Genomic DNA, 72089 nt, shown 5'->3' on the forward strand with positions numbered 1-72089 from the left:
GCGCATGATTGATCAGAGTCGATTGAGCTAGATCCCGATTTTGAAACTGGTGCACTGTTCTATATCACTCTACGTTTTCTGGCCACTTCATAGCCGATTTAATCTCTGGTGCAGGTATGATAGATGTTTGGTTTTGTGTGATCTATAACTTTCATGTTGTGGTCGAGTTGATTTGGAGAGGTTGGAGAGTGGCCAGTGTGGGGCCCATGCGCAGCCACTGTGGTGGTGCGTGCAATGATTTTTGGAACAATATGTTACTCCATTGAGTAGCTATTGTCGATATGATCTTAACGACATATTATTTGTCTGTTTTGGATATCGGATGAGTGTTTTGGAAAAGATTCGTAATTGTGAATCATTGATTGATAGTTATGAGTTAAGAATGTGATTGTCTTGATTGATAATGGATATGGTAGTGTGTGTTTGTGATGAGATTATGATGTTAGTCGTTAAGAAAAGATGAAAGGGGTATGTGGAGAAAGGTTGGTTACTGTGTGATTATTCGGGTTGTGGGTTTTGTGGTTTCAGTTGGTTGGAGTGATTGGCTAGATTGATAGTTGAACTATGAGTAACTTGATCCCTTTCAAAAGGGTATGTAGGTAGCCCGACCAAGTTTTGGGTGCAGCTACCATTATTTTAGATTAGATATCGTTTATTTAATGATCTATATTGGGTTTCAAAGCGTAAACTCAAGTTGTGTTTCAAAGCGTAAACTCAAGTTGTGTTTCAAAGCGTAAACTCAAGTTGTGTTTCAAAGCGTAAAGTCAAGTTGTGTTTCAAAGCGTAAACTCAAGTTAGGTTGTTACAATGGTATTAACAACGTACTAGAAGGATGGTGTGTTGGTTTCATGTGGGTTTGTATGTTTGAACATTTAGTTAGTTGTTTCTGAACATGGTGATCATATGAGTACATGATGAGATTTCTAGGTTGAGGTTTACGTATTTTATAATATTTTGATTCACCTTATTTCTCTCTCGACAAAGCCCTATCAACTCAACTATTTCATGTGAATCAACGAGGTATAGACACTCATATCAACTCGGCTATTCTATTGGAATCAATGAGGTATAGGCATCTTAGCCCTTGGCTAATGTCATTAGAGATGATACTTTTTTGATGGTTTGATATCCGGGAGGGTGATTGTATTTTGTTTACGAGTGAGACTCAAGGTTATGTTATGGGGCTTGTGTCAGATACCTTGAGGTGAGTGTATGTAATTAGAAGAGAGGGGATTGACTAGTGATCTCTTCAGATTACAAAACCGGAAGAGAGTGGATGAACCGACAATGCAATGAGAGTATGCAATCGAAAGAGAGAGAATGTACTATTGGACTCCAGATAGAGATTTAGAAAGAAAGAGGGTCAGTGACTCGTCGAGTGTTGTGTTGCTTTATGAGTGGACTTTATTTTAAATATCAATTCAAAAGGTTCGATTTTTATATAATGTTTTTTAATTTTTCTTGTGCGATCATGTAATGTATTGTGTGTTTGTTATTGACCCCGTCTTCTTTCAGTGGGTTGGACAGTTGCGGTTTAAAACGAGGTACGAACTTCAGGGATCCAATGATATTAAGTAACAAATATTGTGTCACGCCCCGAATTTTGAACGGTAAAATTCAAATTCGAATATTACTCTTACCTCAATGTACACAATTTCACTAATCTCTCATGCTGAGAACCTGAATACTCCCACCTGCACATATAACCCTACACCATGGATTGGTACACCGGGTTGTAAACATACAAACCCGGTAAGCTTTTAAAGCTTTTTAAACTTAACTACATAACACAAACTTTTATATTTCTCAAACATAAGCAACGACATCTAACTCTACAAACTACACTTGAACAAAACGCAAGATAAAGATGAATGATTCATGCATAAAACATAGTTCATGAATTTCCACAAGTACACCACCATATGCTAGAAATGAGAAAACCAAAACCTCAACCCAAAATCAAGAACCCTAATTCAAAACCAAGAAAATATTGTCACTTTTTTTTTTTCAAAATATGAATAAGTCCTATAAATAAACCAATTTACCGGAAGGTACATTTTCTCCAATTCCGGTCCATTCCACCAATAAAACAAATATCACATTCAAAAACCAAATTACGAGACGGTACATTTTCTTCCATTCCGGTCAATTCCTCCGCATTAAGATATAATCACATTCAAGGATATAAAAATACAATATAACAACGTATATATGTATATTATTATTACCATTTAATATCCATATATAAATTGATTATATCATATCAATATCCACATGCTTAACCCAATTCTATTCTCACATTCAACATAGTTCATACTTACCAAAACCTTTTAAAATTATTTTATTAAAATATTGTTTTACTTACCCATGAACCGTAAATGATCAAGTTTCCGTAATTTAAATCAAAATGTATTTTTAGAACAAATTTTACAAGCTAGTGATGCAAGGACTATGTTAACAACTCAAATTAAATTCAATAATTATACCACTACTTCGATCATGATGATTATTGTGAGATTTACTTACCTTAAATCCTGCTGCATCTTCTACGATATCAACACACATAACAAGTCTCCAAAACAATCCATTAAGTCTCAAAATTGTAACTTAGTAACGATTGAAACAAAATACTTTGACACAAACCAAACACTCTGTTAATGTAATGAATTACTGTGTTGTAGTTCACCCCATTACTCTTTTCTCATCAAGCTGTGCTCCTTGCTCTCTTTCCTTTCACAAGTAGCACAACTCATCAGAGAGGAGACCACGGTGGCGTGGTCTTCAACTCTCCGATGTCTAAGTCAGGTGAATATTAATTTTGGCATAGTAACAGTAAGTGGTCAAGATTGCTTACCTAATGAGTGTCACGCCCCCAAATCCGAGACCACTATTATAAGGAAATATGGTTCCCGAATTAGAGGTATGACCTTAAAACTAATAAAATTTCTTTAATATAACTAATATAAATATATATCTGAATAATACTTTTATCAGAAAGTAAAATCAGAGTTATTTTACAATACATCAGATTTAGAAATTATCTTGAAATAATATTTGAAGAAAAACCATCATTTTATTTAGTAGATTCATCCCATTCTCCAAGCATCTACTCATTATCTGAAAATAAGATTGTGTAGCATCATGAGTAACACAGACCCAATAAGTACATAATATATTCTTATAATAATTTGGCTAATGAGAAATTCAAATATGAACAACCAAGTAAAATGTACCAAGAACCAGGTGTATTTGGTCACACGAATTCTTACTTATGCATATAGATATACATATCAGCATCAATATATTCAATCAATTGTGTGAATTGTCAAGAAAACTGGTAATTAATCACAAAATCACATGTTGGGGTTCACGTTTACCCAAAACACAGATAAACCTCAGCATACCGAGGCCAACACCAAAGTATGTATACTCAAGGTCAATTCTCCTATGAGTATAATAATGCACTATCTGTAGCGAATAGGGCCCAAGGCTAACACACAAATCACAAAACAATTTTACCAGCAATTCATTTAAGCACGAGGTAGTACTAATCACCCGGCTTCACACCTCAAACTCAATAACGTCAATAGAATATCACAAAGTTTAATAATTAAGAAAATATTTAAATACTAAATATATATATATAATCTTACACTAAGATATAAATACTTATCAATAACTCAATGTATGCCTAAAATAAACAAGTTAATAAACTTGAAAGTAAATGTGCAAATAACGTAAATGTACTTTAAATTAAAAGCAATTAGATAATATTAGTTAGTGGTCAAATGATTAGTAGTCATTTCTCCCATAATAAGGAAAGTCTTTGTCTAAAGTAGCAATTGTCATTCAAATAATAGTGTCAAAGTCTGTCAACTTTTCGTATCGATAACTCAATCAATAAACGTCCAAATTAGGCAAGTTAGGAGTCTATGTTCAAGGATTTTTCGTAATGAATCCAATAGGATAAGTCATACAGTCCATTTCAAAGTCATTGAGTCTAAAAAGGTTCAGACACAGTAGCACTGCAGAAACTGATCATCAAATTATCATCTTAAATGTCTACAAATTCTACTTGTAACAAACATTTTATCATTTCTTCTGAAACTTTCCAGATTAAAAGTAGATGTATTATACTTTAATTTGATATAAAGTTTGTAGAAAATAGTTAAGAAATAAGTGAGATATGAGTTTTTAAAGTTGTGAGTGGTACAAAGAATTTTCAGTGAGTTTATTAACTCTAACTTTGATTAGCCATAACTTCTCAATTTCTAAACATTTTTGAGTGATTCAAAAGCCTAAATTGAAGCATTTTATGCGAAATTTAATGCTATTGTTACCTTGAACAAACTCAGATTGTATAAAATATGAAAATATATCTCTTACCAAAACATGGTCTTTTCCATTTTATCCTTAGCTATGCACTTTGATAAATCTTAAAATACAAAAGATTAAGGATTTAAGATGTATTTACCTTGAAGTTTCAGGGGTGAAATGAAGGTTTTGATGTGGATCCAAAGTTGGATACTTTAGTAAAGAAACAACTTGTTTAAGAGAGAAAGAGTGAATGCTAGAATTTTAGCTTGAAAAACATTGGATGGTTGAGTTTTCTATCAACTAAGGGAACTCTAGACTTGCATGATTTCTGATTTTGAAGTGTGAAGAAAACTTGAGGCAGCTCACAACTATAAATAGGCCAAGAAGGAACATAAAAGTTCAATTCTCACCTACCATTCTCAATAATTAATATTGAGTGATGGCCTAAGCAAAAAAAAAAACAAATTGTATGATGGGGTAAAACTTAAAAATAAATCAACTAGGTTCAAAACATATTAGCATAAGGATTATATATATATATATGTAGATATAACACACATTTATATGGGTTATTCTAAAAGGTAAAGGAATTTAGTATATTCCTTTCATAAGGTTTTCAATATATGTGCACTATCTAACACTAATATAATGCATAAAAGTAAATATTATTAGTATTAGTCTTCAACTCGATTACAAAGTATAGAGTATAAGCCAGAATATGTGCTAACGTATTCAAATTGTGGTCTAATACTTACAAAAAGAATTTTCTATTTTTGAAAGCATGAACATTAGCATCATTGCTTTCTAAAAAGAAATAATAGAAGAAAAATTGAATTAATTCTAAGTTAATATAATCTTAGAGTACTAAATAGTAAATACTAAATTTCGGGGTATTATAATGAGGTCAAGGGTTTGACCTTTAATAGTTGAGTTGAGGTAGATCATTCATTTATCCTCAGATGTGGGACTTGGTCTAGTTGAAGTGTTCTTTGGAGCTTCCTTTGAAATGCGCGTGCGGGCGCGTCCGTAGTTAGTTCGAGCCGCGGGGCGGCTCATTGCACAACTGGCATAGCTGTCTCCATGCTTGTACAATGGGGTTGGGCTGCTTTTGAAACTAAGTGTGCTAACAATTACGTTAATTATGGTTAGGCATAAGCCTATGCCAACAAGTCCCCCCCCCCCAAGTTCCTAGTCTAAGAGACAATTTCTTGATAAGGGAGTTAAAATAAGTGCGTTGTAATAATCAGCGCTGCGGGGCCCGCTGGCCCCATCCGGAGTCCCTCCACTCCTCGGTTAAGAAATGACACTCTCAACTGCGGGGTGTCAGAATGTCAGAGTGCGCATTGGAGATAGGGTTGTGACCTTTGAGCGCAATGCGCCTAGGACAAATGCGTTCTTTGAGCGCAGCGCGCATAGGATGGTTGTGAGCCACTGAGGGAGTGATGCGACCTTTGTGCACGATGCGCGTAGGGCGACTTTGGCCTCTGAAGGCAAGTGTGACCTTTAAGCGCAATGCGCGTAGGTCGGCTTTGGCACCACCCGGAGTCCCCCCACTCTTCGGGTAAGGAACAACATGTCCTTGTTGCGGGGTGCATGGGGAAATGTCCATGGCATGTGTGTTGTCTGACTAGGGTAGTTGGCGGAGAGATGGTTCCGGCCTTTGAGCGCAATGCGTCCTTTGAGCGCAATGCGCGTAGGACGGCATTGAGCCTATGAAGGTGAGTTTGGCCTATGAGAATATTATGCATAGGATGGCTATGAGCCTATGAAGGCAAGTGCGACTTCTTAGTGCAGTACGCGTAAGTCGGTTTTGAACCTATGAAGGCGAGTGTGACTTCTTAGCGCAGTGCGCGTAAGTCAGTTTCGAGCCTATGAAGGCCAGTATGACTTCTTAGAGCAATTCGCGTAAGTCAGCTTTGATTGTTGACATTGAGCATAGTGCGTCCATCTTAGCGCGATGATCTGTGCACGTAGGACGTCTTTGGACGCTCACTGAGCGTAGTGCGTCGATCTTTGGGTGATGATCTGTGCGGATATGACGTCTTTTGAGACTGTCTCTGAGCGTACTGCGTTTTTCTTAGCACATAACATCTTTGGAAGTTGTTTCTGAGCATAGTGCGTTCATCTTAGCGCAATGATCTGAGTATGTAGGACGTCTTTGGACGTTGTCTCTCAGCGTAGTGTGTCCTTCTTAACGTAGTGGTATGTGTGCGTAGGACGTCTTTGGACGCTGTCTATGAACGTAGTGCTTCCATCTTAGCGCAGTGGTTTGTGCACGTAGAACGTCTTTGGACGCTGTCATTGAGTGTAGTGCGTCCATCATAGTGTAGTGACCTTTATGTGTAGGACGTCTTTGGACGCTGTCTTTAAGCATAGTGTGTCCATGATAGTGTAGTGAACTTTACGCGTAGGACGTATTTAGACGCTGACATTGAGCGTAGTGCATCCTCTTAACACGATTATTTGTGCGCATAGGACGTCTTTGAGCCACTGTGTGGGCGTAGTGCATCCATCTTAGCGCAGTGATCTGAGCGCGTAGGACATCTTTTGAGCCACTTTTGTTGGCGTAGTGCGTCCTGTGAGTCTCTGAGGGTGTTGGGCGGCTTTGAGCCTCTGAAGGCGTAGGACAACTTTGATCCTATGAGGGTATAGTGCGTCCTGTGAGCCTCTGAGGGCGTAGGGTGTGTTGTGAGCCTCTAAGGGCGTAAGACGGCTTTGAGCCTTCTAACTAAGTCTCTCGCTCTTTGGGAGGAAGGTAGTTCAGACTTCGTAATGTCTGAGATTGTCGTAGTTTCTGTTGTTTAATGAAATAGTTTGCATAAAGAATTTAATTGTTCGCTTGAACAATGGTTTGAATTATTCCTAGTTTCATTAGTACAATCCAGTAGTACAATCAAGTTTGATATTTAAGTGTGTGTCACACATTCTCTAAGCATATACGTGGCAAGTATTGTAGTAAGCGTGCTTATAACATTTAGCACTTTCTGAACATGCTTGTGAATCTCTAAGATTTGATAAAGTGCTAAATGTTATAAGCACGCTTACTACAAATACTTGTCACGTATATGCGTAGAGAATGTGTGACACACACTTAAGTATCAAACTTAATTGTACTACTGGATTGTGCTAATGAAACTAGGAATTATAAACAATTGTTCAAGCGAACTGATTGGTTCGATTACTCGACATCAAATTAACCCTATAAGCATCGTTAGTAGTATAAAACAAGAGGATATCGTTCACAAACCGGGGATCCATCCAGGGTAAAGAGGACAAACATTTAACAACGAATTCATAAGAGTTTAAAAGATTCAAGATATATGATCGGATTGTATAAAAACAGAAAATAAAAACTTAAACTAATATATACAAGTGATCAATAAAACACACACACAAGCTATGACTAAAACAAGTTACACAAAGCCAATGAAAATTAAGTTTCATTCTCCCTAAGGTTCATGCCCAAAAATCACATAGGTAACTAAGGCTGGATCATGCAATTAGGGTCCTCAACGGTTATCCTAAACAACTAGACACTAAACACATTCAACTATTGCTCAACACCATTCATTGAATTCTAATTAATTAATCCTAACATGCATACTCAACGCAGCAAATAAGAATCATTGAATTCATCACAAGTCTTAAATCCAGCAACCTAGATGTCATATACTCAACGCAAACATAACACTTAGATACTTCCAAAATTACTTCAACAACATGCACGGTAGAAACCAGAAATCATAGAACAAAAACCTAAAATTCATCAACTTTATATTACTCGAAATCATACTACAACTTCATAGACAAAGTCGAAATAGATTAACAAAAATCAAACATTGTAATCATCCAAATACAACAAACCTAAAAACCAAATTGAACATAGAAGAATCATGTTACACTTTATGCAATATCTACGCATTCACAAAGGAAGGCTGAGACTTCTAAGGGGATGGAGCTCCTTCACTCAACGTGCTTGGAACAAGGGATGATGAAGGATGAAATTCGAATTTAGGATTTCTTGGTGGTGAGTATGTGTTTGGGCAGAAGTTTGGTTAGTACTTGGTGCAAGGACTGATGATGTTTTTCTTGTAGAAATGAAGTGCTATATATAGAGGAAAAAACCCAAGGGAGGCTGGCCACAAAGTCCACAAAGTTGAAACAAATTGGTTTATGTTTCCTACATTTTCTCAATTCGGCAGAGCTGACCTTTGTGCCTTGTTGTCACCATAACTTTCTCTACAAAATAGATATTGAGGTCATTCTAACGGCATTTGAAAATAGACTTCCATAGTTTTTCATCCATATATCATGCATTGTATGAATCATTGTGTGCTGTCCAGAGGAGCCCGTCAAAGTTAGATGACATGCACTGCCAGAATTCTGATTCTGATAAAGATTGGACATTAATTGCATATATTCTTCCTCCTTTAATGCTGATTTCTTTTGCACAAATTTCTTCTTTTGAATTAAGGAGGCAACAAGAATCTTAATTGTTGTAGCTTTGTTTGAGTTTCTTACCTCTTCTCATTTATTTGCTGCATGCCTTCTTTGACATTATTTGTGCAAGAATCTATAGTGATTTTGATATAGATTCATGCCTCTAAATATAGGAGAAATAAGGTCCCAACCTTCCATCACAGCCCTTGGATCAAAAGCAAATCAATGGCTGAGATAATTCTGCCGAGCTCACTGGACCTCCGAGTAATGATTCGGTCATATCTCCCTGTAGGAATAAGATATTGATTCGATTCCAAATCCTACAAAAACTAGACTCACACAGTTTTCTATCCATATATGGTACATCTTATAATTCGATATGAACTGTCTAGGGGAGCCCGTCAAAGTTGGACTACGAATCTTGACAGTTTTTCTGATTCTTACATGGATTGGGCTTTTAAGTGCATATCTTCTTCTCTTTAATAATTTTAATTTATATGCACGAAAATATATTCATATACACCTTGGAAATCCATCTCCAATTTGGTTTTAGAATCCAACTCCCAATAGGAAACCATCAATGCCGCACGGCTTCTCCTTATTCCTTGCGCAACTAGGATTGCTTTACTTCTCCAACATGGATTTGTATTTCCTAATAAGAATAAGTACGTTAGAAACAAATAAATAGGAAATGATGAATCCTACTTCAACAAGGAATCATATCTCAACAAGGATTCTTAACACTTAGCACGATTTCATCATCAATTCACTCATAATCGATATAAGCTCTACTTAGACACTTATTCATAGAAAAGAAACTAAAACATACTAAATAAGAGGTAACAAAGAGTAAGAATAAAGCATAAAGGCATTAAGAACATCACACTTTATGCTCCTATCACGAACAATTAAATTTGTTATGCAGGCTGTTTCATTAGACAACATAAACTATGGCAATCTAAGACATCATGAAGTCCGAACTACCTTCCTCGCCAAAGAGTGAGAGACTTAGCCAGAAGGCTCAAAGCCGTCCTACGCCCTCAGAGTCTCGCATGACGTCAAACGCCCTCAGAGGCTTACATGACGTCATACGCCCTCAGAGGCTCACAAGACGCATTATGCCTTCATAAGCTCAACGTTGTCCTACGCGCATTGCGCTTAAAGGTCGCACTTGCCTTTATAGGCCAAAGTCGCTCTACGCACATCGCGCGCAAAGGACGCATCATGCCCTCAGAGGCTAAGTCGTCCAACGCGCGCTGCGCTCAAAGAACACATTTTTTCCTAGGCGCATTGCGCTTAAAGGTCGCAACACTATCTCCAATGCGCACTCTGACATTCCAGCACCCCGCAGTTGAGAGAGTCATTTCTTAACAGGAGAGTGGGGGGTATCCGGGTGGGGCCAGCGGGCCTCACAATGCTGATTATGACAATGCTCTTATTTTAACTCCCAAGTCAAGAAATTGCCTCTTAAACTTGGAACTTGGGGGGGGGGGGGACTTATTGGCATAGGCTTATGCCTAGCCATAATCAGCGCGACTATTAGCACACTTAGGCTCAAAAGCAGCCCAACGCCGCAGTACGGGCATAGAGCCAGCTGTGCAACGATCACACTGGAAGGTACATTTTCTTCTCTTCCAGTAACAACAAAATAATCACAACACAATAACGCCGAAAGGTACATCTTCTTCCCTCCCGGCCACACAACATATAAGTATTTCGACTATACAATTATTCCATCCAAAATCTTTCAATTTACCGAGAGGTACATTTTATTCTCCCTCGGTCTCATCCTCCACAATTTAATATAAACAAACTAAAAATACGCAATATATTTCACAAACATAATAGATTTATGCACTTAGTGATAAATATATGCATATCCTATTACCATTTAGATATACGTATATAAATCACCAAATGTATACACATTTATATTTCAATCTCACAACAAGTAAAAATATACAAAATGTAAGTTCACACATCACAACAAGGCTGGAAACCAAGTCCAATTGCCAACATGGAGTTGTTGCCGACGAACTCAAGATTTTCTGCCACAAGTTCAACCTTGATTCATCATTCTGAGCTCGAATTGGAGTGGTTTGTAATAAGAGGAAAGAATACAAGAAGGATGCGACACTATTTGAGCCAAGACATAGCCGAAGAAACGCAAGCATCGTCCAAACTTGTTCCGGGTTGCAATCGAGTTATCTGGTCAATTTCAAGGTTTCGTTGCGCGCAAACTGGCTTGAAACCACACGAGCCACTATCACAAAGGGGCGCTCAAGGAGGAAAGGAAGATTTATGGACCGGTGCAGCCGCTTGGAACTGCCGGAGGTCGCCGGAAAGTGGAGTTGGGTCAGACGAAAAATTTTAACAATGAGGGAGGCGCATGCAAGGAGAGAAGAGGGAGAAAAGATGAGTTGCGCAAATAATGAAAACCTAAAAAGAGAGTTTCTATTTAAACTTCACATTTTCAAAACCCAAACTTCTAATGATTATAACTTTTTCATACAACCTCCAAAAGACGCATGATGTGTGGCTAAGAACTCGTATCGATGAGCTTTACTCTTTTCATGAAGGAAGTATTACGAGATTCCAAACGAATAAAAAGTCAACACTTGACATCTCACGATAACGTTCCCGGGTGATTACTCGCTTGGTCACTTTCGTTTTTACCCTCGCACTAAAAAAATTGGACTACCACCAAATTAATAATATCCGAAAAGTATTTATAAATCAATTATAAAATTCCGGGATATTACATATTGCATACTTCGTAATGTACATTGTGTTGTATTTTGAATTATATTTATGGGATGTGGTTGTGGAGCTTGGAAATTTTGGGGGGCATGGTGGCTCCAAGTGTTGCGGTTGAATTTGAGATATTGGGAGTATCGTTTTGTGTAGGTAGGGTTGACTACTTTCAGGAGAGACCATGCCGAAATATTTGGTATACTCCCTTGAATAATGGTCCCCATATGACTTATTCCTGATATTAGAGTAATATTTGGGGTGGGTCGTATCAGTTGCTATTAAGGTATTGGTGTATTACGATATTACCCCTTTAGAGTTCAATAAATAATACAAATAGTCATTTATTTTAAACCGGTACGGTTCGGTTTGTATCCGATTTGAGAAATGCCTAATGCAAATTCAGTTTGTTTATAAGCGGTTTGGTATTTTCATAATTCTAATTCAATCTACATGAAGCGGTGTGGTCCACTATTCTATTTGAACCGGTGTGATACGGTGCGGTACCAGTACCGCATTTCTGGAAAGAAATGCACATTAACGGGAGAAACAAATTAACCTAAAGCAAACGACTTTGGACTACATTTAGAAATAAAATTTCATTTAGCTTCTTTACGGAGAGGAACAATTAACCTAGGTTACCTCTATTTTTTTTCCTGCATGGCACATTGTATCTTGTACTAGTGTAAGTACATCCTCCACATCATTAACTAAAGCCTTTTACATAAGATCAAGTTTCTTGTCACTGCACTTGATCAATTTAGATCTTAACAGCTGACCTGGGAGCGAGAACACCAGAGTTTTGGCACCAAAAGAAAGGAATGATTGAAGTACTAGTTTCCTAAAAGTGAAATGCATTGTCTTATTAGGCAGTAGAGCTTGCATTAAAGAATGTAAATATTTTATTTTTAAAGAAGAAAACTTCAGTAGGTTAAATTACCGGCCCCAATTAGATTAAGGGGGGTGTATTGAATCAAGAATCTATAGGATTTTGTTGTATTTCAAGAATCCTTTAAAATCGGCAAGTATTCAATCACGATTTTAAAAACTCATTCAAAATCTTGAGGTATTCAATCATTATTTTAAAGAATCAAACGAAATTAGATGGTATTCAAAACTCCACCGATTTTGATAGATTTACTAGATGATTGATTTGAAGGGATTTTAAGAGGCTTGGTATAAATACCAAACTCCATCTGAATAACTAATCTAGTGGCCTGCTTTCCCTTTCACTTTCCCTTTCTTTTTCTATCTCTCCCCTCTCTCTCCCCTCTCTCTCAGAAGATAAAATATGAAGGAAGGGAGAACACGAACTGACTGACAAGCTGGTCTTCTGACAAATTGCCATGGCCACCGAGAAGAAAACAAGGTGATTTGTGGTGAGAAGATGAACTAATGGTGTGAATCACACGGGAATCCATCACTTATTCAAAATGTATGTATCAACTTAGGGCTATCTCTATTGATTTTTGTTATTGAATCTTGTTAGCTAACTTTCCAGACCATTAGTATAGATCTATAGATCTATCCTTTAGTAGGCCTAGGGTTTCAGATGGGGAGGAGGGAAAGAGAGAAAGAGTGGTAGAATTATATAAGAGAGGGTTTCAAATGGGGAGGAGGGAAAGAGAGAAAGAGGGATAGAATTATAAACGAGAGGCTGCTCCCAAGATTGGGTAGCTTATTGAATAATTGACAGGAGGCTCTTGGAGGCCCGAACCGACTTCAAATCAATTTGCTAGCTTTCTTGAGTTGTTAATCAGAAATTGTTGTAGAAAAATCAAAGAAATTGATGTATATGATATTTCTAAGAAACATTTATGCAGCAGACCTGTGACTTTCAAAAATCATGAGGAAGTTCTAATTTTGAAATGACCTTTAGGATGTCTATTACAAGTATTATGAGGATACCAAATTGAGTTGTTAATTGCATTTTTCAGTTTTTAGTAAAAATGCAACTCTTGTATATGATTTTCCCAAAACATTTTATGTAGTAGACATGTGACTTTCGAAAATCATAAATAATTCTATAAAAATCATTTTTAGTAGATTCTAACTTTCAAATGACCTTTAGGATGTCTAATATAACTATCATTAAGACACCAAATTGAGTTGTTAACCGAATGTTTCAGTTTTTAGTAAAAATGCAACTGATGTATTTGATTTTTTCCAGAAACGTTTATGCAGCAGACATGTGAATTTCGAAAATCATAAATAATTCTATAAAAATCATTTTAGTATATTCTAATTTTGAAATGACCTTTAGGATGTCTAATATAATTATCATGAAGACACCAAATTGAGTTGTTAACACACTTTTTCAGTTTTAGTGAAAATGTAACTGATGTATATGATTTTTCTTAGAAGATTTTATGCAGCAAACATGTGACTTTCGAAAATCATAACTAATTCTACAAAAGTCATTTCTAAAAGATTCCAGTTTTGAAATAACCTTTAAGATGTCTATTATAACTATTATAAGGCACCAAACTAAGACAACTAACGAATTTATATATATTTCAGTAAAAATGTAACTGGTACAAAATCTCATAAACACATGTTCTTCAAATTGCATATTCCACTTTGGGAGAACTAATGGATCCCAATTCTTTTGCGATTGGTTTTGCAGAAGAACCACATGTTCATTAGGTCTGTTGGGAGCCATAATATTTGATCTTTGGAGTTAATATAAGGTAACTATCTAGCTACGGTTAACATGCATTTTATATCCTTATGATCATGCAATATATAGGTCATAATACATAAGCATTTTGTTAAGCATATGTATGCAGATTTTTTATTTCATATTTATGGATTATTTATATTAATTGATTTAAAAATGTCAGTTACTTTTAAAACACTATGTTCTTATTATGGCTTATTTGCATTTGTGTTAACTTTTGTCGAGTTAAGAATAACAATCAAAACAAAAGGTTATACATATTCTAATGAAAAGAAATGTCTATCTATGTATAATAGAGTATAATCATTATGGCTGAACGACAACAGGATGGGAAAAAAATAGGAATTATGAGCAGTGAACCAAGGAATAGAGTGATGCCTTACATTGATGGTTGATGCCGCCAATAGGGGATGGCGTGACAACAATGGCATCTTTAGTAAGCAAACTGTGGAACAAGACCTATAAAAATAATAAAAGTAGGTTGAGAAAGTTTAAAGATCGATGGGTCTCTTACTGTAACATTTTGAAATTTAGTTCGGGATTTGGATATGATTCAAGTACAAAAAGCTTCACTACTTCTAGTGAAGTTTGGGATGGATACCTTGATGTGAGTTTCTTAAATATATGAGTCTACGCTATTTTCATAATAAACATATGGTTAAAATTGATGCAATAATAATTTAAATATTTCATTTTTTTATCTAGGCTCATCCAAAGGATATTGATTTGCGCTATGGGACAGTTGATGATTATGCGGTATTTCATATTTTTTTGATATGCGTACTTATAAATTGATGTTGGGAATGGTGTAACGGTCGGGAAAAATTCAATTGGATTGGGCAGTGCTACTGATGCAAGGACAATAGGTTTTGGAGAAGGTAGAGAGGTCAATATAGATGACATTCATTGTGATATAGATTGTGGATCATTTTTGTTGGAACTAATCATGATATTCCATTAACTCATCCAATACCAACCCTCCAATCTCCTGAAAATTTAGAGATTCCTAGGAGATGAACCTCCCAAAGTAAAAGAAATAGAAGTGAGTATGAAGGAAATTCTAACTCAATTGAAAGCATTGCTCAAAATGGTGTCATGGAGAAGCTTGATAAACTATACTCCGGTTTTGAATCTATGATTAACATATTAGAGAAAAGAGAGCGACAAAGTAAAATTTGGGATACTATTAAGGAGATCCAAACTTAGATGAACCTACTTGTTTCAAGGCTCTTGAGTTACTTGATACCAAAATCAAGAAGGATGCTTTTTTCAATATGTCTCCTCAAGAGCGATCAAATTGGATATTTCACAAGATGGGATTGTATCGTTTCGTATGAAATTGTATTATGAGTTAGAATACATTTGGTCTATCATGTGTTCTTGAATTAATCTTTTTATGTTATCGAATGATCGACTTTACTATTATTTTGTTATTATTGCTACTTTTGTAGTATGATTAACGCTTTATTAATTTGAAATGTTTGTTCATTTGAGTCCAATTCTTTCTTATGCTCATTACCAATTGATACAATTAATATAATTGTTATTGTATCCTATACTTGTTAATGTTTAATATATGTGTGTATGTATATATTTTGCAGCCAATTTTTCCTTTATACTCAAATGGAAGGGGAGGAAATAGATGAGGAAGAGATAGACAAAGAAGATGTCGATGAAGAAGAACTTGAAGATGAATTTTATGAAACAATCGAGTATGTATTGATGGCATTTCAAGCATTAATATTTTCATTAAGAGAGATCATGATTCAGATGCATCCACGTATTCATCGTCCTTTCTAACGAAGACCTATTACCAAGAAAGGATATCGTTACATACAAGGTTTGTTGAATGAAGACCCATAAAGTTTTCGACAATTGCACCGAATAACCTAGATGTGTTCCTAAGGTTGTGTATGATTATTAGAGAGGATAGACTCTTTGTAGATACATTGTATATATGTGTTGAAGAGATGGTGGCTACATTCTTAATCATTGTGCGCCACAATGATCGATACAGTAATGTTCGAGAAAGGTTTGATTGTTCACATTTTACAACTAGTCAAAATTTCAACAAAACTTTGAAGGCCTTGAACACTATAGCACCATGCATGATGATCAAAACGGGATTCATAGTGCCATCTAAAATAAGGGGAAACACAAGGTTTTGGCCTTACTTTAAGGTACATAAATATCTAAAGTATGTTAAATGAAATACTTTGTTTGCTTAATTTTTTTTTCTTATTTTGTAATTTATGTAAAAGCTTTACTAACCATATATTTTATTGTTTAAGGATTGTATTGGAGCGATTGATGGCACCCATATTCTAGCCATGGTAAAAGGTCATGAAATTAGCAGCTACTATAATAGCCATGGAATTCAATCTCAAAATGTACTAGCAGCATGCAATTTTGATTTTAAGTTCATATATGTGCTAAGCGGATGGGAATGGTCGGCGCATGATTCAAAGTTGTTAAATGATGTTTTATCAAGAAGAAATGGACTTGAGGTTCCTCAAGGTAATTCATTTATATATAAATAATCATGTTTAATATTTCTTTTGTCATTTTTTCTAAAATTTTGTGAGCATATGTTATCCTTATGCTAATAAATATGTTGTTTATTACCAGGAAAATATTTTCTTGTAAATTGTGGGTTTGCTAATCGACGTCAATTTTTAGCTCCATTACGAGGTGTTCGATATCATCTCAAAGACTTTGGTGGTCAAGGTCAACATCCCCGAAATGAAAGTGAGTTGTTTAATCTTTGTCATGCATTATTAAAGAATGTGGTTGAGAGGATTTTCGGTATATTTAAATCACGGTTCACAATTATCAAAACCGCACCTCCATTCCCATTTCAAACACAAGCAGAGTTGGTGTTAGCTTGTGCCGGCCTACACTACTTTCTTCATAAAGAATGTCGTTCCGATGAATTTCCTCCTGAAATAGAAGATGATGAATAACTCACTTGATATGGAAGACGCGAATCTTGAACTATTTTCTCAAAGTCAACTACAACAAAGAGCATAGGCTAATGCTTGGAGACTTAATATTGCTGAAGCTATGTGGGAAGATAGACCACAGAATAATGATAATGAAAGTCAAGAAGATAATAAGGATATTGAAGGCAACAAGAATGAAAATAATGAGGACAATGTGAATGAGATAGATCATGAAAACTATGATGATAATGAGGTTGGAATGGATGAGTATGTAACATTTTAATGTACTTTTCTAATTGTCTTGCAATTTTCACTATGTAATATTTGGTTGTTTTTATATTTTGATTACTTTGTAAAAGACATATATTATTATTTTGTAATGTTTGTTGAAAAAGAAAACCGAATTGCTAATTCTTCATGTTGTTTATTTTATTATTTAATAATAATATAAAAATCATATATGTACCTGTGAAATTCAAGCAAATCAAGACAAGTTAAGTAAATATAATACAATAAAATATAACTGAATTTACGTGGAGTTGAAATAATCTATAAATTTTTAAAATTCATTAAATATAATAAATCAAATAACGCAATCCCATCGAGTGGGATACCAAAACGGGAAACTATTCCCATTCTGCCGAAAAATGAAATAGACTGCGAGTTTTAGAAACGACCCGAGACCCTAGGGTTCAGGATAATCTCATCCGTTGGTTTCAGGCAACGGAGGCCACGTGGGCGCTGGAGATGTTCTGTGACCTAAATCACGTGCTACCCTACCGATTTGAATTCAAAAAACAAATAGAAACGTTAGGATTTCCCAAAACCTGAGAGGATCCTCAAAATCCAAATACCCAGAATTTCATGCTTCCTTCTCTCTAAAATTCTCAACTTGAGTCTCCTGGCTCAAAATCTCTCTCAGTTTGGAGGTTCTTAGGGTTCTACAGAAAGACCCAGATCATAGAATTTGAGTACGTTCTTGAATTCTATCTGCCTCTTCGTTTGTGATGAGTATTTCTTGAAGATATATGGTGGGTTTTAATGGGAATGATGTTGGGTTTGAATTTTTGGGTTCTAATTTTGCAGGATTCGAGTAATGGAGGACCGATCAAGAACTGGGTTGCACGATTTCACTAGGGCTTCAAGAAAGGCTGAAGAATCAGGTTCGTTGGTTTCATCTTTCAGTCCTTTTCGTTTTGATTTTAGATTACACGCGTTTGGTAATGTAATAGATAAGAAACTATTGGGTTTTGATGGAATTGACGAATTGAATTTCTTGGTTTCTTATTTTGGGTTTGAAAATTAGGGCTTTGATTGTTGGATATATATGTTCTTCTTTTTCTGGGTCGGTGAATTATTCCGTTTTTGGTTTTGGAGATTTGGCAGCCTGGAGGCGATTCCAAGCTGTGGAGTGGCTTGAAAGCTTTGTGGGTCCACTTGGCATTCCGAATCAGCCTTCGGAGAAAGAGTTCATTTCTTGCCTGAGAAATGGTCTGATACTATGCACTGCCATTAACAAGATTCAACCCGGATCGGTGCCCAGGGTACTTCAATTGCCATCCCTTCATCATTGTATATTCATTTTTGTTTGGTTAGTGAGAACTGAGAAGAAACAAAGAAAGAAAGTAAAAGTGATTCAAGTGCTATTAATGAATTAGTGGACTTATATCAGGTTCTTATATCTTTATCATTATTGTCATTTTAAGGTGGTGGAGAGCCCGTTGCCGTTAGAATCGCTGAGTAGGGAATCTCAACCCTTGCCTGCTTATCAGTACTTTGAGAATGTCCGGAACTTTCTGGTTGCTGCTGAAGAGCTGAAGCTGCCCGCTTTTGAAGCTTCTGACCTTGAAAGGGTAATTATATGCTTTTGATATATGTTCACTGTGAGTACCTGCATTGTTTCGAAGAAGGTTGTTGATTGTGTTTTATGTCTCAGGATACATTGGATGCAGGGTCAGTAGGGAGGGTTGTTGATTGTATTTTAGCTCTTAAATCTTATAACGAGTGGAAGCAGATGGGCAGTGGGAATGGATGTTACAAACATATAAAATCACCCTTAGTTATTCATTCTGCCAATAGAATGCATTCAAGAACCCCATCCATGGTCTCCTCGCACTCTTGCAGGAACTTGGATATGTCTCCTGGACTGGATAGACAGTCATCAATTGAGGGTGACAAACAGAAACCTGAAGGTTTATTGGGTTTTTTTTTCTTTCGTAATAGTGTTATCCATTTTAAATACCTGCATTTCAACTTTTGCTCAGGTACATAGAGGAAACTATTAACACAAAATTACTTAAAATGTTAACCTAACAGTGACTCATGTTACGGTTATTATTGAGGACTCGTTGTTATGTCTGATAAGAGATATATAACTTCAAACAAGTAATAATATAAGCCATATGTAAGTTCATTTATTGGTCGAATATCGAATAGCAATATAGATATATCTTATAAGGAACGTAGTGGTATAGTTACTTCTTTTCAATCTCCTATGTTCCTGCATATGTAATATTAAAATTTCTTATAGGATTCAATTCATTTCAAGTTGTGATACAAGTATCTTTCAGTTGTAAACTATACACTTGATGATATATTACTACTGCTATTAGTAGAGGCTAATATTAAAGCATAATCAGTAGATATATTATGCAAGTACAATTTTTTTTATCTTGATATATATATATATATATGTTCTTAGGGACTGTTGGACTGTATAACACGAATGTATTCACCATATAGCTTTGGTTATTTCTCGATGCTAAGAGTTGATGATAAATATTTCACTATTGAATGATTTAAAATTTTAAATACATGTTAATCTTCTTTACTGTTAGTAGATATGACAACATTTACTTCAGAAAGGTTGTCATGTTTATGTCCTTTAATTTCTTTCCTAACTTTTGTCCCATTGTTACTTTTTGTGATGCAGTGGATTCAATAGAATCTGTTATCAAGTTACTTGTTGCCTCTATGAATGACATAAAGGAAAACATTGACGATAACCTTCTTGCTTCCTACAATAATGGAGATCTAGTATGTTATCTTGTTTTTGTTTATTTATTCATCTTTTGAAGGGTGTTATTCAATTATTATTTTTACTTTTCAATTTTGAATAAATAATTGTTGGACTATGGTTTCAACTTTCAAGTCAATAATCATCTCGTTCAATCAAACTCTGCTGCAGGATGCTGTTAGTGTCTTCAGAAGGATAATGACAAGTTGCCTAGAGGAACATCTTCAAAAGAAGTTACCTGAGGTTATTCTGATCTGAGCCTTAGCTGAATGTTTTTTTCCTTGTGAATAAGTTTCAAAACAAGCCATAATGTTATATAAACTTTTAGTCAGCATGATGAGCCTATGAGGTACTTACGGGTAGTTTATACCTTAATCAGATCTTTAATATTGTATATATACTCCGAACTGAAGTTGCATTTACTTAGGGTTTAGAAGTCTACAGCCACTGTTTTGTAGGAACCTTTTCTTGTACAAAGGAAACTATTTACTGTAACAACTATGGACCTGTCATCCATATTTGACGCTGTCTGAAGTTAGAAGAAGAATGTAAACTTGATAGTATTGTTTTGTCTTGTTCTAAACAGTTGGAGTGTACATTAAAAGAATCTTCCAAAGGAAGGAGCAGCTCACATGCCCATTCAACATCTATGCCTCTAGAGGATATATCCGCTGCTGAAAATTCAAGAGTATGTGTCATATAATTATAATCAAGTAGTCTTCATGTAATTGTTGTACTTGGAAAGTGTTAACAATAAGATACCGTGTTCTGAGTTATGACTTTAATGCATTGTAAGGCTTACCCCTGCATTATAGAGTTCATCCTGTACTCTACAATTATGTGATTTCATATTGTTCATTGTATAAAGAGGGATAGCAATGCAATATACTTGATTTATATTTACATGCACGCACACACACTCACACAAACATGTGCATGCTTGCGCACACCTCACACTTACATGTGTATAAAAACAAAGCGGATGAAAAGTAAACCCTTTCTTCCCCCTCCCTCTCTCGAGCTTGCATTTACTGATTCTGAAGAACTTTTGTCCCTTTTTTCGCCATCTTTCCAATAGTGCTGCAAGGCTTGTTTAAGAAAGGGTAATTGCAACCACCGGCTTCTATTTCAAATGCAAGAGAAAGAACTTGTGGTAAGTTGTTCTTCCTTTTTATTTTTTATATTTTTTGTGTTTATATATACCTAGGTTGTATTTAAGTTTTGTTTCGGTTGTGCTGTGGCTTTAAAAAACTTTGGTTGTGTCTTTCTGGTTGCTTCTCTAAAAACTGCTGTATGAGTATGAGTGAATATATATGTAAATATATGTACTGTATAGATATCAGTTTTAATGTACATTTATTGTCATACAAATGATTAAAAGATTTGCATTCTGGAATTATTGCATATATACATATTGTGAATATTTTAATGCTGTTTACTTGGCAGGATCTGAAGTCCTTGTGGGTAAGTGCAAAAAGGGAGTTCGAGGACTTACAAACCCAGCTACATAGTGATTTGAAAGACTTGGGTATGTCCTACTTTTAGCGAGTGAAGGCAATATACCCTCTTGGCTAATTACCTTTTCCTTTCCAGTCATGAACTTAAAAATATATAATCTGCAACAAGACATCATCCTTCATTTTATTATGGGTAAACCATAAATGAAATTTCCATGTCTATTTTTATTTTTCACTTTTTACCACCCACATCAACCATGAACTTGTGGATTTTACATGCAAGATAATGTTAGTGTTGAAATATATGCAGCCATAGGAAATGTCATAGTCACCATTTCTGCATGAAAAATAAGATTATTGAACTGTTCTATGTGCTACATTAATCTTATAGATATTATTATTATTTTTACTTATTAATTATGAAACTTAATCTTGCTTGTATTTGTGGGTTCAGGGAAACAGGTACAAGAGCTGTCTACTGCTGCTCTTGGCTATCATAAGGTGGTGAAAGAGAATAGGAAACTGTACAACATGGTTCAGGATCTAAAAGGTTGGTAAATTCCATTCTAAACCTTAAAGACAAATATAGCCATGCTTTTATACTTCGATTTTGAAAACGACAAGATTTAATGATCTCTTTCTTTTTAAATTTTTTTTACAGGTAATATTAGAGTCTACTGCAGGATTAGGCCCTCTTTCAGCCGTGAAACAAAAAATGTGATAGATTTCATTGGAGAGGATGGATCACTTGTCATCTTGGACCCCGTAAAGCCTGAAAAGGATGGAAGGAAACCTTTTCAGTTCAACCGAGTGTTTGGTCCAGCTGCTACCCAAGGTAATTTTTAGTGGATTTTCCACATCAACCTCATTTCCATTACCAGTTCGATTTAGCAATTTTGAATTTCTTTTTTCAGATGAGGTTTTCAAGGACACTCAACCGTTGATAAGGTCTGTGATGGATGGCTACAATGTATGCATATTTGCTTATGGTCAAACTGGATCTGGCAAAACACATACCATGGTAAGATACAATTCAACTACTTCAGCTGGTGAAATTGCAATTTCCCATCTGGCTTTCAAATTTCAAGTATGAGGGCCAATTACTCTTTATCTTGGATGAAGAATAATCTGTTGGATATTATTTTCATGCAAGCATTAGTGCAAAAGTTGCATAAAAGAAGAACATGAGAAAAATAATCTGGTCAAGTTTTTTTTTTTAAAACAAATTGATGTCTGGACTAACATTTTCAATGCTTTAACAGAGTGGTCCATCAGGTGGGTCAACTAGCGACATGGGGATTAATTATCTAGCTCTCAATGATCTCTTCCAGCTGTCAAAAACAAGGAAGGATATCATACATTATGAGATTCATGTTCAAATGGTAGAAATCTACAATGAACAAGTACGAGATCTCCTTGTGCAAGATTCATCTAATGCCAAATATCCTTTCATAATGGTTATTTATCTTACCTCAGACATTTATTTTATTGGAAAGAAAGCTGGCCACTTTCATTTTGTTTATCCTTAACAATTCACACATTAGAGATCCGGAGCTGCCCTGGTGATGATGGCTTGAGTATTCCAGATGGTACAATGCATTCAGTAAATTCAACCACTGATGTTCTTAACCTCATGAACTACGGTGAAGTAAATCGAGTAGTCAGTTCTACTGCAATCAATAACCGAAGTAGCCGTTCCCATAGGTCAGTCTTTACTCTTTAGCAGATGAGTTAGTAGTTCAAATGTTTCTCTTATGAGTTATATGTTTTTACTGACATATTGGGTATTGCAGTGTCCTTACTGTCCATGTGAATGGAAAAGATACAACTGGAAGTACTTTCCACAGTTGCCTTCATTTAGTTGACCTTGCAGGAAGTGAACGGGTGGACAAATCTGAAGTGACAGGAGACAGACTTAAAGAGGCACAGTACATCAACAAATCTCTTTCTTGCTTAGGAGATGTTATAACAGCCTTGGCTCAAAAGAATTCTCACATCCCTTACAGAAACAGCAAACTCACTCTTCTGTTACAAGGCTCCTTAGGTTGGTAACACCCCTCACTATTATATTTAAAATTACATTTTTTGGTTAGATTGACATGGAGAACTCTGACCTAGCCTAGTTGGTCTTTCTTCACCCTTGGTAATTCGGATAACCCCAAGGACATGTACTCTCAGTAAACACACTGGAGAACTCTGGCCTAGGCTTGTCTTTGTTCCCGGGTTTGATCATGCTACAATACACACACCTGTTCTTAGGCAATGCTGAGATATTAAAGAACTGTGATCTTTTTTAAATTAGATCATCAAGTATTTGATTTTGGGAGTGCATTTACTGATACAACCTTGTTTTTGGGATTTGTACTTCAGGTGGACATGCGAAAACGTTAATGCTTGCTCATGTGAGTCCAGAAGAAAATTCTTTCAGTGAAACGGTTAGTACCTTGAAGTTTGCTCAGAGGGTTTCCACTGTGGAACTTGGTGCTGCTCGTGCAAACAAGGAGAGTGGTGAGGTTATGCAACTCAAAGAACAGGTGGGAACTTTATACTTGTTTGGTCTGATTAATTCCTTTATCTAAATTCATGCTTAAGTTTTAGAGTATCAGCAAGTATCATAGCTGTCTGGACCTCTAACTTGTGTTTTAAATTTACAGATTGAGAGCCTTAAAAAGGCATTAGCGAACAAGGAAGCTCAGGGAGTACAGTTCAACAAAACCTGGGACAAACTTGGAGCTGTGTCTGAGAGAACTCCTCAACGTAGTAGAAGATTAAGCATCGAAAGTTGCAGTACCACAAAGACTGAAAAATCACGGAACCCTGAAGACAGAAAGGGAGCAAAAAGTCCTTTGCCTATTCGTTTAAGAAGATTGAGCTTGGAAGGCCCAAAATCTGTTAAGAAGGATTGTCTTCGGGTGTCACATGATGTGGAAAACTCCAACATACCATCAAAAGTTGTGGAGGAATATGATCGACTCCAAGGTTCAGAAGCAGTTGCAAAGTCAGTTGGGCATTTCAGCATTCACAAGGCCACATTGGAAGTGCATCGTCCCAAAGCTACTTATCAGAACCAAGTGTTAGAGTCTTATAATAGAAGGCAAGATCCATCTGTTCAGCTACCAAAAACACCTGAACCTCGTCCCAGGACTCTAAGTCCAACAAGTGTTACTTATCAGAAGAGAGTGCCAGAAACAGATGGTGGAAAAGAACTTCCTCTTGCTCAGCCACCAAGGACTCCTGAGTCTCGTCTCAGGGCCCCTCGAAGTCCAAGGATGGCTACCTATCAGAAGCCAGGGACACAAATTCCTGTTCTGCGGATTCCATCAACACCTGAACCACCAAGATGTGCCACCAGTGAGATACAGAGTGTTACAGAAAGCAAGGCTGGCCTTTCGATGGGTTTTGTTACACCTACTTTGACAAGTAGCACAACCAGAAAAGGATCACAGATAAGAAGATCCTTGCGGACCATTGGGAAACTGATTAATGGTTCTGAAAAGAGGTGAATGAAACTGTTCGTTTATCAGAATCCTGTGCATGTTTTTTTTAATGTGTTTGTTTCATGATGATATTTTTTTCATATGCATAGTACACACTTCTTGGATTCGGTTCAAACTCTCTACTGTTTGTGCTCATTAGAATTCTCATATTTCAGGAACCAACAACCTATGATGGAAGCACATTCAACTACTAAATTTGCAGCCAGTATGAACGAAGACAAATCATCACAGATTTCTATTAGTGCAAGAACTCTGAGGCGGCAATCCTTAACAGGTATTCCCATATCAGGATCTGACAGGTCTCGACGATCCTCTCTAGGAGTGAAGCTAGAACACACTGGTACGTAATTTCATTACATTCTGTAAGGTTTTACAAATGAGTTGTCGTAGTGTACCTGTTGCTTAGTTTTGTATGGCCATTGCTTTGTAGGTGTAAGTGACAACAGATCGAAAACACCTCCACCAGTCTGCTCGTCAACAAAAAATAATAAACGTTGGCTTTAGATCATGTGAAAGATTGCAAATGAGAAACTGCTGTTCTGCTTTGACTCAAAGCATTTGTTGACATTAGAATACACCAACCTCAGGAAGCTTTCTCGACAGGTAATGGTTAAAAGATGCTTAGCATTCTGCCTTGTTTGAAGATGGCTGCTAACAAAAGATCAATCATACTTGATCTACCTGACTTCAGATCACATTCTTTTGGCTGCTGCTTCTTGCATGTCTGATCTATCTGATCGACTTTGCTCTCTGTAATCGTAGTACTTAGTTCAGTTAGTTGTATCCTTGATTGTATTATCTGTTAATAAAGTGCTTCGTTTTTCAAGTCCAAGCTACATTGTTATATTTTTCTTTTCAGCATTATGCATCTAGTAAGCAGATCTTTAAATGAAGTGGTCAATTCTTGATGCAGCCATGCTTGTTACTCTGTTTCATCCCCTTCTCCAACTGATAATTGCGCCAAGAATACATTATATTCACTCAAAGCACAGAGAGAATTTCCTTTTATTATTCAAAATTAATGTGGATTCTTTTCTTTTTCGTATGAGAATGAATAAATGCGTTAAGCGAGGTCATAGAAGCTTAATTTGGCGACTTAGGCGGTTAGGCACATCCTCTTTATTCATACAATGATTACAATCACGTGTCCTCTCAACTGAAAATACACGAGTATGTACGCAGTAACTCACTTTGAAGCAGCATCTTGTACAGAGCCATCGGTCCTAAAAGGACTGCAAGAGTTGTAACAAAAAAAAAGGACTGCAAGAGTGTACCGTAGGGTTCGATTACTTGGAATCTAAGATAGATTCATGCATGCGTGAATGAATGATTGAAGGTGGATATTATATAATGGTCCCATATATTTAGCCCCAACCAAGAAGAGTAGCTAGCCATACAAAATTCTTTCTATCAACGTTGTCCTCTTCTTATCTAAAGTTCTAAGCAGATCGATCGAGTTACCATACTCTCCCCTCTCAGTTTTCTTTTTGTCTGCTTAGGCTTGAAGATGAGAACTACACCATTGCTGGTCTTATTGCGCCTCAGTAGTCTTGCTGGTGTGATCCAGTACGCTGGGGTTGCAGCAGAGTACAATGGTGCTCCTTTCCCTGAGGTGGAGGGTGGACTGAGAGCCAGTTTTCCGAATGGCTTTGTGTTCGGAACGGCGACGTCTGCTTATCAAGTTGAAGGCATGGCCAACAAGGAAGGTCGTGGACCAAGTATCTGGGACACCTTCGTTAAAATCCCAGGTAACACTATTTTTCAGTGCCATTTTCTTTTTCCCTTGGCGGTATGTTAATTACGATCTCAATACAACGTTAGTCTAAATCAACTATATATTAACTATGCTGAAGTTTGTGCATTACTTATTCAGAAAACACAAAAAGGAACAATTGGTATACTGCTGGATTTTCTTTGGTATGAGCCTCTTACCAGATCAAAGGCTGATAGATATGCAGCTCAAAGGGCGATAGACTTTCATTTCGGATGGTAAAAATAATCCAAGTTTCTGATGCAGTTAGATCTCTATGACAGAGTTTAACAACTCATGTTTCGTCGGATTGACTTTCAAATAGGTTCATTCATCCGATCGTATACGGGGAGTATCCGAAAACAATGCAAAATATTGTTGGCAGTAGGCTACCTAAGTTTACCAAGGAGGAGGTTGAAATGGTGAAGGGCTCAGTGGACTTTGTAGGCATCAACCAATACACTACTTTCTATATATATAATCCACATCCAAATAAAACAAAACCAAACGCCTTTGGATACCAAAATGACTGGAAAGCAGGATTTGCTTGTAAGATGCTCTCTTCTATATTATAGAGAATTTTACTTAAAAATATACTATAAGATCATTACTCAATTATCTCTTTCATGAACTCTGCAGACGAGAAGAATGGAGTGCCTATTGGTCCTAGGGTAAATTAAATTTAAAACTCAAATCATGAATTTATAGCTTCTACAATTCATTTAACTACCTCAGTTCTTTAGATGAATATCATAAATTGACCGTTTTGCAGGCATATTCGTATTGGCTCTACCAAGTGCCATGGGGTTTATACAAGTGTATAGCGTATATAAAAGACCATTATGGGAACCCACCTGTGATTTTATCTGAAAACGGTACTGCTTAACAACAGCCTCTTCGTTTTCTTTTCATTTCCTGAAGTTCATCAAGTCATGTTGTGTGGTTTGCAGGCATGGATAACCCTGGAAACCAGACACTTACAAAGGCACTACACGATGCCAATAGGATCAACTACTACAGAAACTATATAGAGCAACTAAAGAAGGCAGTTGATGAGGGAGCCAGTGTGGTTGGCTATTTTGCTTGGTCATTGCTCGACAACTTCGAATGGAAATTGGGTTACACTTCAAGGTTTGGCTTAGTTTACGTTGACTTCACCACCCTCAAGAGATACCCAAAGATGTCTGCCTTCTGGTTCAAGAAACTTCTTACCAAAAAGAAGCATTAGATCGATATGAGTCATAAGACCTCATGTCACGCTTTTGAGAGTACTAATAATGGATAAGACTAGTTTCTGCTACATTAGGGTGATGAAAAGGATGCTATAGTGCACTTCGTGTTGGAATTATTTCACATCTATATATATATGTTAACTACCTTGCTTCATTAAGAGGTTCTAATCGACGGACCTCAAACAATCAAACAGGTTTAAGCATTAGCAATAAGGAAGCAACAGTTTTAGGCCCCCCCGGTATGTAGCCGCCAATTTATTTACTAAGAATTGGGCATAATAAACCAAGACGGGTCCTATAATTAAGAAATTCATCTCCAACAGGAAAATATAGAGGGTGTTGGTCTTTGAAATTTAGGACTCGGTCCTATTTGAAGTCATATATCTAAGCCAATTTCAAGACTAAGACTAATTAATTTATGGGTCTTGCATCCGTTTGATGGGTCATTATTTTGATGAAACAATACAAAATTAGTCAACTAATCAAGATATTGAGTATAACTCATATAAGACATTATTGTCGGAGATCAGATTTATAAAACTCAGGAAAAAAGTGTTAAAAAGAGATTATCAGAGCCCTCAGTTTTGGTTTTTGTAGTCTTACTATCACTCTACTTATAAACGACCCCGTCAAACTGACGGTCTGATTTATCCTCAAAACTTGGCAGAAACTTTGGTTAAGTTTTCAATCTTGAACCCACAAGTGTTCACGGCATTGCTGCAATCGGAATCGCTGCGGCTACTTGAGTTCTCCCGAACCACCAAAGTCTCCGCTCCCAAAGCCTCCTCTCCCGTCAAGTTTTCACAGGTAAACCTTCATTTTCATTCCCACAATCCGCTAGACAGCGTGCTAAACCAAACCCTTCCATTTAAATTGAATTTTTGGTCTGAATGTTGTTCTGGGTAGCGGGTGTGTTTTGGTTTCTTCAATTGAGAAAAACTAGTATTGAGACAGGTGAATTAAACTATAGTGTGTAGATAATGATCAGTGAAGAGAGTTATATACTTTGGTCACAATAATATTAGATTAGGCTTTGATATCCCAGATAGCAATGACCAGGAATTGAATTAGTTAACGAAAGTTTCTGTCTTCAATTTCAGAGATAGAGTTTAAGGGAGGATGAAAATAATTTACATACATGCTTAACAGCTTAAGACGTGATCGTATAAAGTAATGACTATATATAGGTTAATAACCATACCCTTGGTTGTATATCCTGCTATTTAGTTCTATTATTTACAGCTCATATTTAAGGCTATTGTTCAAACTTAAAGCTATTGTTCAGTGTTCACTGTAGTACTATATCCCGCTATCCTGCTATCATTTTATAATTAAGGACCAACAGAGAGCGTGATGACAGATTAGTTACTTTTTAAAGCTGTGATCGGAGCATGGAGTACCATATATTCTTTTCAGGTTACAAAATATCCGTGCAAAGTACTTATAGTCTCTTTTGTAGTCATTACACATCAATAGTGCATCTACCATGTCTAGCTTGCAAAGAAAATGAAATGTACAGAGTATAGCATGAACATTAGCCATTAGGGGACTCGACCTATAGTACATCTACCATATATTTTCCCACAAGCAAGAGAATGCAATGAAGATATATATATTTTCCATTAAGCAGTTTATCTACTTTAGACTGCAGCTCCTAGAAGCCTAGAACCGAATGCATACATATAACTTAACTCATATAATATTGCTTCATTTTTTTCCGATCATCTAATCTTGCTTCACCTTACTATGCATATACTGTATTTTTTTTAGCATAGCGCTATATAATTTAAGTTTAACCAGACATACTCAATTAAAATGTTCTTAAGGAAATATCTATTACTACTAAAATATATTACCCCACAGCAACGCCCGGGTTCTTTTCCTAGAAAATCAGTAGTTACGTGGGTGGGTGCGGTAACTGTAGCTAAGTATCTGCTGAATATTGCCTGTTTTGTGCTCCAGTCAAGGCTGCTGCATACTTGGTAGAATACGATTTTACATTCTTTTAATGGATTTCAATGGTAATTGGAAAGAGACTTGAGCTCTTGTACTAGGCCATTGATTGGCTTCAAGTTGAGTGAACTCTCTTTTGCGTGGTTGTGGAGTTGAGTTGTTTTGTTTTTGTCAAGCTATTTCTTGATAGGAAGCCTTTTTAGTTTCGTTACAGATTTTGTAGTTTTATTTTAGTGACAAATTTTCATGTCTTGACACTAATAAATTTAAAATAGTTTGCGAAGATGTATATTGTTGTTATCATGTCCTATTGAATCTGCTTAGCATTTGTGTAAGCAACTCACTGAAGCAATTTTTGTCTTCTTAGCTAGGTTTGGGAGAAGCACACGAGATATGGCTCTCACAAACTTCATACTGACAGTGGCTGGTGTAAGTGCTGTAGTTCTATTATTGAGGAGCGATGTGAAACAGTCGGCAACCATCTTCACGCGGAATGTCAAACATATCCGCAAGTGGCTTGAGGAAGAATCCAAGTATGCCCTTCAATTTTTGTTTCTTGAATTATTTTCTCTCAAGTATAAGTTTATGTATTTGCAAACTAGCTTCAGTTTTATTTCAATCCTTACTTCAGCTTTATGTGGTGTTGACCTTCTTATAAATAAGTATGTTTGTGATTTTCGTGACCTGGATGATTAGATATTTTTAAATTCAGATTGGATGAATGTTATTATCAAAGCATAATAGTTTTTTAATGGCTCCTATTGTTTGAAAGTGAAGTGGCAAGTAAACCTTCGAAACTGGTTTGCTTGTTATAGATATAGTTAATGGATTTTGAAGTGTTTAACTTTCAGGTCTTAGGTCACCAGGATGCCCTGATGATGATTCTAGTTCACATTTCAAATGCTTTTCTCTTTCTCCTTGGCATTAGGGCGGTCTCATATTTTTCATTTGATGATGCATAAGTGACTAGTCAGTCTGAACTAAGATGCAAGATGGAGATCAAACCATTTTCAGTTTCATCTCCCTTTCCATGAAGTCTCAATAAGAGTTTTGTGCTTTTTCATTTTTTGTGTAGAAATTTACAATAAGGCATGATTGATATTCTGCAAATGATTGCGTCCGTTCAGATACTTGTCAGTGAAACCTGGATTCTCAACATTTATCACTCAAGTTTGATCGTACAGTTAGTCGAACTGCTTTTTGATGTTTGCTTTGTCTTTTGTCCAATTTATTTAGAGGCCTCCTGCATCTAAAGAGGCACATTGTAATGTGATTGAATCTTCTCTTTCAGGGCGGCCCCGAAGGAACTGGAAACTAAGGTTCCGCCAAACGATATTCCCAAGGAGGACAAGCACTAGTATCGATATGGGCACCTGGAGTTTTTTACAAGAGTTTAGTTAGTTTGGCATCACCTGGACTTTATGCTCATAAATTGCTTATCATGGTTTTCTTTAGTATTCTTGGGATTTTAGTTTCCCACCCAACTTAATATGAGCATGCTAATTCCTTAAAATCTCAATTGGGTGTGTTAATAGTAACTGGGATTATAGTTTCCCTCCCAACTTATTGTAACTAGTAACTACGGAGGCTTTAGTTTCCCAATCTGAGGTACCTTCCCGAATCGGTTCATCATGGGGAGAATCATATCATGGTTTAGTCACCAGTGCACGCTGACTTTCCTTTTTCAAGATTTGCCTGGTTCTTAAAAAAACTCTCCCCAATTCTAGCTGCATGTAGTTCGGTCTTTGCTATTGGTAATAAATACTGTTTAGGTCATTGCTATGTGCCGTGTTTGCTGTGGTTATCCAACCTCCTATTCTCCTTCTGTTAACATAAGTGCTCTGAGTATCATGCTCTCAATTGCCTGCAACAAACTTGTCGAAACTCTTTTCACTTCTACAGGGATATCAAATCGTCCCAGTTCATTCTTTCGGCCTGTAATTTCGGTCTGATTTTTAAATATCGTCGAGTTTATGTACCAGTTTGTGTAACAAAAACTTTAAAATACAAATGGAAATGTGATCACTGCAAATTTCACTCCCCTAGTTTGAAGCACAAGTAAAGCACGGCCTCTAATGTCTTGGCATCTTGCCGCTGATGATATTTACATGCTCGCTCAAACTTGTTTACATGCCAGATTAACTTATCATGATCGACTGTGCAGCTCATTCTGCTGTGTGATTTTCTACGTCTCTTCTTTTCTGCTATATGCGCTTGTTCAGGTCCGGATCCATGTATTCATCCTCAGATTCAACTGGTCCTCAAAATCGTTCTTGGTGGCTGCACCCGAAGTCATCAATTGATTCATAGGTAGACGCCTCCACCACTCGTCCTCCTCTCCCCTCGCAGCAGTCAGCACACCAGCCTGGAGTAGGCTGGCGTAGCTTAGAACCACATATGCCACACATTACCAAATAGTCAGGACCAACACTCGAACCTGGTGGAACAAACTAAGAACGGGCAATTTACGGTGTGGTGGTGGTCATCACCACAGATATGACATCCTTCTCCTCCTATGACCAGACGCTTCTTCTTCTCAACTGCAGCAGCCTTCGGTTCTTCGGACTTGAAGCCTGTTTTTTTTTTTGAAGTTCCATTCTTAGATGCCAATAACAAATAAAAAGGAAGATGATGCTGCTAAATGTACCGACCTGTAACTAGATGTGACACATAAGAAAGGCCCTTTTACGTAATCACTTCAAAGTTCAAACAGAAACTATACTGCCTCGACCTTACCAAAGGAAAAGCTTAGCATCAACTTGTTCAAATAAAAGAACTGAATAATAGCTTAATTCAATTTAAGTATCAGAGGCATAACACCCATAACTAACTTAGCTCGTAACGAAGCGCAACAAATGGATCAACAATATCAATTAGCTCAAGGACGACTACAATCTTACTTAACATTGTAATATGCCGTTGGTAATAATTATACAGATTTCGAGTATTAATTCAGTTCTTGCAACGAATAAGAAAAATAAATTTTTCTCTCCCAAAAAGGAGCCAAAGGCTCTCCAGGCATAAGAGAACTCTAAAAAAGATCTAGGTGTACATAAACAAAAGCTTGGTACATAAATTTTAACATAAGAACATAAGAAAATACCTTCGGTTCTCGGACAGGTTACGGCAGCACTGTCGTCTGGATTTTCACTGAGGTGATGTTGGTCCTTTTCCGAATCCCCTGATCGAGATCTCTTTCCTATCGAGATCTCATTGTCGACTTCCAATTTTCCGTGATTTTTTGTATCACCAACAACACTTGACATATCTGTGCCCGAAACCTCAGACTGTTTCCTTTTCTTTCCAGGAGTAGTTTCAACCTCTTTATAGTTATCATCCTCCGAATCTGAAGCACTTGATGTGCTGCCAGCTTTAGCATTGGACTCCTCGCCATCCTTCACCACAGAAGTAGCTTGGGGCAATCCAGATAGGACCATTCCATCAGGTTCTTTCTCCTCATCAAATTCCCCTCTGAGAAATCAAATTTGTATCAAATAAAAGGCATGTATTCACAATATTCGAGCAGGACGATATGCAGAAATCATATTCTTTTAGACAAGAAAACACTAAATGACTTGAAACTTTGAAAGTGAATTCTCCCTAATAGTCCTATACACATAACGAACAGTGCAAATAACGCAATGGCAGCGACAGAGTACCAGATCACATGGTTTTGATCTCCTCAGACAATATGCAGTAGAAGAATCTTTGCCTTCTAAACAAGTATGTGAGCATGGATACCATGGCTTATCCCCTTGATGCCCAGAAATATGATGTTAAGAGTGCAGTTGCAAGACTGAGAGAGCATACAACGGTGTGCAGATATAATTGCTGATACATGTAGATTAAAAAATTGATATTACAAACCCACAAAAAGACATGGATTGTTTAAAATGTCTGAAAAAAAAAAACTGAAAATAGGAAGAGAAATAAAGGAACATCTCAGCAATACGAAGCACGATTTAAATAGAAGACAGGGTGGTTTTTGTACACACCTGTAATTTTTTTGTGTCATTTTGCAGCACCTTGACGGTCTCAATAATTGCATTTTTTGTTGCAACAGCAGGGACAATATTACCAACAACCCCTTTACCTTCAAACAGACCATGCTGTCTCAATACCTCTGATGGAGTACTCGTTAAAGGGCAGACCGGGTACGTTTTGGGAGCAGGTTTAGCCTGGCATTCGTAACACTGGTTTACTCTTGACATGTACGGCCACCTGCTTCGATAGTCAATAGATCCAAAGGATAGAAATAAATCATGGTGCACCAAAAAAAAATCATAAGCCTGCACACCCCCTTTTATAAAACACTTGCAAGGACAGATAGAGCAATCAAGTAGTGGAACTTCGAATACACTGGATCAACAGGTCTGATCCTCAATAGATAATAATGATAACAACAATAATTATAACAACACAAAAAACGTATATTAGGGAACTGAGATAAAGAATGAGAGATAAAAATCAATGTTTTAAAAAGCGTGCCTCAAGACGTAAAAGGCGCAAGGCGTAGGCTAAAAGGCCTTAGCCTTAGTTCTCTATGCGCCGTGGCGCAAAAGACGCACACCAAGGCGCGAAAGGCGAAGGCCTCAATAAAATATTTTTTTTATAGTTTAAGATTTTTTTTAATAGACAGTTGTTATTTAAAAAACTATTTTTGGACCTAATTTCTTAGATTTTGAGATTGAGACTTTAGAAATACCACCTCTACCAATCCGCTCTACTAAACCTATGTTGGTGTTGGAGATGATGTTGTTGGAGGTGATGATCATGATTTAAATGGTGATATTTTAATTGATGATGATGACGATTTTGAAGTTTGAAGCTAGTTCAAACATTGTTCTTGTTTTTTTATTTTATTTCAAGACTAGTTAGTACTTTAATATATGGATATGCAAGGTGATTTAATTAATTGTTTGGTTTTGATATGTATTTGTTATGAAGAAATAACCATTTATCATGTATATTTTGGTTACAAATCATGTTATATATAAGACTATATATAAGATTAATCAATGTACAAGTATATGAATTCATACATAAGGCTTACGCCTTGGTGAGGCTCTTCCAAAAACACCACGACTACGCCTTAGCCTTTTAAAACATTGAGCACAAATCAACAACTCATTCTTTAGTAATCAACATATTGAATTAAACAAAAACGAGAGAGAGAGAGAGAGAGAGAGAGAGAGAGAGAGAGAGAGAGAGAGAGAGAGAGAGAGAGAGAGAGAGAGAGAGAGAGTTGCGATATATATTGTGATCAGAACGAATTAAACAAAAACAATTACCCTATTTTGACCAATTTACACTTAACAATTACCCCATGGTGAAACATATGCAAGCAATTTCAACTCTAGAGGCGCCAATTGCAGGCATTAACGCTCGGACGTAGACCAGGCTCTGACAGATAGATCTCAGCAATTCTTGGAGTAGACACTAGAATGTAGTAACTTCATTACCTTCTAGAAATTCTTACAAGTGAGAAATGCTGTAGTCATCTATATATGGCTTACACTCCTAAGTGCTTTGCTATGTAGCTAGTCATCAGGCAGACAGGCACTCAAGAATACCAATTCGTTGACATCAGGAGTAGAGTCCATAGTTTGCTGCAAGAGACGACAGTTGATGGGAATCTTACATGTGTTGATAGATGATTAGATGATACTGTAAATAGTATCGACTCATCCTCAGATCCTATGCTTACAGAGAGGGTAATCCCGAGCTAGGTTAGTTCTATGGTGATTAATTTTCAGTTCCTGGTTACTTGACCTTTACTCATTGACTTATAGTCAATACAATAATGGGAATGTACCAACCAACCTTATTCCTTAAAATTAAGGTAGAAGAAGGTGATGTACATGATCTGAAGACAGGCCGAACCCAATTAAAGTGGTTGGCCGCGCCAATTTATTCGGAGCTTTAGAATTTGAGGTTGAGGTCATGGATGCTGATAGCCTGTTCTTGAACTTGGACTTCCAATTGATGATCGACTTGGAATTACTAAGATTTAAACTAAAAGTAGTTGAACGGGAAACCATCACTACTCTATATAATTCTTAAGGTGCGCAAGTCCAGCGGATCTCGACTTGGTACATACAAAACTGAAAACTCAAGTTTGTCTATGTGTTGGCAACATGACCATCTCAAACCAATCTCTTGGCCATAGCTAAGATTCCGTTTCTTCACAATTTGTCTAAAAGGCTCGATGGAATAAGCAAACTCTTCCCTTGCCTTCTTCAGATCGGAACAAGGCTGTACCTTCAACATTATTTTCTTCTGGTCATAATAAGGAGTTGGTTCAAACCAAAAGGCCTTCTTCTTTGCCAACTCTATATTGTAAGTTTCACAAGTATCAACATCATACATCAACATCTCAACAGGAAGCCACGAATCTAATGCTTTGCGGCTGGCCTCGCTCATCTTTCCTATAATGTGCTCTTGTAAGTCCTTTTAGGGTAATATTTTGAGGCTGTCCCAACGCATCTGATCCGTTGAGAGTTTGATCTTTATTGGCCAGGAAGTATTAGCTTCTGTGACACTACTACACACTCCTTTGCCTTCGATTCGCAGTTGCACTATCTTCTGCCATGACTTGAACCTTCAACCTACAGATTTGAAGGGAATGCAAAATGGAGAACTATAGAAATACCTATAACTTAGGGTTTGCCATTATCACAAACAATGTTTTAAAAAGCGCGCCTCATGCGCGCCTCAAGGCGTTGGCTAAAAGGCCTTAGCCTTAGTTGTCTAGGCGCCGAGGCACAAACGACGCACCAAGGCGCGAAAGACGTTTCAAGGCGCATTTTGAGGCGCGAAAGGCGAAGGCCTCAAAAAAATATTTTTTTTTATAGTTTAAGATTTTTTTTAATACAGTTTTTATTTAAAAAACTATTTTTTTTTTTGACCGGATCTTTTAGATTTTGAGATTGAGACTTTAGAAATACCACATCTACCAATCCGCTCTTTTAAACTTATGTTGGTGTTGGAGATGATATTGTTGGAGGTGATGATCATGATTTAAATGGTAATTGATGATGATGACGATTTTGAAGTTTGAAGCTAGTTCAAACATTGTTCTTGTTTTGTTTTTATATTTCAAGACTAGTTAGTACTTTAATATATAGATTTATGTTATGCAAGGTGATTTAATTAATTACATGGTTTTGATATGTATTTGTTATGAAGGAATAACCATTTATCATGTATATTTTGGTTACAAATCATGTTATATATAAGATTACATATAATATTAATCAATGCACAAGTATATGAATTCATACATAAAGCTTACGCCTTGGTGAGGCTCTTCCAAAAATGCTTTGGCTACACCTTAGCCTTTTAAATCATTGATCACAAATCAACAACTCATTCTTTAGTAATCAACATATTGAATATATAGTCATTGTTTTTGGACATGTAGACATTAAATTTTCCTTATAATCTTGTAAGCTGGCAACCCCATCAATTATAATGTTCATTTTCCGAGCTTTAATTCTCACCGCTGATCAACGAATTTTATCTAAATCTCTACTGGAATGAGTCTCATTCAGAACTTTTTGTTCCATATATTCATGAGTGGCAAAATGTGCTGCTCTGGCAGACGATTCAAACTACCCTGCCAACCAGTGCTGTTTTGGCTCAATGTATTCATGGGTTAAATACGGTTGACGAACAACTTCTTCAAATGATATCAGTGACGTCAGTTCACATTGTTCTTGAATTGTTAGCCAGTCAAGTTGAGTTGTTCCCAATTACCATTAGCTGCTAGATGTTCCCAAAAACTCTAAAACAATCTCAATACATCGAAATCATTTTAAGGTCACAGCGGATCATTACTGAGTTCAAAGTACAACTCAGTCAAATCGATTATTACAAACTAAATTTATAATTCAACATTATATCAAATGGAAATGTAAAAATCCTCACAAATCCTCACCATACAATAAAATAAAACGACTTCAAGTCTTCCGAGTTATCCGTCGATTTCCGCTAATCCACACCTGCGGAATTATTCCCTACACCATCGAATAGGTGCACTAGGATTGTAAACACAAACCCGGTAAGATTTGCAGCTCGTATGAGTAAAACAACAATATAACTCGCATAACAATATATACGAAACTCCACACAAAACATCAATCATAAATGCACTCATGAGTCATTAGACAGCCCATCTGGTTGTCTAATAAAATGAAAATGTATATGCTCATGAGAAATTAGGCAACCTCTCTGTTCACCCAAATGCATTTATAATACGGGTACTCATGAGAGCTGGTACACCTCTGTTACCCCTCATGATAGTACGCCGCCGACATTGGTCAACCACCTGCTACCCAATATCCAAAATATGGGTACTCATAAGCCGATAACCCATTTGTTACCACTTATGCAGTACCCCCGGAAAACAGACTAAAGCTCGAACTGTATCGTAACTTTCGCCCGGCCAAAGGCTAGGTTCCAACATGCCAACACGTCCGAAGACTGGTCTGAAGTCAGAAAACACGTCCAAAGACATAAAACGTTTTAACAAAACTCAATGTTAAAACCACGTACAATAATCATCCCATTATATTGTACAAATCAAATCAACATGCTCTTATATAAATCTCAACACCAAAATGAACTTTTTCACAACAGAAATTACGACAGTATATAATATAGCAAACCATATATATGTACCTATTTACCATTTATACACATACACAATCCACTATATCAAATACATATCATAGTTCATTCTTTAAACTTTAGCAATATTCATGAATCTCCACAAGGGTAGATTCGTCATTGTGATATTTTACTCACCTTATAATCCTGAGCGAATTTTCCACGATTCCAATGTGAATCCTTTACTTGAAGTATCGATCACCTTGAAAAGATAAGAAGTGAATTTAGAATCGTTACGTAAAACCTTAAATGCCGAAACAGTAATAATATTTTACTGTTAAGCCATTTCTGGTTTTTACGAAAGTATTGTTCACCTAGTTACAATTCACGTATTATTGTACAAATAGATATCAATTACGTATTCATGTACGAGTACATACTATTTACGTATTTATGTACGTATGCATACTATTCAATCGTAAATACTGTCTAAGTAAATAATAATTACGATTTACCCTTCCGAAATTATTTTTATATTTACTGTACGTAATTTAAATTTACAATTACCGTATGTAAAATAAATTCACATTTATCATACATAAATCATTTTTACATTTACAGTACGTAAAAATAAATTTTTACAAAATTACTGTTTATGAATTCACTGTTCACGCGCCGCCGCATGTGACGGCGCGTGGGGTACACGCGCCACTCACTGTGGCAGCGCGTGGGGCCCACACGCCTACTCTGACATCGGCGCGTAGCACACCACCGCCGCCCCAAATCCTCTCCTTTCTTTCCCCTCTTCTTCTCCACGGCCTCGTGCCGCCTCCTACCTCCTCCACGCGCCGCCTAAGGCGGCGGTATCCTCCCCCTCCTCCTCCTACTCCGATCTCTTCTATATCCTCCTCAAATCCAGCCAAAACAACCCAAAATCACACAAACAATAATGACAACAACCAATTTAATCGAAACCTCACCTATTCCCGGCCTCAGAAGAATCGGAGCTCGTCGGAGAGCTTGGACTGGCTGTGCTTGGTTCGAGTGAGGAGCGGCGAGGCTTCACGGCTAGGAGATGGATCGAGTCTTGCTCGGAGGAGTCGAACTGGCGAGGGCGTAGATGCCGGCGGTGAGAACCACGTCGCTCGGAGATGTGAGATCGGGGACGAATTTTCTCGGAGAAGGAGAGAGGGCTCGGGGAGGGAGAGAGAGAAGAGAGAGAAGGAGAAAGGGAGGCGCGGGGTGAGGTGAGAAGAGGGTTTCCGAAAATGGAAACCCTATATAAGCACGTTGATATGAGCACAAAGTGCTACGCTTATAAAGCTTACTTACCTCATTCTAACTCTTGTTTATCCTTTATTTTTATTTTTTTTGAGTCATTGAGTCGATCTATGTGTTAAGGGAGGATCTTAGTTCAATTATGTGCTATCTTTGTGAAAGAAACACAAGTTTCACTTTCCTATTCTTTTCAGGAAAGGCGAATCTAATATGGACATGGAGAGATAAGTAGCCGAGCTCAAATAGTGCAAATCCATGTTGGAGATGAATTTCCAAAGTATAATTGACGATAAAATCTGCAAAACAAATCAGAATTAAAGGAGAAAGAAGATATGCATTTAAAGTTCAATCCTTATGAGAATCATAAGTCTACCTGTGCACGTCACTAAACTTTGTTGGACGGAGAGCGGGTGATGTGCATTATATGTAAATGCTCACCTCCATCTAACACGAGACCTTTTCGGGGCTCAATGGCTTCGGAGGGAATGAGTTCTCATCCTCTCCGAAGCCAGTTAAGCTTGCTCGGGTTAGAGCAATCTCAGGATGTGTGACCTACTGGGAAGTTGCTCGTGAGCTCCCAAAAACAAAACTGTGAGGGTTTTGCCAAAAGCGGACAATATCGTGTTACGGCGGAGCGGTCTCGGGATGTCACAATTTGGTATCAGATCCACTCTGCGGTATGGTGTGAGTGTGTTGATGAGGACGTCGAAAACCTAAGGGGGTGGATTATAATATCTCACATCGGCCAACGGAAAATGGGTGATGTGCTTATATGTACATGTTCACCTCCATCTAACACGAGGCCTTTTGAGAACTCAATGACTTCGGAGGGGATGGAAACTCTGAAGTTAAGCTTGTTCGGGCTAGAGTAATCTCAGGATTGGTGACCTACTGGGAAGTTGCTCGTGAGCTCCTAGAAACAAAACAGTGAAGGCTATGCCCAAAGCGGACAATATCGTTTTACAGCGGAGCGGTCCCGGGATGTGACAATTTGGTATTAGAGCCACTCTGCCATATGGTCCGAGTGTGCCGACGAGAACGTCGGACTCCTAAAGGGGTGGATTGTAATATCCCACATCGGCCAATAGAGAGGGGGTGATGTGGCTTATATATACATTCCCACCTCCATCTAACATGAGGCCTTTTAGTGGCTCAATGACTTCGGAGGGGTTGGGAACTCCAAAATTCAGTTTGCTTGGGCTTTTGGTTATTTTCTGTGTAGATTGATTGACCATGTATATATATGTATAATTATTTTATGTCTTATTTTTTCTTTATTTTGAAAACCAAAATCCAAAATCTTTAAACCGAATCCTTAATTATTTGTTCATCTATCATGGCATTAGATCCTCATCTTTTAACGATACTCTGCTTGCTTATACTACTAATGATGTTTCTACAATGTTTTTGAGTAAAGTTTTCCGAGGTTGTTTATTTAGTTATTCTTGCCACTTTTGTATAAAAAAATTGGGTTGTCTACTTCTTCAATTTGGGCCGGTGGCATTAACACTACCTTCCGCATTCTTGTTGTATTTATTTATTTATTTTCGCGGAAATGTAAAGAGTTTTTATTTATTCGTGAACGTGTTTGTCTTGTCGAACTTTTTATTCAATTGTTCAAGTTAGTGAGTGTCTGAGCGAAACCTAATCGCTCTGTTCACTTGCTAATCTCCTTTTAAATCCCAATATATTGTCATGTTCCAATTCATGAATGTAACAGAGAGAGAGAGAGAGAGAAATCAAAATATTGTTAGGACTTAGGAGAGAAATAAGGTAAAAATAAAAAGAAATGGTATTATGGTCTAAGTAAATAATAAAAACAACTCCATTTTATCATTTCTTAAACAAAAAATGGATTTTTTTATCACGAGGTAAATAAAGGTTTTTTTATCATTTCAACCTTCAAATGACCATTTTGCAATAATTTCTTCTTTCTTTAATGCAAAAACCTAAAAACAAAATACAAATAATGACCCAAAAAATATATTGAAACACTGATAAACTGGTTCCCTAATAGATAACAAACCAAGTGAGGGCTATCACTATCTATGTAGATAACCATGTTCTACAACTAGGAATACTATTCATACCATGGCAGTGGCCATGTGGGTTCATGGTCCATTTGTGCATTATCTTCCTCCTTGTGGAGCTTTTGGTGCATACTTCTTTTTCTTTATTAGGTTGAGTTTGGAACCATTCAGTACTCTGATCAATCCCTCATGAGCCAGCTCTATATCATGTGACACACAAAAGTCTTTGTTTATGAACCTCACTGCAATCATCATTTTCTTCTTCTCTGCATAATCGAAAATAAATGTGCTCATCATGGTGAAGATAGATCAAGTAGCAGAACCCTTTTTTCTGTTTTCCAGATTTCTGCTTCTTCTCCTCCCATCATTTTGGTCCAGTTGCAATAATGCATTCCCACTCAAACACTTCACATGGAGAGTTATGAGAACGTTTCTATGTTATCATGTAGATCCCAAAAGGTTAGATAGATTTTTTGCTTGACCTGTCATCGACTTGTTTTGGTTGTTTGCCAAACAGACGCAGACAACACACTCGTGTGCCATGTGTGGTTTTTTGCCAAACACGAAACACACAAATATGGCAACGGTCACTTGTGCCTAAAGATAATGCATACAACAGAGATCTACATCTGACAATTTGGAAGATGCACTTTGTTTTTGGTCAATCGACATTTATTTGCAGGATTATCCCAGAGTATAACACAACAAAATAAGGAAAATTCTACCGTATATTTAACGTATCGGTAGTCCCTAGTCCGGCTAGTTTATCAAGTCAATCTAGTATATGAACTAATCTACTTGATGTCTAATCTAGTATATCAATTTTTTTTCTACTTGATGTATGGATAGTTGTTGCTTTAAACAAATTCAACTTAGTCTCGATGCCCTATCTAGTATTATAAACCATTCTGCCTACGCATAATTTAGTATATCAAACTAATCTGTAGATGTTACCCTAAACAAATCCAACTTAGTCTCGGTAATTGTTTTGGGAAATCTTAATGTCCGATTTCCCATTGGTGTGGAAAACCAAACCAGAGATGCTAAGTGGTTTTGATTTGCTTAATTCTTGGGGATCCCATTCCCAAGTGGTAAGTTTGTTATTGACAAATCGCAAGTACCAGACAAGAAAAATGCTTTCTTTGACAAGACTCAAGAGAGCTTGTGTGAAAACTTCTAGGATTAATCAAACAATAATTCACTAAAAATGCAGAAAGAAACAAAAGTTTGAGGCACGGTTTTACTATTGTAGTAACAAATCAAAAAATCAAATTAGTAACATATTCAGTTAAAAGAAAAAATTGCCTAGAAGAACACAAGTATTTACCAAAACTAAGTTTCTTTCTCCAATGCATGATGTACAGAGGTCGTGTGTATGTTCAACAATTTCTACCAAGAACAAAGAAATCTTTCTAGCATAGCCATTTTATACCATCTACAACATTCAAAATGATTTATGTAAGGTAACGAATCAGTAGACCTTTGAATCACTGTGAATATTGTAGATGCGGACGCTGGTTCATTCTACTGAACATGTAATCATAAGAACGAACCAAACGTTTCCGAAATCTCCCAAGGTTTAGTCTCACAGTTTGCCCATCAAGATAGATTTTCTTTGTGTACTCCCATCCTTTTTTGTTTACGCTCTGTGGATCTCGAAGAACAGGATCATCTCTGTCATATTTGCCATACAAAGAGCTCTCTCTTGCGAGAATTTGATAGCCAATGTATTTTAAGCCAAGCTTCTTTGCAGGTTCCCCATAATACTCTTCCGCTGCCCATTCAGTTCCAAGAGGAATAACTTGGATGAAAACAGAGTGAGGCTTCATGAAAAGGAAATGAGTCATAGCCGCACCATGAACTCCAATCATGACATCACTCCCATTAAGTGCGCGATAAATCTTTGCCAACTCTGTCGTGGGGTTTGGTCGCAAAACCTCCACTTCAAAACCAATTTTCTCAGCCATCTTCACCAATAGATTTTCATTAGTTATTGCTCTTGATCCATTCCGAGATATGATTAACAGTTTAGGCTTCTTCAAAAGTTTATCTTCTTGCACTCCCCTATTGAATTCGAAGGAGCTTTCAAATGCGGGAGACACCGAAAGCTTCTCCTGTGCTTCTCGTTCCTCATCTTGGATGAGGCCTCTAATTCGAGGCCAGTAAGCTCGGTCTAGGAGATCCCTGAAATCAACAATGTCCTTATTCCTCTCCATCAGTGAAGAATCAATAGAGAGCTCGTCATGAATTCTCAGACCAACAGTGGCCTCAGAAAAGCAATGAGTTCTCTTATCTCCACTAAAGTCTATAGGTGGATAATCAGATAGCTGTGAAAGAATGTCTCCATATTTCATGACCCACCACTTATGATAGTCCTGAATGACAAACACAACCTTCTTGTTGAAATGCTGGGACGTAATATACAATGGCAGAATCCCATCATTGAATTCATGATAAACATTACCGGTATAGCCCCCAGTTGAGAAAAAGACAGCTGGAACATCATGCTGGACATCACACTGTTGTTCGTACAGGTCTAGAGTACTGTCTTTCTTTGCAATGAGGTGTAATTCATCAATGGTGTTCATCACACTAGTTTCCCATTTCCGGGTATATGGTTTGATCCTTTCATGTTGGAGTTCCTGATTTTCCCCATCTTCATTATCCACAAGAATACCTGAAAACCGACTTTTGGAGCTACTTCTGTCTTCAGAACCAAAGACAAAGATTGAAAATGAAGTAGACTGGGTTCTCACATCCCCTTTCATGATACAAATATCTGAGCGAATACTGCTTCGATCACAACATATGGCTCCTGCACACAGAAAGAAACTACATTTAATATTACTTAAACCGAATAAAAGCATTGAACTTTATCATAAGATTTATAACCTGATCAGATTCAAGACAAATGAGAGAGGGAAATGATTCAACTTCAAATTAATTACAAAGCTCTATCACTGAGAAACCCAAAGAACATAGACAGAAGGAAATTCAAATATGAAGCATTACTCAACAAAGCCAAAGCACGCAATTTTATTAGAATTAAGAATCAAACTTTTCAACACTCTGTTTCATGGAATCTTTCTGAGGCACCAAAAGGAGCACTTAGCAGTGAATATTAACAATCAAGAGGAACACTTTGAGAAAATTGTCATGTTCGAAAAATATTCTGAAAGATAAAAATTGATCACAGAAACGAATCAATTATAGAAAGTGAGGAACAGAGTACTTACCATTAGAGATAGCCGAACACAGGGGAGCATTTATATTCATATCAGATGCAAGCCCTTCATCTTCTATTAGTGTTGAATCTACAAAACGTAAAAGATCCACCATTAGAAACATACCCATATAACCCAGAACAGAGAAAACAATTGGAAAGAAGCAAAATAAGGGGAAAAAACTTCAGGGTGAGAGACAGCAACTTACATAAGAGAGAGAAAGTGGTGCTGGAACTGAAAAGATGAGGAGCTAATATGAAGCTGCAAGAGAGAAGAGAAATGAAGAGAAGATATAGAAGCTTGGGGCTTGATCTTTTGTAATAACCAGAGTTGGCAAACTCCATGAGAAACGTCTGCTCTTCATCTTCGTCTATATGTTTTTCCCATTTTCTCCACTGAGGACATCGCTGATAGCGCACCATTGTCTTCTGATAAAGCTTCGAACTTTATCTACCCCTGTTCAACTTTCCAATCCGGGCTGGTTTCGAAGCGAGAGAGAGGTTTATGGGAACAAAACCCAGATGGGGGAAAAGGAGAGAGATCAAGAGCAAGAGCAGAGCTGGGTTCTTTTTATTTTCCTCTCTTGGATTCCTCTGTTAGAGAGAGAGAGAGAGAGAGAGAGAGAGAGAGATGGGTTTGGGGTTTAGGTTATTGAGAAGAGTGCTTGTGAGTTGAGGCTTTTAAGAGAAACAGGAAAAGAGTTAAAAAATGAAAAGGAACTGTCAAAGGCTGAAAGAGGGGAAGGGAGGGAAGGAGGCCATTCATTCAATTTTCTTTGAAATCAAATCAAATAATTAATAAGAAGTTGTAGTCAGTCAAATATACGTGTAAAGATATCAAACTTTGTGTTGCAGAAATTAGCTGTTTGGAGTCGGGTCGAGTTGTGTTGGTGCTTCCTTCCGCCCCGGTTGGCTGCTCATCGTCTTCTGATTTTTCTTCTTCTTTGGCATCTGGGATGTTTTATTTATGCACTCAACTCATTCCCACGTGCCTTTGAAAGCTGTGTGCAGCTTGGCAAGGCTGCAGTCCATTGTGCTATGTTTAGATGATGTGAACAATTTAGGGTGTATTTAACTCTGATTTTAAATAATTCTGATTGATTTATTATAATTAATAGATTCTGAAAATTCATAGATTATTTCAACTCCACATAGATTCAGCCAGATTTCATTGTATTGTATTTACCAAATTTGTCTTGATTTGCTTGAATTTCACAAGTGCATGTATGATTTTTATATTATTATTGCTTAGAATGGATGGAGTCTGCAGTCTTGGGTTAATCGGCTCGAGGCAAAAAATCTACAATGAAATATTGGTACTGAATAGTGGTGAACATTTTCAATGCACCATTAAGTTCAGAATTAGTTTGAATTTTTTTAAAAAATTTATCAATTATTAGATCTACTTTTCGCTCACATTTAAGCATTTTAACCGTCATTATATCTACATTTTTAATATAAAAATATTACTTTTATAAGATTTTTATTTATATTAATTAAGGTATCAAACTACATCATTTTAATGGACGAACCAAAATGTTCAAACATAAATAATTAAAGTACATTAAGGTAAATTACAAGCATAAATGTCTTTACAATTTTCAATTTCAATGAAAATTTGCCGAGTTTATCAACTCATTTATATTTAAAAGCTAAATAATCGAGATGTGTATATAAAATTAACATCAACATCGAACAAAGAAGTCATCAGCAAGTCCTCAACTTAGTAATCCTCATTCGAAACACTCATCTAAAGAGTGGATCCTCACAAGTCACAACTATCATTGGTTATATATATATATATATATATATATATATATAGAGAGAGCTTCTCAGCTCCGGATTCGTCCGTTGATGTCACGCCCCCAAATCCGAGACCACTATTATATGGAAATATGGTTCCCGAATTAGAGGTGTGACCTTAAAACTAATAAAAGTTACTTAATAAAACTGAGATAAATATATGTCTGAATAATACTTTTATTAAGAAACAAAATCATAGTTATTTTACAATACAGCGGATCCGTCATTTTATTTAGTAGCTTCATCATATTTACCAAACATCTACTCATTACCTGAAAATACGATTGTGTAGCATCATGAGTAACACAAACCCAATAAGTACATAATACATTCTTATAATAATTTGGCTAATGAGAAATTCAAATATGAACAACCAAGTAAAAATGTACCAAGAACCAGGTGTATTTGGTCACACAAATTCTTACTTATGCATATAGATATACATATCAACATCAATATATTCAATCAATTGTGTGAATTATCAAGAAAACTAGTAATTAATCACAAAGTCACATGTTAGGGTTCACGTTTTTCCAAAACACGGATAAGCCTGAGCATACCGAGACCAACACCAAAGTATGTATACTCAAGGTCAATTCTCCTATGAGTATAATAGTGCACTATTTGTAGGGACTAGGGCCCAAGACTAACTCACAAAACACAAAAAAATTTTACCATCAATTCATTTAAGTATGGGGTAGTACTAATCACCCGGTTTCACACCTCCAACTCAATAATGTCAATAAAATATCACAAAATTTAGTAATTAAGACAATATTTAAATACTAAAATATATATATATATATATATATAATCTTACATCAAGATATAAATACTTATCAATAACTCAAGGTATGCATGAAATAAACATGTTAATAAACTTGAAAGTAAATATGCAAATAAAGTAAATGTAATTTAAATTAAAAGTAATTAGATAACATTAGTTAGTAGTCAAAGGATTAATAGTCATTTATCCCATAATGAGGAAATTCCTTGTTCAAAGTAGCAATTGTCATCCAAATAATAGTGTCAAAGTCCGTCAATTTTTCGTATCGATAACTCAATCAATAAACGTCCAAATTAGGCAAGTGAGGAGTCTATGTTCAAGGATTTTTCATAAGAATCTAATAGAATAAGTCATACGGTCCAGTTCAAAGTCATTGATTCCAAAAAAGTTCAGACACAGTAGCAGTGCAGAAATCGGTCATCAAGTTATTATATTAGATGTCTACATATTCTACTTGTAACAAAAGTTTTATCATTTCTTATTAAACTTTCCAGATTAAAAATAGAGGTCTTATACTTTAATTTGATATAAAGTTTGTGAAAAATGGTTAAGAAATGAGTGAGATATGAGTTTTTTCAGTTGTGAGTGCTACAAAAGATTTTTAATGAGTTTATTAACTCTAACTTTGATTACCATAACTTCTTCATTTCTAAACATTTTTGATTGATTCAAAAGCCTAAAATTGAAGCATTTTTCATGAGGAATTTAATGCTATTGTTATCTTGGACAAACTCAGATGGTATAAAATACGAAAATATAGCTCTTACCAAAACATGGTCTTTTTCATTTTTTCCTTAGCTATGCCCTTTAATAAATCTAAAGAGGGAAAAGATTATAAGGATGTAAGATATACTTACCTTGAAGTTTCAGATGTGAAATAAAGATTTTGATGTGGATCCAAAATTGAATTACTTTAGTAAAGAAGAAACTTGTTTAAGAGAGAAAGAGTGAAGGCTAGAATTTTAGCTTGAGAAACATTGGATGATTGAGTTTTCTATCAACTAAGAGAACTCTAGACTTGCATGATTTCTGATTTTGAAGTGTGAAGAAAACTTGAGGCAACTCACAACTATAAATAAGCCAAGAAAAAACACAAAAGTTCAATTCTCACCTACCATTCTCAATAATTAATATTGAGTGATGGCCTAGCTAGTTAGTGTGGTTGTTGGCAAAGAAAAAAAACAGTGTGATGAGATAAAACATAAAAATAAATCAGATAGGTTAAAAAAATATTGACATAAAGATTGTATATATATATGTAGATATAACAAACACATTTATATCTGTTATTCTAAAAAGTAAATGAATTTAGTATATTCCTTTCATAAAGTTTTCAATATATTTGCTCTATCTAATACTAATATAATACATAAAATAATACTATTAGTATTGGTCTTAAACTCGATTACAAAGTATCGAGTATACGCAAGAATGTAAGTTAACGTATTCAAATCATGGTCTAATACTTACAAAAAAAAATTATCTATCTTTGAAAGTATGTACCTTAGCATCATTGGTTTCTAAAGAGAAATATTAGAATAAAAACTGAATTAATTCTAAGTTAATATAACCTTAAAGTACTAAATAGTAAATACTAAATTTCGGGGTATTATAGTTGATACGACCCGAATCTTTTAGTTGCATTTATTATTTTAAGCCTACATATGACTTACAGCCTAATTCGATATCTTTTTAAGTTTGAGTGTTTGGTCTTTGAAACGGAGTTCGTCGGAAAGAAAACCGATTTGGAAATTACTATTTACGGTGGAGGTTTTATATATATGGGTAAATTTCCATTTTGGGAAAGAGGTTAAAAAAAAGGAGAGAGACGCAGCAGCCCCGCACCTCGTTACTGTAGCAGCACTGGTTCTCTGTCATCCGGCCAAACGAGGTCGCCGCACCAGTCACATTTTGGAGCTTGGAATGTCGTCGTTCATCCTTGGTAGGTGTCGTAGCCTCTTAAGCCGCCGTCTAGGCAACATCGCACCGGGAAGATACGGCTGTCTATTTCCTCCTTCGACAGAACTTGCCCATCCGGCCACCATAAGTAGAAATATTTAGCTTTTTTAAAGCTTATAATGTGCGTAGAAAACCCTCCAAAATATTTGATCTAATTCGGTTTGTGCATGGAGAATCGGCGATTTAAATTTATAGGGTTTATGATTTGGGAATTTTCGATTTATGTTTAATTGGACCTTGTGGAGTAAAAATTGGTTGTTAATGCTATTTAGAAAGTTGTTAGGAATGTTGTTTAGGTTGTGGTGTTGAAATTTGGTAGCCATTAGTGTTGGTCAGAGTAGAGGCGGCTGGCCGCTACTTTTGGCGGTGCTAGGGGTGGTTACAGCCGTACCGGAGATGTTTTCGACAACTTTTCGAGTCGTTTAATGGTTGAGGAGTGTACGGAGATTGTGGAGGAAGTTGGAAAATTTTCAGTGAAGGGTAGGATGATTTAGTCACTTTTTTTTCACAAATTATAGAAATTAATTATATAAATGTCTCTTAAACAAGACGTGAGGAGGCTCAAGCCAAGAAGACCGACACTTGACGTAGTTGGTTACTGTGAGCGGACATTTATTTTTAAATATATACATGCATGATTATTGAGTTATTTATTATCTTGGAATTAAATTTTGATTTACGAGTAATTATTTGGAAATTTGATTTCTAAGAAATTGTGATTTTATTTTGGTAGTTCTTTCATAAATTAGATTTCCGGAAATATACGATTTATTGAGAAATTACCGAAAATGGGAATTTCAGAAAAGTATATAATTCTAATTATTTTGTTTATTTTATTTGCTTATTTTGAGTTATATTTATTTTATACGGTTGGGAACCGTACTTCGTGATTTTATTTAGACTAGCGGGGTAGTCTATTCTATGATTCAGGTATCATCTCTTTTAATTATATAAAAGGGACACGATCAACGGAAGAGAATGATATCTTATTCTTAGTTTGATATCCTGTCCTTTAACTATATAAGTGAGACATGACCAACATATAAGAATAGTATCTATTTTCGTATTGATAGTCACATATTTATGTGACTTTTATTGTGTTAATTATTCTTTTTACTTAGCTATTTTGTAACGTTTTTATATTTTAATTAACTTTATTTGTTTTTAGGTATTTTGAAGTGGAATAAAGAAGAAGAGAGAAGAAACAGAGGGAAATTCAATATCTAACTCGAATATCTTGACAAGAAGATAAAAATATGAAATTCCGGCAATTTTCCAAGCACCACCACTTATTTTTGGGCTAATTTTATGGAGGCGCAAGGAAGGAGCAACACATTATTCTATCACAACTGGATCCCATCTTTTTAATTGAGATTTAACTACATCATGTTTTCTCTCTTTCTCACAAAATCATGGCTTCCCATTGTCCAAAAATCTACACATATATTATCCAGAAATCTGATTTGATTTATGGTATAATCATCACCTCTAGGTCCATCATTACCTTGTCATCACATATTTCTTCCATGATCATTCACTTCCTACATGATCACCCACTTGACTCATCTTGTGAAGGAAATTGGTGGAATCAGATTGGAGCTGAAGATAAGGAAATTGTGGAGAATCAAGCAGAAAATTCAAGACAGTTTCAGTCCAAATACCGATCTATGGGTACCAACAGAAGATCCTGGAATGCTATTACCATAGATGAAGCCATAGAGAAGAGATTGATATCTATGGAGAATGACATTGCCTTAATTGCTAGTGCTATGAAGGTGAATGAGAAAGCAATCGTTGCCGCATCTCAAGTGGTGTGTACTATTTTTTTTTAGCTGAGAACCACCTTGCAGAAGATTGGCCTAAGTGCATAGCAGATGAGGAAGACACCCAAGAGGAGGATGTGAATTTTGTTTATAGGCAACCCAACACATATAATGGGAATAAAGATCATTCCTTCCTTAGCTACTGAAACAATAATGTGCTCAATCCTTCGACTACTCCACCTGGATTCCAACAAAGACAACCTGTAGGGGATGTGCAGGAATTTGGCCAAAGACGTGTACCCTCAACAACAACATGCTCCAGGTTAGACATCAATAGGAACTTTAACTTTGGAAGCTATGATGCAACAAATGATGTTTGATAGCAAAAAAGAAAGAGAGGAAAGCAGTGCCTTTCGCCAAGAGATCAAGTCCACCACTCAGCAACAAGGGAATGCAATTGACTTGTTAGAGTGCCAAATGAGTCAAATCCAATAAACTCTTGCACAAGTCAACCCAAGATGACTTACCAGCAATACTCTTCCTAATCCTAAGGGTCATCATGAAGTCAATGCAATGGTTTTGAAAAGTGGGAAGGTGGTGGATGTAGCTCCATTGGTCAAGAAGCCAAGAAAAAATTGGGAAGAACCTTTATTAGATCAGATTATGCCTGAGGAACCATCAAAAGTCAATCTGGGCACCCCAACTCAATCTGTTGAGGAATTCTCTCAACCTGTTGAGAATGCACCTAGAACAAACATTGAGTCAAGACCGAAACCAGCTCTGGTATGTCCCTTAACCTCACATTTGATTATCACTAATGTGGCTTTTCCTAACAGGTTACAAAAACCAGTGAAGGAGGAAAGAGACAAGGAGATCCTATACGTCTTCAAGAAGGTTGGGGTGAATATTCCATTGTTGGATGAGATCAAGCAAATTACTCAGTATGTAAAATTTCTCAAGGACTTGTGCACTTTAAAGAGAAAATTCAAAGGAACCGAAATAGTTGCCTTGAGTGAGAGGGTGTCCGCTGTGCTGCAAAAAAAGTTACCACCAAAGTTAGGTGATCCGGGATGTTTCACTATTCCATGCACTATTGGTGATCACATGTTTACTGGTGCTCTTCTTGATTTAGGTGCTTCCATAAATTTAATGTCATATGTTGTGTATGATAGAATGAATATGGGAGAACTTTTGCCTATTGGGATAACCATTAAACTTGCAGATCGATCTAACTGTTACCCTAGAGGTAATATAAAAGATGTGCTAGTGTAGGTTGGTAATTTGATTTTTCCAGCGGATTTCTTGTATTAGAGATGGAAGGTGAACAAGTGCCCTCTGAGATACCATTGATTCTTGGTAGACCATTCTTGAGAACAACTCGCACTAAAATTGATTGTTATGAAGGTTCACTTAGCATGGAAATAGCTAGAGAAAAGATTAAATTCAACATCTTTGAATCCCTCAAGCACCCAAATACTGATGATAAGTACTCTTGTTGTTCTATTGATTTTTTTGAGAGTTTTGTGCAAGAGTTCATTCAGTACTCATTGGAGGAGGACCCCATGCGAAAAGTCATCAAAATGGCTGGTAAAAAGAAAGTTTCAGCATAACCGGTTCAATCTATTGAGGAAATTCCTCAACCTGTGGAATTTGAGCCTGTATTTGAGATTGCATCAGTTGAAGACCTTGAGATGGAGGAGGCTTATTATGCAATGGAGGACGCATTTGAATCTTTGCCATACATGACAGGTATGTCTCGTAAACTCATTCCTCTTCTGGTTTCAACTAACGTACTTGCTCCATCTATTCGGAAGCGCCCGAGTTAGAGCCCAAACCTCTACTTGAGCATTTTGAAGTATGTTTTTCTCGGAGATGGTGAAATTTTACCAATCATAATTTTTTCAAAAGCTCTCACAGTTGCAAGAGAAGAAGTTATTGACTGTTCTTAAGGAGTACAAGCAAGCAGTTGGATGGACAGTAGTAGATATCAAGGGAATATGTCCCACTCTGTGCACTCACAGGATACATTTGGAGGAGGGAGTTACGCCAACAAGAGAAGCTCAACATCGACTGAATCTTCCCTCTATGTTAGAAGTTTTCAAGAAAAAAGTGATTAAGCTTCGCGATGCAAGTATAATTTATGTTATTTCTGACAGCAAGTGGGTTAGTCCTGTGCAGGTAGTTCCCAAACGTTTAGGAATTACAGTGGTAAAGAATGATGATAACGTGTTGGTACCTCGACGTGTGTAAACGGGATGGAGAGTGTGTATTGACTACCGCAAGCTCAATGCCATCACACATAAAGACCACTTTCCCCTACCATTCATTGATTAGATGTCAAAAAGGTTAGCAGGGCATGCATATCATTATTTTTTAGATGGTTATTCAGGGTATAACCAGATAGCCATACACAAGGATGAGCAGGAGATGACCACCTTTACATGCCCCTACGACACTTTTGCTTACCGGCGGATGCCCTTTGGCCTATGCAACATGCATGCAACGTTTCAACGATGTATGATGAGTATTTTTTCGGACATGGTTGAAAAAATCATTGAGGTATTTATGGATGATTTTTCGGTATTCGGTGATTCTTTTGACATGTGTCTGCATCATTTATCCATGGTTTTGAAACGTTGTGTCGAGATTAACCTTGTTTTGAATTGGAAAAAGTGTCATTTTATGGTAGAACAAGGTATAGTTTTTGGACATGTAATATCTTACAGGGGGATTGAAGTTGATAAAGCTAAGGTTGATATTGTGCGTACTTTACCTCCTCCTTCAACTGTGAATGAGGTGAGATCTTTTCTTGGACATTCAGGATTTTATCGTAGGTTTATCAAGGACTTTTCCAAGATAGTTCGACCATTATGTGTACTGCTCCATAAAGATGTAGCCTTCAACTTCACAGATGAGTGTTTGAAGGCATTCAACAAGCTCAAGGAGATTCTGACGACCGCACCCATCATACATGCACATGATTGAAACTTACCTTTTGAATTAATGTGTGATGCTTCTGATTTTGCGGTTGGTGCTGTGTTGGGTCAACGTCCAGCTAAGTTGTCCAATGTCATCTATTATGCTTCCAGGACTTTAAACGATGCACAGTTAAATTACTCAACTACAAAAAATGAATTCTTAGTTGTGGTCTTTACTTTAGAAAAGTTTAGGTCTTACTTGTTAGCATTGTTTTCTCTAACCATGCTACTTTGAGATACTTGATGACCAAACTAGATGAAAAACCTAGGTTGATTAGATGGATGTTGCTACTTCAGGAGTTTGATATTGAGATTAAAGATAAAAAAAAGGCTCTGAGAATGTGGTGGCAGACCACCTGAGCAGGATCACGAATGGATCTAACCCAGAGGAGGACTCATTGCCTCTACATGATAGCTTCTTGGATGAGCAACTTTTTTCTCTCAACATATCTGAGCCTTGGTATGCATATATTGTTAACTATATTGTGTTAGACAGAATACCAAGGGACTACAGTAGAGCTCAGAATGACAAGTTGGTGAAGACAACTAAGCATTATGTGTTGGATGAGCCTTATCTATGGAAACATTGTCCAGATTTGTTAATATGAAGGTGCGTTCCTGAAACTGAATTTCAATCTATTCTCACTTTTTGTCACTCACATGTAGAGGGAGGTCACTTTGTTGGAAAGAAGACTGCAATGAAGGTTATTGAAAGTGGCTTCTTTTGGCCAACTTTGTTCAAAGATGCCTATGAGTTTTATAAATCATGTGTCAGATGTCAACTCACATGTAACGTAGGTCCTAGAGATCAGATGCCCCAACACCCAATTTTTGTTGTTGAGATTTTTGATGTGTGGAGTATTGACTTTATGGGTCATTTTCCTAGCTCTTACCAAAAATTTTATATTCTACTTGCAATCGATTAAGTTTCAAAGTGGGTGGAGGCAATGGCCACTTGTACTAACGATGTTGCTGTTGTTTTGAAATTTTTGAAATCACTGTTTGTTAGATTTGGTACTCCCAGGTACATCATCAGTGATGGAAGTTCCCATTTTTGTAACAAGTCTTTTGCAGCTTTGCTCAGGAAATTCAATGTTCATCATAAGGTGGCAACACCTTATCATCCTCAGACGAGCGAGCAGGTAGAAGTATCCAACATGGAGATCAAACAAATTTTGGAGAAGACTGTTGGACCAACTCATAAAGATTACAGTCAACGCTTAGATAAAGCGTTGTGGGCATAATTGACAACATACAAGACACTGATTGGGATGTCTCCTTATCGAATGGTCTATGGGAAAGGTTGCCATCTTCCAGTAGAGCTTGAACACAAGACATATTGGGCTATTAAGTTGTTTAACTTTGATACTGATGATGCAGGAGTTCATAGGAAGTTACAATTGAATGAGCTAGATGAGATTCGAAACAATGCTTATGAATCCAATCGAATCTACAAGGAGAAAACCAAGATGTTTCATGATAAGATGGTTAAAAGAAAATCTTTTGTTGTTGGGCAAAAAGTCGTGCTTTACAATTCGCGTCTACGTTTATTCCCAGGTAAACTTTGTTTTAGGTGGAGTAGGTCTTTTGTTATACTTAATGTGTTTGCTCATGGTGCAGTAGAGGTAAAAAAATCGAAAGAATGGAAACACGTTTAAAATGAACGGACATAGGCTCAAATCGTTTTATGAGCCTGCAACGGTGAGAGAGGTGGAAGAAGTACATCTTCGCGATCCAGTGCCAGTGGAGCAATGATTATAAATACCGTCTAGCTGCTGATGTTAAACTTAGTGCTACTTGGGAGGCAACCCATGTTGATGGAGAAGTTTAGATTCCATATTTGCATTCTTCATTTTTTTTTACTTTGTTATTTTTCATGTTTAGCGTGTTTTTTTATGTCATAGGTCTTCTGCTTCATAGTTGTTTGAAGTGTTGCATGCTTCCTTTTGTTTTACATTGAGGACAATGCAAATTTCAAGTGTTGGGTGGGGTTTATATGATATTTTTGGCATCTATGTTTAGATTTGTTTGAGTCTTAGGGCCCTTAACTAGTCTATGATGTGCTTATATCTTCTGAAATTGTAACTAAGAGTGCAACATGTGCTTATGTTAGCTGAATTTCTTTGGTTAATCTTGATATATGGTGCATGTGTTAATATGTAGTGGATGTAGAAACGAGTTAACATGGTATAGATTCATCATCATGATTAAACATAGTTGAGATTCATTAACATGTGAGCGATTGAGCCTAAATGTGATTATACATGCTTTCTTTGGTGTATGTCAATTGCTTGTCACACATTAAGTTAATGGACTCTAAAGATTACTAGAATTTTTTTTTGTGCTTGTCAAAGCTTATAGTCATTATATATCTTGATTAGGGAAGTGATAAAGGCACTTAAGATCTACCACCATTGTCATATGTAGCATGTGACCCATATTTTGTATACACAAGATATGCAGCCGTTAGTTAACCACTTTGAACTTATATTATGATTTTTTTTGTCATCACTCACATAACCTTGCCCTTGAACCTTAGAATAGTTATATCTCTACCTTTGTTCTACAACTTAGTAGAGTTATACATGAGACGTATGCATGAAGACCAAGGCGAAAGATTGTGGAAATGAAGCAAAGACATAAGTATGAGATGACACGACCCGCCCCAAAATGTACCCTACTTTCGAGGCAGATCGTGCGGGGACCACTATCAAAGGAGATTTACCAAAATTTCGGCATAGTCTCTCTTGAAAGTAGCCAACCCTACCTGCACGAAAATGATACTTCAATATCTCAAAACCACCCTGAACTCCCGGAGCCATCTGCTCCTCTAGTCAAAACGGCCTCCACAACATTTAGACAAATTCAAGCATCAACAATAAAAAATTCTCAACCTATAACATTCATAAAAACGTCCATTACGCGATGAGACGTTAGGACATGAGACATCAATTGATCCCTGGAACTTTCCGCTCCTCTTACCACAACCTCCAAACCCACGTTACGACCACCAAAGTCGTCATTTAACGTAATATATAATTCCTGAAATAAATTCTAAAATCCCGGAACTATCTAATCAATTTAAGGGATTTCCCAATCTCGAATAATCATTCGGCAAATAATAATAGACTAGCCCCGCTCGTCAAACTAATAACTTAATACACAACTGGGCTATCCCCGCTAGTCAACTAATAATATCTGATCATTCTAGGGAACTGACTAGCCCTGCTAGTCAACTAAATGACAACGTCATACAATAGGCCCCTGGCTAAAATATATATATACATAACAAATCTCAAGTTTTCAATACCGTCACGTCACGTTCACGGAGAGGGTATTGAATCATCCTATCCTAGCCGGCTATATATATCCTCGCCTCTCAGGCGGCATCGCCCTCCAGGCGGAAAAATGATATCATGTAACCTCGCCCCTCGGGCGGCATCGCCCTCCCGGTGGAAAAGTGATATCACGTAACCTCGCCCCTCGGGCGGCATCGCCCTCAGGCGGAAAAGGGCTTTCGAGTAACCTCGCCCCTCGGGCGGCATCGCCCTCAGGCGGAAAAGTGCTATCAAGTAATCTCGCTCCTCGGGCGGCATCGCCCTCTAAGCGGAATAGTGATATCACATAACCTCGCCCCCCGGGCGGTATCGCCCTCCAGGCGGAAAAGTAGAACAATATGCTAACATAGTCACAAAAATAAATATCATTCATATCCGTTGATCATTGCCCCCTTTTTGATGTTGCTAAGGAGAGGATACCGGATAGAATGGAATATGATTCCGTTGATCGTGCCTCCTTTATAAGATTAAAGGAGAGGATACCGGAATAGGATAGAAAATCATTCTTATCCGTTGATCGTGCCCCCTTTAACTTAACAAGTTAGAGGGGAGGATACCAGATAAGAATAATTAGAACGAGTACGGTTCCTAACCGTACATATAAATCTCAATATGAATTTAACAAATCCCGAGAACCCCGTTCCCGGATAAAAATCCACACTTTTCGATTAAATCAAATAAGGCGTTATATATATATATATATATATATATATATATATATATATATATATATATACAGTTCCTATCCAGAGTGAAGCTTCACTCTGAAATTACAGAGTGAAGTTCCAATCTTGACACACTTTTCGGTCAAAATTTTTCACCATAAGCGATTCAATATTGAGGTATGCTATTCAAGATCATCTCTACAAAATTTCATCTAATTCGGACATCGTTAAGGTATTGAAATTAGATTAAATCAATGAATGAATTAGAACTGTTCAACGTGAACCGTTCATGTAAATCTCAATTTTGAAAGCTCAAACCATTGTCAAATTGGATGAAACTTTGTAAAGATGATCTTGAATACCATACCTAAATATTGAATCGCTTATAGTGAAAACTTTTGACCGAAAAGTGTGTCAAAATTGGAACTTCACTCTGTAATTTCAGAGTGAAGCTTCACTCTGGATAGGGACTGTATATATATATATATATATCTCATATATATTTCCAAGTCAGCCAAATATCATTGCAAAGCAATTAAATCATATAACGCCCGAAATCACATAAATAAATATCCATGCATGCATATATTTAATTGAACGTCAACTCGTAGCCCGAAACCTAGCATCAAATTTAGATACTTGCAAACGTAAACCGATATCTAATCTAAAATAATTGTGGCTGCACCCAAACTTTGTTTGGGCTGCCTACATACCCTTTTTCGAGGGATCAAGCCATTCGTAGTTCCCTTAATATTTAACTAAAATTACTATGGACACCCAACACACCGAGTTTACCAAATCACTCCTTCCGGCATTTCTAAGCCCATGCACCCTTGCACCATTAATATCGTAAACCTTTCCCAACCAACACACATCAACACAACCATCATCATAATCATCATACACCAAGTATACCATAATCACAACAATCACAATAATCCTTTATACGATAATCTAAATTATCAACAACATACGACAACTAAATTCATCGATTAATATGTCGATAAGTTCGTATCAACGAATACTACACAAAGGAGCAACCCACTGCCCTAACAATGTCACCACGCGCCGCCACAGTGGCTGCGCGTGGGCCCCACACACCACCCCTCTCCGACCTCACCAAAACGACTCGACTCCAACATCAAAGTTGTAGATCACAAGAAACCATACCTTTTTCACCACGGCATCGAAGTCCAGATTGGCCGGGAAGTGGCCGGAAAACGCCGATGAAGGTCAGAACAGTGCCCCCGATTCCAAGATCACGATCTAGCCCGATTCGTCGCCCAACTCCGGTCGATTCGTGCCCAGAATGGAAAACCAAGTCGAACGATGCTAACCCCGAACTCCGGAGTCGCCGGAAAACGGCCGCACGGCGGCGTTGACTTCGGCCGGATATTTCGGGCGTTGTTGCGCCGTGCACGGTGGTCGGCAGGCGTCGGGGCCGGTACCAATCGACAGAGAATGGCGAGGTGGTTCGAACGGGACCGGTGGCACCCCGATCGGTGGCCGGACGGCGGAGAACGGCACCGGCAAAGTCTCAGGGTCGGGGATGAACAGTGGCGGGAGAAATTTTCGAATTTCTGATTTTTCCCAATTTCGACCCCTATTTATACTAAATTCCAAAAAAATGGCTCAAATACATTTTGATTCGTAACTTCTTCGTACGAACTCTGATTTAGGCGTGCCGCGTGTCCACGAATTCGCATCGACGAACTCTACGACTTGCATGAAGGAAGTTTTCTCGGAAAACTTACGCATCAAAAAGTCAACTTTTAGAGTCGTCACACATAGTACGACTCTCGTTCCGAGTAAAAGATTAAACTATTCTTGCCACGAATCGTAAAAGATTCGGGTCGTAACATGAGATACCAAGCTACTTGTGTTGTAAAAAAAAATATGTATGTTCTTTTGTGATGTTTAACTTATATCACATGTTAACTGTAGATGAAAAGAATGAAATGAAGGCCCAACAAGATGAAATTCGGCCACAATGGTGATACATTTGGAAGAATTCAATAGTGAAGATTCAAGGGTTGTTAAGTTTGAAAAAGTCTCTTCATTGATGGTCTACTAGGTTTTAGAACTTGTTTGAATTCCATATCCCTTTTATTCTATAAACCTATGAGCTTAACCCCATTACAACTTTATAAAATCCTTTTTGATCCTTAAGATAGGAATTTGTGGAGATAAATCACAAAAGTAAAGCATATGGTTCAGTCCATTTAGCTAGTAATTGAGTTGAGTGAAAACCTTAGACATATGTTGAGAGAAACACTTATACCGTACTCATATGAGGTTGAATCTTAACTTGTTTATTGCATACTATAGCTTTACATTCACCATGATTATGACTTCGTCCTACATGTTGCATGTGTGTCATGTATTGACATTAACCTTCGAAATTCCATGGATTGAACTGAAATATCATGTAATCTTGGTATTGCAATGTTAGGGAGATTAGAGTTTTGTAGTCTGCGTTATTGTTGAGTCTTTCCAGAGTCTTACTTTAGTGCTTTGCTCGAGGACTAGCAAAAACTAAGTGTGGGGTATTTTGATAGTCACATATTTATGTGACTTTTATTGTGTTAATTATACCTTTTACTTAGCTATTTTATTTTATTTTTTATTTTAATTAACTTTATTTGTTTTTAGGTATTTTGAAGTGGAATAAAGAAGAAAATAGAAGAAATAGAGAGAAATCCAATTCCTAACTCGAATATTTTGACAAGAATAGAAAAATATGAAATTCCGGCAATTTTTCGAGCATCACAACTTTTGGTGGTGCCATGTATTTTCAGGCTAATTTTATGGAGGAGCAAAGAAAGAGCAACACATTGTTCTATCACAACTAGATCTCATCTTTTTAGTTGAGATCTAACTACACCGTTTTTCTCTCTTTCTCACAAAATCATGGTTCCCCATTGTCCAAAAATCCACACTTATATTATGCAGAAATCTGATTTGATTTCGGGTGTAATTATCACTTCTAGGTCCATCATTACCTAGTCATCACCCACTTCTTCCATGATCATTCACTTCCTACATGATCACCCACTTCCTTCCATGATCACTTACTTCCTTCCATGATCATTCACTTCTTTCATGATCACCCACTTCCTTCCATGATCACCCACTTCCTACATGATCATCCACTTCTTTCTTTATCACCCACTTCTTCCATGATCACCTACTTCCTCTTTTAGCACCCACTTATTCCATAACCAACCACCCCGCTCACTACACCATCATCTCTCACTTTTCTCTACTTTTTCCACCACCATTCTCCTCTATAAAAACCTCTATCACCACCATCTCCATACACACCATTTTTCCATAACCAACTAAGAGAAATAAAGGGAGTGGGGAAGAAAAAATAGAGAGAATAAAGAGAGAGAAATGAGAGAAGACGGACAAGGAGAGCCGAAGCAAACTCACCTTCAATCTCTTCAAGCTACAACCCACATCTCCTCAATGTGCTAAAATCTCATCAAGCCTCCACAAGAAAAAGGAAGTTCGGTCCCTTCTCCTTTAATTCATCTATCATGTATTCTTTGATGCTTTTATTCAAGATTATGTGTAACTAAATTCCTTGATAGTTATGGGCTAATCAAAGCTCTAGATATGTCTTCGATTTCAAACTCCAATTGATTTATATAATTTTAGATAAGAATTTCTTCACTGATTGTTCATTGATAATTCTATTGCATGTCTCATTGGGTCGATACTTTGATGCATATTTTAGGGTTTTATTATCTTGAATATGTATATGACCGACATATCGTTGCATATTCTGTGAGAGATAACAAGTTCTTTGCAGGTATTTGTGTGAAGTGATTCCTTAGTAATCTAAGGCTACCGACATTGACCTTAGATTCTTTGTTGTTACTCAAATGTTCTTATAACTTCATGATTTTAATTAATTTTGTCTAGATACCGACATTTCATAGATCAATTAATTGAGAATATAGTTAAGTCGATACCGACATTTCGCTTAACATGACAAATAAGAGAACATAGTACAGTTAATGACCTAACAACATTGGCTTAACTTTGAGTGCATTCATCTATAATTATTAACATTGTTTTGGGTGATTGAAGCATATCTAGTGGTGGAGAGAAGTTCCTAGTTATTGTTTTTCTCATATTTACATCCATATTTACTTTTTAATATTCTATTTTTAACAGTACTTCTGTCTAATTTATTTTTGTTCACCAATCAAACCAATTCTGAATACCCTTAAAACATGTGTGGTAGTCCGCCACTGTGAGTAGTTAGTGTCTATTAATTTCGTAATTTTTGGTTGAGCTAGATTAGATAATTAATTAGGTTTCCACTCCTATTTGTGTTTTTAAGTTTTAGTTTCACCAATTCTCTGCGGGTAATGACCCATATTTGTCATTTACTACATTGATATAATTGATTTTATAATATGGTATCTTTTTAAGTGCTTTTGCGCCTATCACATATCACAAGCCATACATTTTGAGATTATGCTAGCACACTATATCTTCTTATGGTGACCCTTTTCCTCCTAGGATGCGATTTGACATAGCCGGCAATGTCATAACAACATAATACTCTCTCCGTTAACGTGGCATGACGGTATTAGGAGCTTGAGATTATATACTTTGCCCAGGGGGCATAATGTATAGCTTATTTATATTATTTCGGCTATTGGGGCTAGTATACTATCTTTGGTTATTCTCATTTATTTCTTTTAGACTAGTGGGGGCTAGTCCATTTGTTATTGTTTGATATTATTTTGACTAGCGGGGACTAGTCCATTTATGAATAATCATTTATCGATAAACTTTGTTTAACAAAACTTGCATGGATTGGATTTCCTTATTGAAGAAAATGGGAAAGTATATTAAGCTGTGTATTTATTTGATATCTGATTTTTCGTCCACTCACTCTAACATATTTGTTTTAATACTTTCCCCTGGGTCATTTGTTTTCAAATTCCCAGTTTGTAGGATAAGCCAGATGAGGTCAAGGGTACCAGATGTTGAGACATAGTCATCCAGTTCGCCTCTATTACTCTCGGTATAAAAATAGGTCATTAGAAATATGTGATATATGTTATAGATTGAATAGTGGTGGAGTTTAGTAGATGAATTGGGAGCACGAAGGCTCTAGGTGTTGAGGGTAGACTTGTGTTTTTAGAAATGTTGTTTTGTGTAGTAGGGTTGACTACTTCTAATGGAGACTATGTCGAAATTTTGGCATGCCTCTATTGGAGGTGGTCTCCGCACGACTTACTCCAGGTATTAGGGTAATATTTGGGGCGGGTCGTATCATCAGTTCTAGTAACGACTGTGTAGATGGTGCCGGTTGTGCTCCCTCTTTCAAGCGCTCCTATCTATGCCTGCCGGAATCTTGAAATTTCTGGAAATTTCATGTTTTTGGACACCATGCGGAAATTTCCAGATTTCGGTCGCCTTAGGCAGGTCTTAGAGCTCCGACTGGCACAAACAGGAGCACCGGTAGAAGGGGAACAAGGCCAGCACCATCCGCATAGTCGTCACGTGTCGCCGGCGCCGAAACTGACGTATCTGGACGATTTAAACATCCGAAGTTGAGAATTTCTATATATATATATATATATTATGGGGATTTTTTCAATGTTGACTACTAAGGCCCAGTTTGGCACAGCTGTGCTATGGGTAAAATTGCTTTTGAAGCTGCTGTAAGCATAATTGCTTTTAAAGCTGCTGCGAGAGGAATGAATTGAGGTGTTTAATAAACTATTTTGAAAAGTGTTGTGGCTTTGTAGGATTACCAAATTGGACATAAATATTTTGAACTCATTCCCAACTATTACTTGATTCATCTCTATTTCCTCTTATCAATATTTTTTTGTCGAGATCTATGGCCATTAAGATATGATTTAAGATATGGCTTCACTAACCGTATCATATATAAGAAACAAGAATTGAATCTTCAGGTTGCACTAGGTTGTACTATGAAATCATCCCACAAACTGAGATCCAGCCACCAATCTTCATGTTCACTAGGACTGCATCCAACATCTTTCCCCCAACATTTTCAAGTATTTATCAATTCTTTCAGGAAATTACCTTTTCAAAGCTGCATCCAAGTTAGGTTCCTCTTTAATTATAATTGAAGGCTTAATCAAAGCCAAACTTGTTCTTTAGCAAATCAACCTTGTCTTTGCTTCCAGCACTTCTAACAACATAGCACCCATTCCTACCAATTTGGCAAACTGGCCAACAAGCTGACGTGATGCTCCTCAAGTTCTCAATTAATTAACAACATCATGAAAATGATAAATCATTCAAGAAAAGAAGAAACTTATCTTGCATGTTTTGCACTAAACCAGAAGTCTAGAACACCAGTACCCAGCCTTTTTTTTGCCCATCACCTCATAATCATACTCATGGCCATCACCAGTAACCTATCCCCAACCTCATTCACACCAAAGCCTCAGCCATTATAAAGCACAAATCAAATTAACGATTATCATCAAAGAATTAAATCTATTTCAAAACCCAGTATTCTATTAACGAGAACAGAAAATGTTATCGGTAAATCTGATTTGCGTCGCCAGAGCTAGCGAGAAGTGGCGGAGAGTGCAGTGAGGAAAATAATTCAACGGAGGCGGTGAACCATCTAGATTCGAAAGTCAACAGGCGAAAAGTTATCGAAGGTATCTCAGAGCTGCCGACGATGAATGCTCGCTCCCATGGAATTGAAGATTGATTGAGCTCAAGAAGAGAGGTGATTGAATTTGTGGGGAGATTTGGATCATATCTGGTGAGGGAAAAGAAAAGGACTCGGTAGAAAGAAAATTAGAACATTCAATGTAAATTCAAGAAGCACCAAGGATCATTTCGGTAGTGTGAAAAATTTCATTTAATTGCCCTCGGAAGCAGAACCAAAAGCTACCCACACCCTGCTTTTGATTTCCTACTGTAAGCCGCAGCGCTTTTGCCCAAAAGCTAAAATGTTGAGTTCACCAAACACCATCGGCAAGCACCCAAAGTGCTTTTGGACCCAAAGCATGTGCCAAAAGCCACACCAAACTGGCCCTAAGTTAAGGATTAGTTGAAACCTTTCAAATTAGTGATTCATTAAACATACTTTTCTTTCACAATTTTGCATGTTAATGGTTTAGAATTTAAGTTGATATAAGTAGATCACTTCCACAAATTCTTAGCCAATTTTGTGATGATTATGGGGTCAAACTATGATATCAATGAACAACTGTGACACCTGATTATGAAACTAGCAGGCATGAAGGTCACGATTCTCACATCGTCTAGGGGAGGGTGGAAGTTGGACTTATATAAGACGGGTCAGCTTTCCGGCCATAATGAGGACGTGTTTTAAGGTAACCTAAGAGCAAAACTGTGCGGGTCAGTGGGCCCAAAGAGGGCAATATCTCAGGTTTGTGAACTGAGCTGTTACATATGGTATCATAGCGTGTCATGTCCAAAAGTGTGCGACGAGGACGTCGGCCCCTCAAGGGGTGGAATTAATAAATAATGCGTCGATACGACTCATAGTGATTTCAATATCCTTAAAGTATGCTTAGTATCGCTCAACAATTTAAGTTAGACTATATATGAATTTATTCAAATTAAATCAATAATTGGTCAACACAGTCAATGTTGGGTCAACCCAAATGACTTAGTCAACATGAAGTCACCATTTGACTTTCCTGCCCTACTAGGAATAAATAAATCAAATCAACTTACAATCAAAATGGAATTTGGTGTTAACTCTTGTGATATTTGAATTTAGAGTTGATGCTATGACATAAAATAAGCTAGAGTGGCAACAACAACATTTCTCGGGAATTGGGCATCGTCATTCTTAGGCCTTAATCAATGAGTGGACATTTATTTTTAAATATATGCATGCATGATTATTGAGTTATTTATTCTCTTGAAATTATATTTTAATTTACGAATATTTATTTGGAAATAGGATTTCCGAGAAATTGTAATTTTATTTTGAAATTACTGAAAATGGGACTTTCAGAAAAGTATATAATTCTAATTATTGTTTTTAATTTTGTTTCGCTTAATTTGAGATATATTTTCCTTTATTTATTTTATACGGTTATGAACCGTACTTCGTGATTTTATTTAGACTAGCGAGGCTATTCTATTCTATGAGGATGTCTTATTATTATTATGATATCCTCTCCTTTAATTATATAAACGGGGATTGATCAATGGATAAGAATAATATCCTATTTTTACTTAGGTATCCTCTCCTTTAATTATATAAAGGATGCATGATCAACATATAAGAATAGTATCCATTTTCATATCACAAGCCATACATTTTGAGATGATGATGCTAGCACACTATATCACCTTATGGTGACAGTTTTCCGCCTGGGAGACGATTTGACATAGCCAGCAATGTCATAACAGCCCAATACCCTCTATGTTAACGTGACAGTATTGGGATCTTGGATTTATATACTTTACCCGGGGGCATAATGTATGACTTATTTATATTATTTTGGCTAGTGGGGCTAGTCTACTATCTTTGGTTAATCTTATTTATCCTATTTGACTAGCGGGACTAGTCTATTTTCTATTTCCTTTAAATATTCTAGTTTGTAGGAAAAGCCAAAATGAGGTCAATGGTACCGGATGTCGAGGCATAGTAATTAAGTTCGCTTCCGCTAATTAGGTCATAACTTATTATTTACTGCTCTGATACTTTGGTATAAGAATAGGTCGTTAGAGATACATGATATCTATTATAGATTGATTTGTGATGGAGATTGGTAGATGAATTGGGAGCACAGAGGCTGAAAGAGTTGAGGTTGATGGTTGTTTTTAGAAGTTTTCGTTTTGTGCAGGTATGGTTGCCTACTTTTAAGAGAGACTATGCCAAAACGTTTAGTATACCTCCTTGTATAGTGGTTCCCGCATGACCTACTCTAGATATTAGGGTAATCTTTGAGGTGGGTTGTGTCATCCTTTCCCTAGATAAACTCTACGGCCACCGCGCACTGGGTTTGGTAGTGTGGCTGTGAAATCTGTCCCTTCACAAAAAATCTTCCTCGCAACGTCATGGTTGTGAATATGCAACAATGTTTGGATGGGTGTCTGATAGGAACATATAATGCAACGTTCCTAATATGTTATCTCTCTTATTTAGCTTAGTATTCTCTTAATATTGTTTGTTTTAACTTAGTTTATTGTTTTAGGTACATTGGAGTGAAATAAGAGGAATATATGTTTAAAGGACCAAAAGGAGCAACAAAACCCGAAATCAGGATTATGCCTCTGCAAAACAGTTAACTTGAACGGATCATAGCGAAATCTACATGGAGGAAATTATGAGTAATATATTGATGAAACTCCCTATGAGTCTACTTTCTAGTGTCGTTGGAATCACAACAATATCAATTTTCTAGAAGAAGTTATGGTACATTTAGTGAGCGGAGGTTGGTTCGCGCGATTCCCCTATTATGGATCAAAGTTCTATTTTGAGGTCCAGACCACTCCAGAAAGCCTATGGACGAGTTGTTAGGGTTTCTTAACCCCAATTACTTCAAGAATACAAAGGAGACTTATTTTATAAATAAGAAAGAAGAAGCTGCCAAAGGGAGGAACCTTTTACACATAGTTTCTTCTTGGTTTTTAGTCTTATGTATTTGATTATGCATATGACACTTGCTATGTTTTCCAAGACTATGTTTAATTAATTCTCTTAGTTAGGGGCTACCCTTGTAACCCCGTTTATGCAAGACTCAAGTTCATGTTTTCTTAGTTAATTCTTAATTTGTTATGTGATTGGTGTGTCTTGATTTGTGCTATTGATAACTCTAACATGTTTTGAGTCTTTGGTGTACAACTTAGATTTTCAGCATGTATTTGCAGCTAGAGGTTAGGAGGTACTTCACCTAATCGTTGTATTTCTTCTCTCATCAAGTACTGACTACCTCACTCGCGGAGGTAAATCAAGAGATGCTTATGGATTTGGGTAGAGAGTGCGTTTCACGCCACCTAGACTTTAATCAACGAACAAACTTTTATAGATCTTAATGATTTCTGCTTGAGTTACTAGACTATTGCGTTTCAGAGCTAGTAAACCTGTTAGCGAATGCTTTTAACGAAAAGTGTGTTTCACGGCGTTAAATAGTTTCAAGGAAGTAATAAGAACAATTTCAATGTGTTTCATGGTTGTTCTTGCTTGTTGTCAGTCACATAATTATTAGGTGTTTTCTAGGGTTGAACAAGAGTTGAGTATAAATGGTGGTGAATTGGTGTAGTTCCTAGCTCATCCATTCCATTTGATATCAATCAGAATTTTATTTGTTTCTTTATTGTTTATGTTACACAATCTCCCCATTGTTACTTTGTTTATTGTTTATTTCATCTTGTACACATAACGTTTCCATCATTGTTTTTTATTTTATAGGTTTGACGTGAAATCAAAGTGTCCCTCAAATCTATGGCGTTTAACGATCCCTCTTCCATTATACTTCGACTGATTACTACAACGAGGGTTTAAATTGTGCGATCATTTTGGTCACATCAATTTTTGTCGCCGGGGATTGAAATTCATTCTTGATTTTCACGTCTCAATCTTTATTTTGTTAGAATGTATTTTATTTTATTTTCATATTAGATTAGATTTAGTTTTCTATTATTTTCAGATTTTATTGTTATTCTTTCCTTTAGTGGTGTCCTTAGTAGGTTTGGAGTAGAAGTTTGTTTTGATTTGAATAACTTAAGCAGATCCGTCTACATCTCTTCCAGACCAACTAATTAAACCTAGTCTTTGATTGTTAAGGCATCATCTTTCCTTCTCAGCATACGAAACGAAAAAAAAGACGTACTGGTGTTAAGAAAACAAAACTTTTATACGTCTAAATCTCTTTCTGTTTCGTTCCACATAAAACAACATAAAGAAGAGCTTCTCTCTTATGAATACAAGAGCCAACTAGCAAGAAGATCTCGAGCCATATAACTCTGAAATCGAGAGAACCCTTCGTGACTTTAGGAAACAAAAGAAAGAAGCTGCAAATTCTTCTTCTGAAATTGGTGATTCAGAAACAAATCTCAACGAGGAAGAACAGAAATTCAGAGAAGGAGAATTCACTGATCCTGAGGAAGAAGAAGAGGTTGTACACGAGCAGAAGGAATTGAAGCCTACAAGGATAGCTACTTTGAGGGAACAAACGAGGAACCCAGTGACTGAGGTTACTCATACCTGCATAAATATGCCAGCCCCTGCACCGACAAAGACAGCTGATTTTGAATTAAAATCCGGGCTACTTCATAGAATTCCAGTCTTTCGTGGATTTGCTACAGAAGACCCCGACAAGCATCTGAAACAGTTTCAATTTATGTGTGTTCAAATGCTACCAGCAGGTGCGGATTTACTAGTTATGAAGCTCAAGGCGTTTCCGTTTTCCTTGGATGACAAAGCTAGAGATTGGTTGTTTGATCTTCCTGATAACTATATTAATTTTTGGGGGGAGATGGTGAGAGCATTCTTGGATAAATTCTTTCCAGCATCCAAGACTTCCGTATTGAGAAAACGTATTACTACACTGGAGCAAGAGACTGGAGAGTCATTCCATGATTATTATGAGCGGTACAAGTCACTCGTTAAACAATGTCCCAGCATACTTTGTCGCAGGCCCAGCTGACAAATCTTTTCTATGAATGACTGAAACCATTAGATCGCCAACTTCTAGATGCTGCAGCTAGAGGAGTCTTTTCAAATAAGAGCACAGCAGAATGTGAGGCATTGATGAAAAATCGTGCGGAAATAGCTCAACAGTATGAAGGCCTCGCAACTAGAACCGAAGTGAGTGAAGTATGTCACCTGGAAGACAAGCTCAACAACCTTATAACACTTGTGAATAAGGTCTTGGCAACAAAATCTGTTTCTGTTTGCGGGTTATGTTTTGTTAACGGACACACAACTGATCAGTGTCCTGAAATTCAAGAGAATGCAGTGATTGAAAATGCTCATGCTGTAGGAGGTTACAATCAAGGTAATTTGAGGAATGATCCGTTCTCCAACACCTACAATACAGGGATGAGAAATCACCCAAACTTTAGGTGGAGTAATACTGACAACATCCTAAATTCTCCTCAAGCTCAAACCTATGATAGACTCCTCCAAGATTCTACCAAAAACCTCAAGGAGAACCTCATCAGATTAATGTGTCTCCTCCAGCTCCAAACTCCTCGAGCACCCCTATTCTTGACGAGTACGATAAGATACTTGAGAGCTTGGCATCATCTACTCAACAATTGACACAAGGGCAAGTTGATCAAGGGAAGCGGATTGCAAACATTGAAAAGACATTGCACGAGGTAGTGAACAAGCTTAACCAAACTCATGAGCAAGGGAGGCTTCCAAGTAATACCGTAACCAATCCGAAAGTCCAATATGAGTCTGCAAACTTGGTGACTTTAAAGTGGCAAGGTGCTTCATGACACTACTCCAACGAACGCAAAGAACGTCACTGTGCATGCAAATAAAGAAGATAATGCCACCATGCAAAAGGGTGAAGAGAATGATCCAGCAACATTGCAGAATTAGTGGGCCATCATCATTGATTAATGATTCCAACGTGAACGGTAAGGTTTTTGACCCTTTAAATTTGATTAAAACTAATTCTTCTGTGCCCTTTCCTAATAGGTTTGCTAATTCAAAGGTAGAAGAAGACAAAAGGAGATGTGATGGATATCCTCCGAAAGGTTCAAGTTAACATTCCTCTCTTGGATGTAATCAAACGAGTGCCAAAGTACGCTAATTTCTTGAAGGACTTATGCACCAAAAAGAAGAAGTTTAAAGGGAACGAAGTCGTAGCTCTCAGCAAGGAGGTTTCAAGCATTCTTCAACGCAAGCCTCTGATTGGTTCGATTACTCAACATCAATATTAATTATGTAAGCATCGTTAGTAATATAAAGAGCAAGTGATCGATTTTAGAAGATTGAGATATAAATCGGATCAAAACAAAAAATATAAAAGCTAAACTAATATATACATGTGATCGATTAACACTTACATAAACCATCACCAAAACAATTCATATAAAGCTAATGAAAATCAAGTTCTAGTCATCCTCTAAGAATCATGCCGAGATCCCATAATGAATAACTAAGGTTGGATCATGCAATTAGGGTCTAAAGCAGTAACTTAAACAAATAGACACTTAACACATTCAACTCTTGCCAAGCGGCCATAATTGAAATCTAACATACTTAACCTATCATGCAATTCCAACGCCATGCATGTTGAATTCATTAAGCATGTCACATAATTAACCAACAATCATGCAATATCGAAACTACATAGAAAGGATAAACATGTTCATAGCATAAGTCTTTAATCCAACAACCTAAATATCATGTTACAAGCGTATACATAACACATAGATATCGAAATCATTCAATTATATATCACGGCAGAAAACCAAAAATCATAAAACTAAAAAACCAAAAATTAGAAATTGCAATTTTATATAAATCGAACAAGTAGCTATTTCATAGATAAAATCAAAAAAAGTTTACAAAGCACAAATCACATACACAACCAAGAACAAGAAAAACCAAAATTCAACTTGATGTAGGAAACCAAATCTAAATGTAGGACAACTAAG

At 36.8% G+C, this 72089-nt stretch overlaps 3 protein-coding genes and 1 long non-coding RNA gene across 5 annotated transcripts; 3 read left to right on the forward strand and 1 right to left on the reverse strand.

Moving 5' to 3' along the window:
* Positions 1–18226: 18226 nt before the first annotated feature.
* LOC126799381 (kinesin-like protein KIN-14L) lies at positions 18227–25993 on the forward strand. The gene is made up of 19 exons (XM_050526580.1): positions 18227–18293; positions 18517–18674; positions 18837–18983; positions 19067–19322; positions 20063–20166; positions 20318–20389; positions 20733–20834; positions 21225–21299; positions 21593–21674; positions 22058–22153; positions 22265–22438; positions 22518–22624; positions 22866–23044; positions 23143–23307; positions 23397–23647; positions 23974–24137; positions 24258–25102; positions 25256–25440; positions 25531–25993. Exons 1-19 carry the CDS (start codon positions 18227–18229, stop codon positions 25602–25604), a joined length of 3303 nt encoding a protein of 1100 aa, XP_050382537.1. The 3' UTR covers positions 25605–25993.
* A 614-nt stretch (positions 25994–26607) lies between these two features.
* Positions 26608–28228, forward strand: LOC126796960 (beta-glucosidase 44-like). Its single transcript, XM_050523668.1, has 6 exons — positions 26608–26889; positions 26974–27089; positions 27176–27399; positions 27490–27521; positions 27623–27725; positions 27801–28228. The coding sequence occupies exons 1-6, from the start codon at positions 26608–26610 to the stop codon at positions 28076–28078; spliced, it is 1035 nt and encodes a 344-aa protein (XP_050379625.1). The 3' UTR covers positions 28079–28228.
* A 518-nt stretch (positions 28229–28746) lies between these two features.
* On the forward strand, positions 28747–31756 carry LOC126799393 (uncharacterized). 2 transcript variants are annotated; one of them, XR_007672618.1, is made up of 3 exons: positions 28747–28889; positions 30403–30568; positions 31327–31756. It is a non-coding gene; the product is annotated as an uncharacterized LOC126799393 (long non-coding RNA). The 2 variants fall into 2 exon arrangements; XR_007672617.1 differs by having other exon boundaries at positions 28749–28889; positions 30407–30568; positions 31327–31755.
* Positions 31757–43299: 11543 nt separating this feature from the next.
* Positions 43300–45770, reverse strand: LOC126799385 (xylan glycosyltransferase MUCI21-like). Its single transcript, XM_050526583.1, has 3 exons — positions 45386–45770; positions 45190–45267; positions 43300–44768 (listed from the first exon to the last, which is right to left on the reverse strand). Exons 1-3 carry the CDS (start codon positions 45597–45599, stop codon positions 43441–43443), a joined length of 1620 nt encoding a protein of 539 aa, XP_050382540.1. The 5' UTR covers positions 45600–45770; the 3' UTR covers positions 43300–43440.
* Between the last annotated feature and the right edge of the window lie 26319 nt (positions 45771–72089).

The sequence above is a fragment of the Argentina anserina genome, chromosome 6 (assembly GCF_933775445.1).
Source record: "Argentina anserina chromosome 6, drPotAnse1.1, whole genome shotgun sequence".
Taxonomy (NCBI): domain Eukaryota; kingdom Viridiplantae; phylum Streptophyta; class Magnoliopsida; order Rosales; family Rosaceae; genus Argentina; species Argentina anserina.

Bases quoted from the DNA above. Each gene is read 5' to 3' on its own strand.
- LOC126799381 (XM_050526580.1), top strand. From the start codon at position 18,227: ATGGAGGACCGATCAAGAACTGGGTTGCACGATTTCACTAGGGCTTCA. The intron at 22,439-22,517 runs GTAATTTTTAGT...TTCTTTTTTCAG, and splicing joins TGGTCCAGCTGCTACCCAAG to ATGAGGTTTTCAAGGACACT. The intron at 23,045-23,142 runs ATATCCTTTCAT...AACAATTCACAC, and splicing joins CAAGATTCATCTAATGCCAA to ATTAGAGATCCGGAGCTGCC.
- LOC126796960 (XM_050523668.1), top strand. From the start codon at position 26,608: ATGAGAACTACACCATTGCTGGTCTTATTGCGCCTCAGTAGTCTTGCT. The intron at 26,890-26,973 runs GTATGTTAATTA...TTACTTATTCAG, and splicing joins ATTTTCTTTTTCCCTTGGCG to AAAACACAAAAAGGAACAAT. The intron at 27,726-27,800 runs GTACTGCTTAAC...TGTGGTTTGCAG, and splicing joins TGTGATTTTATCTGAAAACG to GCATGGATAACCCTGGAAAC.
- LOC126799385 (XM_050526583.1), bottom strand. From the start codon at position 45,599: ATGGTGCGCTATCAGCGATGTCCTCAGTGGAGAAAATGGGAAAAACAT. The intron at 45,268-45,385 runs GTAAGTTGCTGT...TACGTTTTGTAG, and splicing joins CACCACTTTCTCTCTCTTAT to ATTCAACACTAATAGAAGAT. The intron at 44,769-45,189 runs GTAAGTACTCTG...TTCTGTGTGCAG, and splicing joins GTGTTCGGCTATCTCTAATG to GAGCCATATGTTGTGATCGA.